This window comes from Rhinoderma darwinii, chromosome 1 (assembly GCF_050947455.1).
Source record: "Rhinoderma darwinii isolate aRhiDar2 chromosome 1, aRhiDar2.hap1, whole genome shotgun sequence".
In the NCBI taxonomy this organism is placed as follows: Eukaryota; Metazoa; Chordata; class Amphibia; order Anura; family Rhinodermatidae; genus Rhinoderma; species Rhinoderma darwinii.
The window spans coordinates 553,336,014-553,408,102 of record NC_134687.1 but is presented as its reverse complement, the minus strand read 5'-3'; the positions used below and the strand labels follow the sequence as shown (position 1 = coordinate 553,408,102).

Sequence of the window (72,089 nt, the reverse complement as noted above, 5' to 3'; positions counted from 1 at the left end):
TATGTGCACGACAGACAAACAAGACAAGGGTACACAGAATCAAAGGGAAGTGGGGCAGTTGCCCACGGAAAAGACAAAAAATCAGGTCTCGGGTCTTACGAACACCAGCGTGCCCAGCCAGTTTAGAGCTGTATCCCCAGCAAAGAAAACTTCTCCTGTCTACCAACCGAACAAAAGTCCTCCCCGGAGGGATGTCTCTAACCTGCAAAGTATTGGCCATGACAATGCAGGATGGGTCTATGATACTTTGAAGGGACTCCACCGTGTCATCCGTCTCAAATGACCTGCACAGGGCATCAGCCATTACATTCTTGTCAGCGGGACAGTAGTGGAGCACAAATTGCAAACGGGTGAAGAATAGCAACCACCTGGCTTGCCGGGGGTTTAGTCGTTGAGCCGACTGGAGATAGGTGAGGTTCTTGTGGTCGGTGTAGATCAGGATGGGGTGAGCTGCGCCATCTAGTAGATGTCTCCACTCCTCTAGAGCGAAGTTGATGGCCAGTAGCTCCCGATACCCAATAGAGTAGTTGCGCTCTGCAGAGGAAAAAAGTCTCGAGTAATAGTCACATACTACTGGCTTTTCTTTGGAGCTCCTCTGGAACAGAAGTGCACCTGCACCAACAGAAGAGGCGTCCACCCCCAATGAGAACTGCCGAGACATGTCAGGATGATGGAGGATCGAGGCTGAAGTGAAGGCTTTCTTGAGGCTAATAAATGCAGATTCTGCCTCTGGAGTCCACACCTTGGCGTTCACACCCTTCTTGGTAACGGTAGAGATAGGGGCTGTCAGTGATGAGAAGTTTGGTATAAACTGCCGGTAGAAATTGGCGAATTCCAAGAAACTGTATGGACCTCAGGCCTTGAGGACGTGTTGATTACAGAACAGACTTTACTTTTTCAGGATCCATCTTGAGACCTTGATCCGTGATGATGTAGCCCAGGAGTCCAGATAGGCAGAAACCCGGTGCGTGTTCTCGCCGGATACTATGGTCACAGGAATGGTCAACTTGGAATTAAATCCTTTATTTGGTACCATTCTGCCTAGGGTTGTCTCTCCAACCAAACCTAGGCACTGGGATCTCTCTGGCCTCTGGGGACACAAATGCACCACATGGCCTCCGAGGCCGCAATACAGACAAAGTCTTGAAGTGTGTCTGCGTTGTCTCTCCTGAGTAGACAATTTGGCTCGGTCCATCTGCATAGGCTCCTCTGGTGGGACGACTGAAGAGAACAGTAAGGATTGCTGGAAAGTAGAAGCCAGCCTAGGAAATCCTCTCTCCTGGAGAACCTCTTGGGAACGCTCCCGGATCTTCATGTCAACCCGGGTGGCTAGTAGGATGAGATCGTCCAGGGTAGGTGGCAGATCGTGAGCAGCCAGCTCGTCTTTAATCCCAGAAGACAATCCCTGCCAGAATGTGGACACCTAAGCCTCATTGTTCCAGGTTAGTTCAGCAGCCAGTCTATTGAACTGAATGGCATATTCGTCCATGGAGAGGTCTCCCTGGTTTAGGGTCAGCAGGGATGCAGCAGCAAAAGAAACTCTCCCCGGTTCCTCAAATATTGAACTGAAATCAGTAAAAGGCATTGCAAGTCATGAGTCTCTGGTCCCTGATGTTCCTACAGAGGATTTGCCCATGCCAGGGCTTTGCCAGTAAGGAGAGAGATTATGAAGATGATCCTAGTGTCATCAGAAGAGAAGGCCCTGGCATGTAGTCTGAAGTGGATCTGGCGCTGATTCAGAAATCCCTTGCAGGCCCTGGTGTCTCCGTCATAGCGCGGAGGTAGCGGCAGGGAGAATGGGGGATCGGCACTGGTACAGACAGGAGGTGTAGCAGGAGGAACAGCAGGAATAGGTGCGGTGACGACTGTGGCTTGAGCAACCAGCCGGTGTGCAATGGTGTTCACCGACAGGAGGAGTTGGTCTTGACGTGACTAAAGGTCTTGCATCTCGGCCAACATGGCTTGTGTCGTCAAGGTCTCAGGTTGACCAGCGGGATCCATGGCCTGAGATCACTTTCATGGTCTATGGGTATGTGGACCCAATAGACCGCACCACCATAGCGGGGAGGCAGCTGGCCAAACAACTGAGCACCCAAGCAATACAAAGTCCTGCACTAGGGTACCTGAATAGTCCAGACAGTGGCCGAGGCTTTAGCACGGATGGAGGTGGGTGCAGCAGATTACGCCAGATGTTTCGGATGATAGCAGGTGCAGTGGGTTGCGCCAGACGTGGCGGATAACCCTGGACGTGGCAGATGACCCTGGACATAGCAGAAGACATTGGACGTGGCAGAAGACACTGGACGTGGCAGAAGACACTGGACGTGGCAGATAACAGCAGGTGCAGTAGGACACGACTCCAGCACTAACAGGCTCAGGAACAAGAATACAGCACGGGATACAGGATACAGGTAACAGGGCACTGGTAACAACAGGAACAGGATAATACTAAGGGACCATTTGCAAGCCTTACATGGGAATACTAACAACGCTCAGGCAATGAGCAAAGGGGCAGGGCCCTTCTTATAGTCCAGGGGAATCATGGGCTAATTGATGATGATTCCCATGTGCGCGCGCTGGCCCTTTAGGGCCGGGCACTAGCGTGCGTGCGCACCCTACGGGCACAGCGGACTAGAGCGGAAGTGAGTGCTGGCGACTCCTGGGAAGGAGTTCTCTATGCTGACAGTCTCCTGGGATTACTTTTTGTCCCATGTGACTGTTGCAGCCTTTGATCTGCATAGAGAATAGCCAGGGGAGCAGTGAGGTGCTATGGGGGACTGGGGGAGGCGAGTATTATCTTTTTATTTTATTTTAACGTGGAAATGTGTTTATTCTTTTCCCTATTTGCTATTTTTGTTGCACATTCGCAGCTTTTCTGCAGGATATATCACATTTGTTGCAGATTTTAACTTCCCCAATGAACCCAATGGGGAAAATCCGCAACAAATATGCAACCATTCGGCAGCATAAATTGACATGGTGCAGATTTAAAAAATTCACACTGCAAGGCCAATTTCTGCACGGAAATATTCTGCAGCGTGTGGATGAGATTTTTAAAATCTCATCCCCTTTGATGCTATTGTAATACGCTGCAGATTTTCCGCCCGCAAATCCGGACGATAAATTTTCTGCAATAAAGTGTAAACATAGCCTGAGCTTAGCCACACATCTGGCGGATTTGTTGCGGATTATCTGCAACATATCCGCATTATTTCAATAGCATTTCCGCATCATTTATGCAGAAAAATGTGTTACATGCCATGTGCGGATTTTGCTGTGGATTTGACCTGCATTAAAATAAATAATAATAATAATGTTTATTTATATAGCGCCAACATATTCCGCTGCGTATTACAATTCAGAGGGAACATGTACAGACAATATCAGACATTATATATTGACAAAACTAATTTACAATTCATACAAGAGGAGTTAGGACCCTGCTCACAAGAGCTTACAATCTATGAGGAAATTATGTAAAAAGTGCTTGTTAAGTACAATGGTCCAGCCATCTTTTATACACATGGGTTGGTACACATAAAGCTGCATGAGACAGTCACCAGCCAGTGTGAGTTTATGACAGACATGAAGTGTATTAGGGTGCAAGGAGTGTGGGCTATACTGCTGGCTTAGGGGGTTAAGTTCTGATGACTCTAATAGAGAAGCGGAAGAAAGGAGTCAGATTATGGAATATTATAGGCCTGTCTAAATAGATGTGTTTTCAGGGCACGTTTAAAACTGTGGCTGTTGGGAATTAATCGAATTGTCTGTTGCAGCACGAGAAAAATCTTGGAGACGGGAGTGGGAGGTCTGGATTGTGGTGGATGTTAATCTAAGGTCGTTGGCAGAACTTAGAGCGCGAGTAGGGTGGTAGACAGATGAGGAAGGAGATGTAAGGAGGTACAGCACTGTGGAGAGCTTTGTGGGTAAGAGTAATAAGTTTGAATTTAATTTTGAAAGGTATGGCCAACCAGTGCAGTGACTGGCAGAGGGTAGAGGCGTTAGTGTAGCGGTTGGTCAGAAAGATGAGCCTGGCTGCTGCATTGAGGATAGATTGGAGAGGGGAGAGTTTAGTGAGTGGAAGACGGAATAGTAATGAGTTACGCTGGGTTCACACAACCTATTTTCAGGCGTAAACGAGGCGTATTATGCCTCGTTTTACGTCTGAAAATAGGGCTACAATACGTCGGCAAACACCTGCCCATTCATTTGAATGGGTTTGCCGACGTATTGTGCAGACGACCTGTAATTTACGCGTCGTCGTTTGACAGCTGTCAAACGACGACGCGTAAATGGACTGCCTCGGCAAAGAAGTGCAGGACACTTCTTTGCCACGTAATTTGAGCTGTTCTTCATTGAACTCAATGAAGCACAGCTCAAGATTTACGAGCGTCTCAGACGCCTCGCAAAATACGAGGAGGAGCATTTACGTGTGAAACGAGGCAGCTGTAAACAGTCTGTCTTTTCACACATAAATGCCTCTCATCGTGTGAACATACCCTTACAGTAGTCAAGACGAGAGTGAATCAGAGGGACAATGAGAGTTTTGGCTGTTTCCACAGTAAGAAAAGGGTGGATTCTGGAGATGTTCTTGGGGTGAAAGTGACAGTAGCGTGAAAGTGATTGAATGTGTGAAGTAAAGGAAAGATGTGAGTCAATAATAACCCCAAGACAGCGGACGTGCTTGCCTAGGAGTTATGGTAGTGCCACACACTGAGATAGAGATATGTTTAGGGAGGTTAGTATATGGTGGGAACACAAGGAGCTCAGTTTTATAAAGATTCAGTTTCGGATAGAGAGAGGACATGATGTTAGAGACAGCGGACAGACAATCACTGGTGTTTTGTATTAGAGCAGGGGTGATATCATGGGAAGAGGCATATAATTGGGTGTCATCAGCGTAGAGATGGTACTGAAAGCCAAATCTGCTGATGGTCTGTCCAATAGGGGCTGTGTAGAGATAGAAGAGGAGCGGACCTAGGACTGATCCCTGGGGAACACGACAGCAAGCGGAAGAGGAGAAGAAGTAGAACCAGCAAATGACACACTGAATGAGCGGTCAGAGAGATAGGAAGAAAACCAAGAGAGAGCCGTGTCCTTGAGGCAAATAGGGTGGAGCATGTTAAGTAGGAATTTGTGATCTACAGTGAGATCCAGAAGAATCAGGAAAGTGTATTTACTGTCCGATTTAGCTGCCAAGAGATCATTTGTGACTTTAGTAAGGGCAGTCTCTGTGGAGTGTAGAGTGCGGAAACCAGATTGTAAGGCGTCAAGAATGGAGTTGGCAGAGAGATAGCGGACAAGGCGAGTGTAGAACAAGCGTTCCAGGAGTTTGGAGATGAAGTGAAGATTTGAGACAGATCAGTAGTTAGAAGCGCCTGGATGGGTCAAGAGTTGTTTTTTTTTTTTTTTCAGTAATGGGTTTATAATGGCATGTTTAAAAGAGGAGGGAAAGATTCCAGAAGAAAGGGAGAGGTTAAAAATTTTAGTCAGGTGACTAGTGACAGCTGGGGAGTTGGACTGGAGGAGGTGTGAGGGGATAGAATCACTAGGGCACGTAGTGGGAAGAGGAGAAGAGAGGAGCCTGGAGACTTCCTCTTCTTTTATTGGGTCAAATGCTGAAAGTGAAGAATAGGGAGTGCGGGACGGAAGGGGATCGATGTTACTAGCGGACTGGGAGATAATATCATGCCGGATGTTGTCAATTTTAACTTTAAAATAAATGGCTAGGTCTTCAGCATTGAGATCTCTGATTCGCGTCTGCACTTTAGGACTAAGGATGGAATGAAAAGTATCAAGGCGGCGTTTTGGATTATTAGATAGTGTGGAGATGAGAGAAGTGAAATAGACTTGTTTGGCACGGTGAAGGGCAGAGTTGTAAGTTCTCATCATAAATTTGTAATGGAGGAAGTCTGCTGACAAATGCGATTTTCACAGAATGAGCATGCTGCAGATTTAAAAATCTGCAGCATGCTTTCATTTCCATGCTGAAAATATTCAGACGTATGGGGATAAGATTTTCTCATTCCCATCCACTTACCTGCAACAGTCTGTACCTACAGATTTTCTGTCCGCAAATCCTGAAAGAAAATCTGCAACAAATCCGCTAGGTGTGCAGGGGGGCTAAATACAGTGGTACACTATTGCTGCTCTTCATGTTATAGGCATATGTCGAGAGAGAGATTCGGCCTGACAGCACAGTTCCCACATAGTAACGTGAATGGATAGATGAAAAAGTAGGATCTGTGGTGGCACTGCTGTGTGGAAGGATGAGGAATATGCTCGTGGAGTCGGTTCTATATAACAGATATTTATTGTACGGGGTGGCTACGCGTTTCAACGCCGAACTGGCGTCTTCATCAGGCATGAAAAACAGAAGAAAAGGCATCTATATATACACAACTGGACTGGTCTCGATTTCGTTAGTTCAGAGATGGTAATTAACAAAAAAAAATGCCAAAAACAGGCAGGTGACAGTTCGAAAGGTGCATATACATAATAACAATAGGATACATATCCAGGGGCAGTTAAAAGTTAGTACAAAGTAATATGATAGAACTATTTGATTAAAACTTAAAAGGATGAAGAGAATAGAGCAGAGAGGGTTTATACATAATTAGCATAAAATCGCGTATGGATTGCAAAACAATTCCTGAATGGTGTGTTCACACTAACACTATCGTGGAGATGTTGAGTGAACACTATATATATGTGTTGGATTCGAGTGGTTTAAATACATTAGAAGGATAAAACGAGTCCCTGTGTTGTAAACAATGACCGTAGTCAAGGGGATTGTAAACAATACGGTGGCCGATGGGGTCCAAAAGAGGAAATGGAACGCATGGTGACCCGCAGGATACGAGGAATCGCGGAGCTATACCCTGGTGAGACAGAGAAACGGAAACACAGCTGACAGCAAGAAGGTAAGTGTAGATACGGACAGAAGATGTATATAGAGGGTATATTTCATATTTAAAACTTTACTCATAAACATTGCTAGAAGGAATATCGGAAATTAGGGGGCACAGGTTCTTCCCTGTGGGATATCCGCTACGTTATGAAAAAGCCATTAGTGGTAGGCAATATGTGGTACAACTGGAACGGGGAGTACATAGTGTGTATAGTCAATTGATAAAAGTCAGGCGTATCTTTATAAATTAAAAACGATTCATAAAAAGCCATGAGAGCCGTGAAGGAAATTTATTAGACTTCTGATTACTAAAGGATGAAGCACCAAAACGTCCAGAAGAGTCTGAGGGGAAACCGCACCCAACGTTGGGTGAGTAGCCCAAGATAAAGCGCTGAGTGTGTATATGGTTGATATATCTAAAAGTAAATGATAGTAAATTTAAAAAACGAATGTGTTTGATAGATCATTCGTTTGCGATCTACATGGGGAAAGAGATATTTATCTAATGGTATAGGCATGCAGAGAGAAATAAATGTCATGTCAGCAATAAGAAAAGAGGGGAGATCTTTTGGATTTTATTGAGGATGAAGACGCCAGTTCGGCGTTGAAACGCGTAGCCAGCCCGAACAATAAATATCTGTTATATAGAACCGACTCCACGAGCATATTCCTTGTCCTTCCACACAGCAGCGCCACCACAAATCCTACTTTTTCATCTATCCATTCACATATTAACGTGTCCTTTTTTAAACGTATGAAACCCTGCTGCACGTCATATTTAACAGGTTCCCGACAGCTGGCTGTGTTTTTACGGCCAGTGGTCAGGGTCTCTGAAGTTCGCCGTATAGACTAATTACGGCGGCACTTCAGAGACTGTGCCCGCGCGATCGCGTGCACACAGCTCTTTGCCCTGGCTGTTGCTAACAGCCATGGGCACTGGGCAGAGTGTCAGGGGCCAATCTTTTGGTCCCTGAACATGTGATCGCTGTGACAACCAATCACAGCGATCACATGCATTTCTATGTAAAAAACAGTATGCACGCAATCGCGTGCACACAGCCCTGTGCCCATGTGTTACCAACAGCTCTGGGCACTGGGCAGAGTATCAGGGACCAATCTGATGGTCCCTGAACATGTGATCACAGGGATCACATTTGTTTTATTTTGATATTTCTGCCAGCAAATCTCCTGCCTCTTTTCTTCTCCTCAAACATTGTTTCAGTGTGAGGACTTATTCAGATGAACGTGATTTTCACGCGCCTCGCACGGACCTATGTAAGTCAATGGGCCTATTCAGACAGTCCGTGATTTTCACGCAGCGTGTGTCCGCTGCGTAAAACTCATGACATGTCCTATATTTGTGCGTTTTTCGCGTATCACGCACCCATTGAAATCAATATGTGCGTGAAAATCATGCGCAGCACACACAAGCACTTCCGTGTGACGCGCGTGATTCGCGCAACAGCAGTAAAAACTATGAATGAAAACAGAAAAGCACCACGTGCTTTTCTGTTTACAAACATACAAACAGTGTCATAATGATGGCGGCTGCGCGAAAATCACGCAGCCACGCATCATACACTGCTCACACACGGAGCTGTTATGTACCTTTTGCGCGCGCATAACGCACATGCTCGTGTGAATCCAACCTGAGGAGAATAAGACTCGAGAGAATTACTGCCAGAATAATACTGTGTAAAAAAAAACAGTGTTACACTATAAAACATTCTCTGTATAGATAGATTTCTATCTATCTATACAATCTATCCATCTATCTTTTTTTCTATCTATCTACCTTTCTATCTTTTATTATATTAGAATAGGCAGGTAGGGAGTATATAATTATATATATATATCCACATATATATAATATACATAGCAATAGCGGTTTATTTTTTTGTTAGCGGTAGTGTAGATATATATATATGTATATATATATATATATATATATATACCAGTTAGTTTGTTTGCTTATAAAAAAATTAAAATGTTTGTTTAGTTAGTGTTAGTGACGTTATGGCGAGGAAGTGTTTTAGCGCTGAGGAGGCATACGCCATGCTGTGGTCTGAGTCTGAGACCGCATCAGAGATGGCGTCAGAGTTGGAACCTGTTTTGGGCAGTGACGATGATAGCGTCACTTCAGGTTCATCTTCGGGGGACGTTATCCCTGACGCAGTTGAAACTGCAGAACATGAAAAGCGCAGGGCCTAGTAGCGCTGTAGCACGGGACAGCCTGGTCCCTCCAGTTCAGGCTCTTGTATGGGCACCTGCTCCATCTTTTTGGCCTAGAATCCACGGATTTACTGCCACTCCTGGCATAACCTTGGACAATACAAATTTTGTCCAAATGGATTACTTCCATTTATTTATTACTGACGATATCCTAAATATGATTGTCCACGAAACTAATTTATATGCCGCTCAGTATATAAGGCAGAAACCTTCATCCACCCATGCCAGAGATTGGACGCCCACCAATTTGCAAGAATTAAAAAAATATTTGGAGCTCACCCTAAATATGGGTATTGTCAAAAAGCCCTCCATTAGGTCTTACTGGTCAACAAGACCCGCCCAAGCCACCCCAGTATATTCTGCAGTAATGCCCAGGTCTCGTTATGAGATAATAATGAGGTTCCTCCACTTCAATGACAATGCACAGGCCCCCCAAGTACCGATGCAAACCGTGATCGGTTGTTCAAAATAAGACCGCTAATAAATTCCCTCAATAATTTATTCCTGCAACTTTACACCCCTGAGCAGAATGTAAGCGTGGACAAATCCCTCCTCAACTTCCATGGAAGACTTAGCTTTCGCCAATATCTACCTTCCAAAAGGGCAAGATATGGCGTTAAGCTCTACAAATTGTGTGAAAGCGGGTCAGGATATACCACCGCCTTCAGGATTTATGAAGGGCGGGACCGCACAATAAATGTTCCTGGATGCCCCCCTGATCTTTCCACCAGCAGTAAGATCATGTGGGAGATAATGCAGCCCCTGCTTCACAAGGGGTACCATCTGTACTGCGATCATTTTTATTCGAGTGTGCCCCTGTTTAGGCATTTGCATGCTGCAAGGACTGGGGCATGTGGTACCATGCGCAAAAACCGAATTGGTTTTCCGCTGCAATTAGTGGGGAAGCGCATGGTAAAGGGGGACTCCTGTGCTTATGCATCTGAGGAATTGCTGGCGGTCAAGTACAGGGATCGCAAAGATGTGTATGTGCTAAGCACGATTCATACCGCAGGAACAGTGGCAGTGAGGGAAAGGGGGGCAACATCGGACAAGCACAAACCAGTGAGCGTGTCCGAATATAACAAGTACATGGGGGGGGGTGGATTTAAGCAACCAGGTTTTACAGCCGTATTTAGTAAAACGCAAAACAAAAACCTGGTACAAAAAAGTGGCCATTTATCTGTTACAGGTGGCAATCCACAATTCATTTGTGCTCTATAGAAAAAACAGAGCCAGAGACACATACCTGGATTTCCAGGAGAAAATTGTTGAAGGCCTCATATTTGATGTTCAGGACACCCGAGAATGCCCCCAGTCTGAGGATGTCACGCGACTGACTGAAAGACATTTCATCACTCGCATTCCCCCAACACCAACTAGAAGCAACCCCCAGAAAAAGTGCCGCATCTGCAGAAAAGACGGACACCGCAAAGATTCCCGATATTTCTGTCCCTCATGTCCCTCGCAACCAGGCCTGTGCATTGACCCATGTTTTAAAAAATACCACACTGTTCTGAATTATTAGATTTTAGTTAATTAGTTGAAAATATATTTGCCCTAAATTATATTTTTATTTTTCGCCTGATTTTACTCCAAGGGTGAGGGAGGGAATGGGTGGGGGGTGGATGTCATGTTTGCATATTCTCTAAAGTTCATCTGCTGGAGAGCTCCATTTGCATAAACCTGCAATTTCTTATTTTAGAAAACCCCAAAAAATAAATTCCCATTATACCCCTAGATGAATATTTTGGGATCTCTGCTTCAAGAGCAGATATTTTGGAAGTGTTATAGAAACTCTGTTGAGTTTTGTAAAACCAGCTTTGAAAAAAGGCGATTTGTGAAATAAGCTTCTTCTATCGTCCGCCCTCCTACATCTCTATGTGATAAATAAGGCACACATATTTGGTATCCCCATGCACAAGTGAAGTGGCAAGATGTGAAAGGAGATGAATTTTGTCCGTGGTCTATACTGTGTGTGAAAAATGCTAGTATATACTGACGCATTTGCTAAAAAATTGCTAATTTTATTCTGTTCCATCTTATTCAAGAAACTTTCAGAAGAAAACTGGACTTTCTAAAAATATGATAAACCCCTTGAAGAAAACCTTGTGGGGTCTACTTGTGTGAATGAAGTCATTTATGGGGTGTTTCTAATGTTTCAGCAGCATTAGGCCCCCCAGAAAACAGTATGCGGCTATAAAGTCAAGTGCAGAATTCCTGGACTGAACAGGCCAAAAAGCCTCCTTTTATCCAAGCCCTGGCACATGCCCGCACAGTGAATAAGGCACACATATTTGGTATCCCCATGCACGGGAGAAGTGGCAGAACGTGAAAGCAGATGAATTTTGTCCGTGGTCCATACTGTGTGTGAAAAATGCTGGCATAAACTGACGCATTTGCTAAATTCTTGCATTTTTTTCCAATTTTGCCCACTTTAGAGAAAAAAATAAAAATGATGTATACTGACAAATGCCATTAAAACAAAGCCCTATCTGTCCTTTAAAAAGAGTGTAAAATTCAAAGATGAACTTTATTCACCTGCAGAGTTATAGTCATCTAAAGAAGCGCATAGCATAATTGTGACATTTTCTCTGTCTGTTCTGTAACAGAGTTTTCGTTTTATAATCAATGCTGTCAACACTGGGTGCAACAAGGAAGAACTGCAGGGTCACCTGCAAATGGACAGCCTTGATAGAGTGTATTAGCACATACATTATCTGCCTTGACCTTAAGAAAACACACTGAACTATATCAGCAAGAGATAAGAAAGGTTGCCCGATAGCTGCCGTAATAATGCGCACATTAGCTGCTCTAAAACAAACAGCAGATAAGCCCTCTATGCCAAGTGCATTAGTTCAATGTATATGTATTTGTTCCACATGAGAATACAGTGTATGGATAGTGACAGCTTCGCCACAAGAAGCAAATCACGTTGTTAGTACAGAGTCCTAAAGGGTTAACTATGGTTCTTCTGATGCTGAACTCGTGCTGTGCTGTGGTGGATCTTTTATATAACTTGAAAAATGTCATAATAGTTTGTAAATGATTTTCCCCAAACCCCACCATTATTACTTCACTGACACTTATTTATTACCAGAAATCAATCAAACGAGAAATGAGGCATTACCGGTCGAGATTGGGTTTGAACAGCCCCGTATTGGGCCTAGTGCTTCCATTTTTATTCTATGTAGTTGATCATTGCATTCTTTTTTCATGATTCTTGTAGCAAGAGCAAACTATCCATTAGGGCAATTTTGTTAGCGGGTCCACATGAGAAGGAGGATTTCAGCCTCAGTGGGCACCTGATATGGAGCTGAGCATTTAATGGATTGTATTCACCACTACTGAGCAGCCAATTCTTATAATTTTATACATAGTATTTTATGAACACCAAGGAATTGTAATAATATAGGAAAACATGAGAATACATTATGTTGTCTGCAGATGGTTTAGAAATCCTTACTCACCTCTGTACTTTTCTCAGTATGCTAATATGGATGATACACTAGCACAATTGTAGCATAACTCCCAACATCTAGATCCCAAATCGCAGAATATTTTTAGCTCCATCCCCACTCCACTTACTCCAATCAGCCAGAAATGCTTCCCAATGTACAAGTTTGCATAATCCCCAAACCGTTTGTGAGACAGTGCCTCAAAAAACGAGACCGTTGGCAGGTTGGATAGTAGAATGAACTGTACATTGGACCGTGTAATTCGTCTGTAATTACGAACCGTAATTACGGACCCATTCACTTATATTGCCCACGGACACATTTCCGTATATATTTACGGGAAGGTGTCCGGGCCGTAGAAAGCTTCCGAAAAAGATAGTATGTGTCCTATTTTTTGCTTTTACAGACCGTGCTCCCATACTTTAGAATAGGAGCACAGGCGGCAAATGCAGATGGCTGTCCTCGGCAGTCCGCGGCCAGCCGTGCCCATAATCACAGACCGTGATTACGGGCATGGTCGTGTGCAGGGGGCCTTAATATGTTGCTTGTTTCGTACAGAGCAAAAATGGACAGTGCTAAAAATGTCTTCCACTAGACTTGGGGATACTTTTGATTATTTTACCATATATGACTTCTGATAAGGCAAAACTGACAACCAATATGCCTACACTTCCTGTTGTCACTTTGCAAAAATGTCTGCCTTAACCCCTTCCCGTCGTAAACAACTTTCAGATTTTCATTTTCGTTTTTTCCTCCCCACCTTCCTAAAGCTATAACGTCTTTATTTTTCCATCGATATAGTCCTATGAGGGCTTAATTTTTGCAGGACGAGTTGTAGGTTTTCGTAGCACAATTTATTGGGCCACATAATGTAATAGGAAACTGGAAAAAATTATTTGTGGGGTAGAAAGTGCAAAAAACTGCGATGCCTCCATAGTTTTTTGCGCCTCGTTTTTACGGAATTCACTGTGCAATTAAAACAACATGTTAACTTTATTCTGCGTGTCAACACGATTATGGCGATACCAAAGATATATAGTTTTTTCTATATTTTACTACTTTTACAAGTAAAAAAACTAAGTGTAAAAAATGTAATTTATTTTGTGTCGCCAAATTCTGAGAGCGATAACTTTTTTAATTTTTCGTCTATTAAGTGGTATGAGAGCTTATTTTTGCAGGATAAGCTGTAGTTTTTAATGATACTATTTTGGGGTACATGCGACATTTTGATCCTTTTTTATTCCATTTTATGTGGGAGATGAGGTGACCGAATAAGAGAGATTTTGGAATTTCCAATTTATTTATTTTTTTACGGCGTACACCACCGTGCGGGTTAAATAATTATATATTGTAATAGTTCAGACTTATGCTCTAGGGGGAAAATGGGAAAGGGTGGTTTTTTCGAAAAACTTTTATTTAACTAATTTTTAGTCCCAAGGGGACTTCAACCAGTGGATCGCTTGCACAATATACTGCACTACTAATATATTGCAGTATATCGTGATTCTGACAGGCATCAATTAAGCCCTGCCGGAGGAAGAGCTTAATGGGAGCACAAAGATGGACCATAGTAGCCACCCTGCAATTGACAAGTTAAACAAGCAGGATCCTGCTCATTACTGTGAAATGTCAGCTGGAACATATTTATTTATTTCAGTTACTTATACAGCGCCAACATATTACACAGCGCTGTACAGAGGTCCTCTTATACTGTCCCCATTGGGGCTCACAATCTAAATTCCCTATTGGTATATTTTTGGGGTGTGGGACGAAACCCACATAAACACAGGGAGAACATACAAACTCCATGCAGATGTTGGCCTTGGTTGGATTTGAACCCAGGACCCCAGCACTGCAAGGCAACAGTACTAACCCCTGAGCCACGGAAGGAACGGGTTCACTCCGTGAGCCTGTTCCATACTTCCCCACTACCCGGCTATGATGTCGATACGTCAAATGTCGGGAAGGGGTTAAGGCACTTTCTTATCTGTTGGTCATGTATATATTTTGTCTTAATAGCACACCATGTCGCTTGAGACAGTATTGCAAGTAAGTATTATTAACAGGACTAATGCACACGAACATAGTGGTTTTCCGGTCCAAAAAAACACTGATCCGTTGTGGTCCTTTTGTCCACAAAAAAACCTTCCATAGTCTCATCAGTTTTTCACACATCCACAAAAAAAATATGCATGGATGGTCATGCACGATGGGCGAGTCTAAGTCGCAAATACAGTCAGTAAAATTACATGTCCCGAGTTTTTCCAGCCCTGATTTGCGGCCCCCACATGCATCTGTGCACACATGTACTATATGCTTAGCATCAGTGGGCGAAGTCTGCTAAGGGTGCAGTATTTGTCTTGTATTTTTACGCTGTAGAAAACTGTACAATAGTCAATGGGAAAATATTTTGCTACTCAGGCATTACATTTCTTGCGTTCTTACGAATATTTTTGCCATTGGTTTACACTGTAATGTTTTCCACACCTTGATGCACGCTTGCAAAAATTAAAGGGAAATACGCCACATGTGACTGCACCCTAAAGGCATACCTCCCAACTTTTGAATTCGGAAAAGAGGGACATTTTTAAGCCACGCCCCCTAACCACACCCAATATTCCGCATAAACACATCAAATCACAGCCAGATCCTTCTGCAAATAACGCGCGCACATTCTCACTGCGGACCTCTAGACTGTATGGATATCACAGATATTATGGATCCGGTTATATCATCTTTATGTTACTTTTCCTAACTTGGGTATAACATTTGCTCATCACGGCAGCAGCTGCAGGACAAACCAAAAGGCTGAGAACAATGAAAATCAAGAGGGAGACCCTGTGGTTGATGACTTTTCAATTGACAGGTAGCAGAGTTACATGATGGGGATTTTTTTTCCAGTTGTCAATGGAAAAATCATCCACCAGAGCCCCCCTGTAGATTGCTCCACACACAGCCCCCCTGTACATAGCGCCAGACACAGCCCCCCTGTAGAGAGCTCCACACACAGCCCCCCTGTAGATAGCTCCACACACAGCCCCCCTGTAGATAGCTCCACACACAGCCCCCCTGTAGATAGCTCCAGATACAGCCCCCCTGTAGATAGCTCCACAGACAGCCCCCTGTAGATAGCGTCAGATACAGCCCCCTGTATATAGCGTCAGACACAGCCCCCCTGTATATAGCGCCACACACAGCCACCTGTAGATTGCGCCACACACAGCCCCCTGTACATAGTGTCAGATACAGCCCCCTGTAGATAGTGCCACACACAGCCCCCCGGGAGATAGCGCCAGACACAGGCCCCCTGTAGATAGCGCCAGACACAGCCCCCTGTACATAGCGCCAGACACAGCCCCCTGTACATAGCGCCAGATACAGTCCCCCTGTACATAGCGTCAGATAGAGCCCCCTATAGATAGTGCCACACACAGCTCCCTGTAGATAGCTCCACACACAGCCTCCTGTACATAGCGCCACACACAGCCCCCTGTAGATAGCGCCACACACAGCACCCCTGTAGATAGCTCCACACACAGTCCCCCTGTAGGTGCCACATTGCCGCCAGAGCGGAGAGCGGTAGACGTAGGCTTTATTCACACGACAGGGTCCGAGTGTCGGCCGATAAAAACGTCCGTTTTGGGCCGTTTTTCCCGGCCGTTTTGCATCCGTTCCGATTCTGTTCCGGGCCGTTTTTTTCCGACCGTTTTAAAATTGGATGAATTTAATTTAAATTTGTTGCCACACACAGCCCTCTGTAGATAATGCCACAGCCCCCCTGGTAGGTAATGCCACCCAGCCCCCTGTAGGTAATGCCACCCAGCCCCTTGTGCTTTGCAAAAAAAGACCCTCCTCCTCCTCAGATGCCCTCTGCACTGTGAGGAGGAGGAGGAATGAGAGCGCGAGCGATGGAAGACACGGCCGTCACTCAGGACACATCCGGTGATGGCCGTGTATTACCCGGCCCCATAGACTTCTATGGGAGCCGAGCGGCCGGGTAAACGACCGAAAATAGGGCATGTCGTGTGAATAGCCCCATCACTGACCGTCAGAAGAAGGCAGGAGTCTTGCAGCAGCGTTCTCACTGGTGTCGATGCCGGCCCGGGAGTGAACCAGTCCAGTCACCTGACCGGTGAGGTCAGGTGACAGGACTGGTCCACTCCCGGGCCGGCATCGATCCCAGTGAGAACACCGCCGCAAGACTCCTGCCTTCTTCTGATCGCTGCTGCAGGCAGCAGCAATCAGCTGTTCTGATGCAGCGCCCAGCGGGACATTTACAGACCGCCCGGAATGGTGGGACAGCGGTGAGAAACCGGGACTGTCCCGCCGGATCCAGGACGGTTGGGAGGTATGCCTAAAGGATTGCCTGTTTTGCTAGATCTCTTATACTCTCAGGTTTTTTTTAACTTCGCCAGCATTTTCTAAACTACGCCAACACTTCAGCTTCTATTCAACAACTAAGAAACTGCTAAAAAAGTTCAACATTTGGTGCCACATATACATTCAAATTAAACCCACATCTCTCGGCTGCAGTTAAAATATTGTAACCACCAGTCTGATTTGTTAGCGCACTTCACACAGCCCATTCCACAGGACATACCACTTCCTGATGGTGAAAAGCCAAAAAAAGCTGAAGTGATGAATGAGAGGACCGCCAAATATATCAGGTATCTCCATTTGTTCCAGTGGCTTTAAGGTGTCTTTGTTGCTCTTAGTGGTTTGGTTTGTAGATTATTTTTCTAACTGAGTTATGGTTGCAATGAAAAATGGAAAACTTGTCCTCACACCCGTCTATAAAGAAGGAAAGTACACTCTCTGAATTGCACATTTCAAAGGAAAAACATATTATTCGACAACGTACAACAGTGACGCGAGCAGCTTTCATATTCAGTATATGCTTCATTCTTTCTTTTTTGTTATGCTAGTGTATCCTTTTTACTGCCAGTTTTTTCATTATTTTAATTGTAAGCATTTGGGTGATAAAGAAGCAAGAAAAACAATCAAAATGCACTTTTTTTATATTTCCTTCCCCTATTTTTGTAACATTATTAAAGAGGATCTCTAATCTCTCCTGAAATGTTTGTTGTATTAAAGTGTAGCTAAACGTTTAACAAACTTCTGACATGCCATAGTGACATGTCAGATGTTTGGATTGGTGGGGGTCCGAGCACTGAGACCCCCACCAATCGCTAGAACGCAGCAGCTGCAGCGCTCGTGTGATCGCTCAGACACTTCGTGTCTGTTCGGATTTTTCTGGAAAGCCGATGTATCGGAGTACAGGCTCATAAACTTTCTATTGTGTCCGTACTCCGATACATTCATTTCCGGAAAAAGCCAAATAGACACGAAGTGGCTGAGCATTCACACAAGCGTTTCAGCTGCTTCGTTTTAGCGATTGGTGGGGGTCTCAGTGCTTGGACCCCCTCCAATCAAAACTTCTGACATGTCACTACGACATGTCAGAAGTTTGTTAAACGTTTAGCTACACTTTAAATACTTGCATTCCCCATAAAATAACAATTCTGAAGCATCTTTTCGTAGAACACTGCGTTGTGTCATTCCTCTGTTATGCCTCCTGGAAATGTAAGAATAAGGCCAAATTCACACGAACGTGGGGAAACTCGGACATGAAAAACGTGAAGTTTTTCACGTCCGAGGTGTCCCCGTGCGGGTTCTATTTTCATGGATCCCCATAGAGTTGAGTCTATGGAGGCATCTAAGAAACGGAACAAAATAGGACATGTTCTATTTTTCAACGGACCCTTCACATGCTCCATTGAAACACCGGCCGTGTGAACGACCTAATTGAAATACATGTGTCCATGTGACGGCCGTTGTTTTAACGGCTGTCGCACGACATACTCTACGTTAGTGCGAATTTGGGCTATTGGTGTATCATTCCCCTAGTCAATGAGCCGTATCTATACATTTCCAGCAAGGGAAATTAAATCTCGTTTACCTCGTAATCTCGCGAGATTACGCGTGGCTTGCTGGAATCTCACAGAAAAGATTCAGAAGTGTCAGGATTCTGAATACACATGACGTACAGGCTGGAGGTCATGTGTATTTATTATCAGGACACTTGTGTATGTGGCTGCACATCGTTCTAGTAAGAACGTGATGCTGCTGTGTAAATGAATGGAGAGGAGTGTATGACACTGACTGGTCACTGATTCGTCAGCATCATACACTTCTATTCACAACGCCCAGTTAGTAAAACAAGTAAACACGCCCAGTTAAAAACACAATACACGCCCAGTTGGACATACGAAAAAAAACACGCCCAGTTGTCCATTTAAAACCTCATTTGCATAAATATAAAATAGCTCATAACTTGGCCAAAAATGAACGTTTTTTTGAAAAACAAAACGTTACTGTTATCTACATTGCAGCGCCGATCACATGCAATAGGAGATAGGGATTTGAGAATCTGGTGACAGAGCCTCTTTAAGCATTTTTCACCTATCCACTGGATAGGTGAAAAATGCTAGATCCAACCACTGGTACCACCACTCATCACCAGAATGGGGGACCCCAAATCCCCGTTACCCCCACCCGCAAGTTGGTGGCTAGGAGGAGTTTGAGTGGATCGGAGGCCGGGCATGCGCGTTGCTACTCCATTGAAAGTCTATGGGGCTGACAGAAACAGCCGAGACTGTGTCAGACCTCCACCAATCTGGTATTTTTCACCTATCCAGTGGACAGGTGAGAAATGCTGAGGGCTGAAATACCCCTTTAAGGACAAAATGATTTGTTTCGTTTTACATCTCCGCATTCTAAAAGTCATAATATTTTTCAGTCGATATAGATGTATGTGGCCTTTTTTTTTTTTTTGGCGGAATGAGTTGTATTTTATTAGTTCCCGCTGGGAACCCTCTGTCCATGGATGTTTTATGAGCTGAAATGAAAGGATTTTAATGCAGGATGGTGAGTTGCCTCTTTTTGCTTTTCGTTCTTCTCTGGATTGTTGGATAGCTGGATACTTATCTTTTAGCCGAGCACCACCATGACCTGTTATATATATATGAACCCCCAGCGACATACCCGCTCCCAGAATAAGTGAGGACTGTGAATAGTGCCGACCTGTTGACTTATTTTGTTTTGTATATGTATTTAATTAGTTACACCATTTTTGGGTACATACAATGTATTTACATTTTTGGGGGGATGGAAAAAAAAACCTGCATCTTTGCCCTTGTTTTTGGGGATTAATTTTTACATCGTTTACTGTGCGTTATAAATAATGTTAACTTTATTCTGTGGGTCGTTACCATTACGGTGATACCAGATTTATACAGCTTTTTTTTATGTTTTACTACTTTTGCACAATAAAAACCCTTTTTTTTTTACAAAATAATTTTTTTTGTTGCCGAATTCCAAGACCCATTTTTATTTATCCATTGATGGAGCTGTATGAGACTTTTTTGCGGGACGACTTTACATTGGTACCATTTTGGGGTACATGTGACTTTTTGATTACTTTTTGTATTCAGGCAATGTTTTTTATGTATTTTTATGGGATAGCTTTCTTTTAAGTGATAAAACATTGTGAAAGAGAAAAAAGATGGCTTTTGTAAATTGATTGACTTTCTTTAAATTATTTTTTTTAATCCCACTATGGGACTAAGGGAACCTGCAATCCTTAGATCGCTTAGATAATACACTGCAAAACTTCTGTATTGTAGTGTATTAGGCCCCATGCACACGACCGTATTTTTGTCCACCCATAAATACTGGCGTAAATACGGGTCCTTGGTCACACGTATTCGACCCGTATTGCACCAGTATTTATGGACCCGTGCCCGTGAATACGGGTCCGTGTCACCCGTATTCCACCCGTATTTACGGGCACGTTTTCACTGCAAAATTGCACTGCAGTAATCGGCAGCCCTACTCTCTATCAGTGCAGGATAGAGAGAAGGGACAGCCCTTTCCGTAATAAAAGTAAAAGAAATTCATACTTACCCGGCCCTTGTCTTGGGGACGCGTCTCTCTCTTGACATCCAGTCCAACCTCCCTGGATGACGCACAGTCCATGTGACCGCTGCAGCCAGTGATTGGCCTGTGATTGGCTGCCGCGGTCACATGGGCTGTAACGTCATCCCAGGAGGCCGGACTGGAGGAAGAAGCAGGGAGTTCTGGGTAAGTATGAACGTCTTTTTTTTTTTTACAGCTTTATCTATATTGTGATCGGCAGTCACTTTCCCTGGTGCTGAGTTACTGCCGTTTGTTTAACTCTTTCAGCACCCTGGACAGTGACTATTTACTGACGTCGACTAGCAATGCTCCCGTAAATACGGGTGCACACACGTAGTCACCCGTAATTACGGGAGCCCCATAGACTTCTATGGGCCTGCCCGTGCCGTAATTACGGCCTGAAATAGGACATGTTCTATATTTTTCAACGGCACAGGCACCTTCCTGTAAGCATACAGGGAGGTACCCGTGACCAATAGAAGTCTATTGGCCCGTAATTACGGGCCGTAATTACGGCACGTGATTACGGGCGTTTTTACGGTCGTGTGCATGGGGCCTTAGGCTTGGCAATGTTGGGGTCCTTTCACATGATGCAGTTAAATTGGGGTATTAACGCAATTACAAATCACAGCAATAATACGCGATTTGACCACACCGTATGAATATATCCTTACACTGACAGTCAGTCTATAAGGTCCTGCCTCCGGCAAGGTCTGATATGCTTTGGGACATAGCATTGTTAGGCCCCCGGCTACCATCTGCAACCCATCATAAACCTGGGATCATGTCTAGAGGGCGCTGTTGGCCTTAATAGGAAGCTTCTTCACTCTATAAAACAACTAAGGTGCTGCGGTCAGTACTATGACTAAGCGTACTGTTTTTTTGTCTTTATGTGCTGGGTCGATTTTTAATGTTTATACAATAAAGTCCTGAGTTTGCTTCATGAAGTGCTGGATCATACCTTTTGTTTGCTGCCGCTGTCAGTCCTGCCTGCTGCATCTGTGGGGTTGTACACCCGGGATCTGAGTCAACTTCGATCACGCTGGTTGCAGCAGGGTGTCAGCTGTATGTTACAGCTGACACTCACTGAGGATGGCGTGGGCATAGCTACAGAGCCCGTGCCATCCCATGCCGTAAGAGTATGGTGTAATGCAGAAATAGGTGTAAGAGCTTGTCTGCTTTCAACAATTGCTTCTTGCTAGTAGGTTCCCCAAAAATAGGCTAATCTTAGGGTGTCCCTCTGCTGTGACCATTAGCAACCACTATAATCTGTGGGGAAACCTTGCAGCCAGTGTATAAGTTTACCTTTTAGCAGAGATATCCTAAGGACCGCGCTCCTAAAGTGGCTATTTAGCAAGCATGGACTGGGTTAAGGATAAGCATAGCTGTGCACGATGAGAAGTCTGTATCAGCAGGGTGCCCTCACCACTGGTCACTCCCAGTTTGCATGCCAGGAGAACGCTGCCATGCAGAAGGAATTGCCTGCTGAAGTGTTTCTAGAGCTTGCTAGTGATGGAAGGATTGGAGAAGGAGCCTGTGCTCAGTTACTACGGGTGTTTATTTACACTGCAGAGACACCGGACAGAGGGCTGAACTACATTTAGTGATAATTTCATACTCCACTGACTGTGTAAAAGTCATCTTTCATGTATAAAATTGAACAAAGCTGTAATGAAGGAAGGATAAATCCTCAAAGGAAGGAGTGAAGTGTGATTGCTCTAATTAAAATGCTCAAGAACCGCACATATGTGTTTCTAATCTGCTCATTTTCTTCTATTTCCTTTGTGAAATTGTTTTTCAAGTTAACCCGTTGTATACTGCAAAAACTGTTAGGCCGGGCTCCCACGCAGTGTAAACACTGCGGAATTTCTGCAACGGAATTGTGTGCGAAAAAAGGACAGTGTAAACGTTAATAAATTGACCTGCGGTGTGGAACATAAATCCGCAGCATGTCAATTTATTCTGCGTTTTTGGCGACTTTCCATTGCGGCTTTTCCCCATTGTAATGGGATGCAAAACCCGCAACAGAAAGCCCAGTGTTGTGACTTTTGCGGCGTAATCGCAGCGATTACACTGCAAAAGACGCAACTCCGGAAAAAAAAAACGTACTTACCCAGAACGCTCTCCTTCTTCCTGCAGTCTGGCCTCCTGGAATGACTCATCCCATGTGACCCCTGCAGCCAATCACAGACTGCAGCGTCACATGGCCTGCAACATCATCGGAGGAGGCCGGACTATGTGCAGAGAAGGGGGAGGGGGTAAGTATCGAAGTTTTGTTTTTTCTTCAAGCGTTTCTTTCGGCAGAGGAAATTCCGTCTCAAAAACCGCACCACAAAGTGATGCGATTTTTCTTACGGAAGGTGCTGCGGCTTCCTGGTCGGATACGCTGCATGATTTTTACGCAGCATATCTGACCCGAGGGAACCCAGCCTTAGTCTCACAACAGTCACATGAAAGTTGCTTGAAATTCACATAACTCTGAGTTGTAGTGCCACAAAGTTTTGCGTAGTCCCTGCGTAAAGCCCGTTTTCCACAGCCACATCTTGGCCACATCTACACATATGACCTGTCGTCCTGCCACTGATTTTAATACCACAGTAGGACCTTATGGGGTAAATCTGTCCTACATGGTTTACCCAGTAAAGTGCTGTTCTGAGCATTCTAGTGCAGTGTTCCCCAACCAGTGGCTCAAAGCTTCAGGGTGAGAACATATGGCACGACTGCCTCAGTGTTTCTAAAACCGAAACCGCACCCACATGGGTGGCGAATGGCAACACAATTAAGCCGGTAATGCTATGGTATTGCTGGCAAAATCATAAGGCCATTAGCCACTGCATGTAAACGTGGCTTCGGCCTGTCGTGGCTCGCTCTGTGTTCTCACCCTTATTTAGCTCCACAGCTGCTGGCAGCTGCAGAAGCTATTGTGAATTAGTGGCACCATCGATGTCACAGCATTACTAGAACTTAATATCAGAAGCAATACCACATAATTGGCAGCGAACACTAAGGTGACCATAGTTAAAGCGTTGGATTGGAGATAGCAAGATAACACAAGATCAGGTCATGTTTTGCAGCATACCTATAACTAAACCAGTGATGGACTAGTGTAGAGAGGACCAGTTGTAATGGTTCCTGGTATACATATTTCATTCTGTAAGTACCATTAAGGTGCAATCAATCGAGATTCTAAATCTTTGAAAAAGCACAGTGTCCAGATTTATTAAATTGTTATACAAATTTTGCATGACCCACATCATGCCCTATCCATCACATCTTTCTGCTATTTTCTTTTCGTACAATAGCGGAAAAATTGGATGTGAGTTTGCAGATTTTATATATGGGGTGGTGCTTAAAATAAAATGCAATTATTATTTTTGGTGGAAATGTGGCTTAGATTGCCAACACAAAATGAACAGCATCATACATAAAGGGTGGATTGATTCAGGCCACGTTCACACGTGGCAGAATTTTTCCGCTGCAAATGTTGGTGCAGATTTGGGGCAATTACGCAACGAATCTGCAGCAACATTTTCATATTTGACAGGTAATTCAGACGTTGCAGATATCACAGCGGACTTGCCACAGATTTCAGTTTTTGCTTTGCAAAGGCTGAAATCCGCAGTGAAATTTCGCTGCTTCTCCGCAACATAATGAGCATGCTGTGGAGGGAAAATTCTGCACCACAGCTTAATTTCCAAAGAGTTATTTTCTGCAACGTCTGAACTATGTTTCCTAAAAATATATAGATGAATGGAACAGATTTTTAGTAGCAGAAATTTCTGCAACAAAATCTGCCACGTGTGACTGAACCCAAATAGTTAAAACAAAAAATGACAGTGTTGCCCATAGAATCCAATCAGATAGCTTGTTTCCTATTCACACCTGCCCTGAAAAAAAGCTGCCGTCTGCATGGGCAACACTGAGACATTTTGTTCGAAAAGTCACTTTTTTTAAAAAACAATTTAAACAATTCTTATTTAAATTAGTAATTCATCCCACCGGGTGGTGATATTTGACATAACAGTTCCAAAAGTAGGACAGCGCCATCTTGTGTACATTTCATACATTACAACTAATCATGGTGTTGCAAAGGAGTTCAACAAAAGTGAGGCCGTGCTCACACATATGGTAAACACTGCAGAATTTCCAACCGTGCTTCCTTTGAAGAAATTCTGCTATGTTTTCGCCACAACAATTAACATACTGCGGAATGAAATTCTGTTTATAATGTCAACTTCTGTCCGCTTTTTCTGCAGCTTTTATTCGCAGTGTGTGGACAACATTTGTTGAAATCTCATCCATTTTCCTGCTACTGTAATTCGCTGCGAAATATCTGCACAGAAAATCCGGTTTTAAATTCTGCAGTGTTTACGCTAAATGTGCATGGCCTTAGACAGGACAAAAGACCATTTACTCAAAAATATTTTTTTATTATCTTTGCTTTCTATTTTTTTTATCATTTATCTTATAATTATATTTTAACTGTAAACTAAACTCCACCCTATTGCAAAATGCAAACTGTTCACCGTGTATACCTTTTGTTTTTTTTGTTTTTTCTTAGATAAAATGAGTTAAGGAAACAGATTTAATCCAAAGAGCAACAACCTGATGCAGCGTAAACAGAAAAACAGATATCTCAGATTAGAAGATTTTCTTTAGTGTGAAGTGGAAGTAGTCATTAGAGATGTAGGAATATGCTACAGATGTAGATTGTGATGTCAAAGGTGATGTGTTATAGCTAGCGTGACTCCAGCAGACCCTTAGGGCGGGTTCACACATGGCGGAATTCCACTTAAATTCCGCTGCGGACACTCCGCAGCGTTAATCCACAGCGGAGCCGTTTCTCCATTGACTTTCACTTTAATTTAGCAGTGTTCGTTTACACGATGCGTACAATTCCGCTGCGGAGCATAGGCTGCGGAGCGGAATTTGGTGTCCGCAGCATGCTCTGTCTGTTGCGGAACAGTGGCGGACTCATGGCGGAATTTCTCCATTGACTTCAATGGAGATTCAAAGTTCCGCAATGAAGTCCGCAGCTGTCATGCACATGTCATGTGTGCTGCGGATGCGTCTTGCTTTTTTAACTTGACATTTCTTCATTCTGGCTGGACCTATGTATTTCTAGGTCTACAGCCAGACTGAGGAAGTCAATGGGGCTCCCGTAATGACGGGAGCGTTGCTAGGAGACGTCAGTAAATAGTCACTGTCCAGGGTGCTGAAAGAGTTAAGCGATCGGCAGTAACTGTTTCTGCACCCGGGACAGTGACTACCGATCCCAATATACATGTATCTGTAAAAAAAAATGAAGTTCGTACTTACCGAGAACTCCCTGTTTCTGTCTCCAGTCCGGCCTCCCAGGATGACGTTTCAGTGTAAGTGACGGCTGCAGCCAATCACAGGCCAAGCACAGGCTGCAGCGGTCACATGGACTGGCGCGTCATCCAGGGAGGTCGGGCTGGATGCCGAAGGAGGGACGCGTCACCAAGACAACGGCCGGTAAGTATGAAATTCTTTTACTTTCACTAGGGAAAGTGCTGTCCCTTCTCTCTATCCTGCACTGATAGGGAGAAGGGAAGCACTTTTCCCGCAGTCCGCAGCAGCTAGTCCGCATCAATTTACTGCACATTTTGTGCAGATCCGCAGCCGTAATCCGCAACCCGGATTAGGTGCGGCATTGATGCGGACAGTTGCGGAGGAATTCCGCCATGTGTGGTCATGCCCTTACCGGGTGTGGTGGTTGGCACTGTAAATCGGCTATGGGACTGGCATTGTCTGGTAGACACTTTCTTTGTGTGGTCAGCAAGTCTTAAGTCCACAAGCCTATGTTTGCCTTTTTCCAAACATCCATCATACCTTGTTTATAAAGTAATAATTGAAACATAGTTATTAATATATATAAGGAAAATGTGCGCATCAAGTATTCATTGTCTCGGGTGATTTGATATGTTCACTGTTTGTATAGAGTCTGAATCTGATAGGTCTCTATATTGGACATGGGCTGCTGCATACTTCTTTGCAAAACTGTTAACATGTCTGCCAACTTTTAGAATGGTAAAAGAAGGACACTTATGGGAAATTGTGTGAAAGATCCATTATTTCATGCATGTCTATACACTTGAATATTTGTTTATGTATATATTACCACAAAAAACATCTGAATATATACATTTTGTAAAGTCAAAATTTCATAAAATCATTAATCAGGGGCCCACATAGGGGAGAATTCCAAGTTCCTAACAACCTCTTTTGAGCCAGCTATTCAAGATAAGCTGTTAAATAATAGAAATTCTTCTGTTTGCCACTAGGGGGAGCTCAGTGCATACTGTTTTATTTATTAGTTCAATGGGAGCTGTATAATTTCCTAAACAGTGACCTCCCCCTAGTGGTGGATGCAGGTAAAAGGTTACCATGCACTGTATCGCTATGTCTGTATAAAGGGAAGTAGAGAAACTCTTAAAGCTCTGACACATAAAGAATTTTGCACAATATAATTAAATTATAGGTAAACTTTCCCTAGACCAACGTTTATTAACCCCATGAACTTCTACCCAAGGATATTAACCAGGGTAACCAATAGTCCAAAAATTTCTGAATAGTCCTTATAATGGGGAGGGGCTGTTTACGGTTTCCATCATAAGCACCAATGTGCTTGGAAACCTCGCTATAAAAATTTGCTTTGCCCCTGATAATACACTAGTTGGGGTCTAATATAAACCAGATCAAGCTTTTTTAGTAGTCATAAGGCTGTGTCCGTCTTGACGTTTACATCAAATGAAAGCGACTGTCTAGTCTACGCACTCCTTAGTCATTTTGTGTTCCATATGTAAAAATAAAATGGTTGGTGACCATCAAAGATAGAAAATGTGTTGGGCCTCAATTTTCTGGTGCTCCAGCAGCACAATCTAAGGCCTCATTCGGGGCCCGAAAAACGGCTGAAAATGTCATGTCAGAACAACCCTGACATTATGTGTAAAGTAACTGTCTGACCACTTTGTATACCATTCAGAGATTCGCAATAGACAGTGGTGATGAGATCTCAGGTAGGAAAAGTGGAAAAACAAAATGGTCTTTATATGCCACACAAATCCTACATGCAAGACATACGCTTCTTATAGAAATGTTATAATCATAATGTTTAATAGATGGCAATCACACGGAATAAAAGAGCTCAATGTACAATGCTTTGGTCACTCTGAGGCAGCTTCTGGAGATGTAAAATATATAGTTGTCCATACCTACCAACTTTGAAGCATTGTAAAAAAAAAAAAGGATAGCAAATACAGCAATGGCACATTTTTTCTCATTAAGCCACACCTCTAATTCTACCAAATCCCTGCCCATACACACCGAGTTCAGCCGATATAGTATCATGCTCCCATAGTGCCGCCACATAGTATGATGTCCCCATAGTTGCCCAGCACACATTATAATGCCCCAATAACTGCCCCCACACAATATAATGCCCCATAGTGTCCCCCACACAGTATAATGCCCCCATAGTCGCCCTGCACACAGTATAATGCCCCAATAACTGCCCCCACACAGTATAATGCCCCATAGTGCCCCCCACAGTATAATGCCCCAATAGTCACCCATCACACAGTATAATGACCCCATAGCTGCCCCCACACAGTATAATGCCCTGTAGTGCCCCCCACACAGTATAATGCCCCCATAATCGCCTATCACACAGTATAATGCCTCAATAGCTGCCCCCACACAGTATAATGCCCCACAGTGCCCCCCACACAGTATAATAACCCAATAGTCGCCCAGCACACAGTATAATGCCCCATAGATGCCCCCACACAGTATAATGCCCCATAGTGGCCCCACACAGGGGCAAAACTAGGAAACACTGGGCCCCATAGCAAACTTTGACTGGGCCCCCCTCCCCTGGGTGCCACACGCAGCCCGCCCTTGTAGATAGTGCCATACAGCCCCCTCCTGTAGATTGTGCCATTGTGCCATACAGCCCCACCCATAGACAGTGCTATACAGCCCCTCTGAAGACAGTGCTATACAGCCCCTACCTGTACAGCTGTAAACAGCCCCCCCTGTAGACAGTACTATACAGCCCACCCTGTAGATAGTTCTATACAGCGCTCCCTGTAAACAGTGCTATACAGTCTCCCCATACAGTGCTATGCAGCCACCCCTGTAGACAGTGCTATACAGCTGCCCCTGTAGACAGTGCTATACAGCTCCCATGTAGACAGTGCTATACAGTCCCACCCCTCTGTAGACAGTGCTATACAGCCCGCCCTGTAGACAGGGCTATACAGTCTCCCCATACAGTGCTATACAGCCCTCCCTGTTCAGCCCACATAGTACCATGCTCCAATAGTGCCTCCCACACAGTATAATACCAAATAGCTGCTCCCACACAGTATAATGCCCTCTAGCTGCCACCATACAGTATAATGCCCCCATAGCATCCACTATACAGTATACTGACCCATAGATGCCCCCATACAGTATAATGCCAACACAGATGCCCCATACAGTATAATGTCCACGCAAGTGCCCCAAACAGTATAATGCCCACACAGATGCCCCCATACAGTATAATGCCCACACAGATGCCCCCATGCAGTATAATGCCCAAACAAATTCCCCCATACAGCATAATGCCCCATAGCTGCCCCATAGCTGCCTCCATGCAGCACAACGCCCCCATAGCTGCCACATACAGTATAATTCCCCCATAGCTGCCCCATACAGTATAATGCCCCATAGCTGCCCAATACAACATAATGCCCCCATAGCTGCCCCGATAGGGCATAACGCCCCCTAGCTGCCCTTATACAGTATTATGCCCTCTTAGCTGCCTCTAGTGCCAGTGCCTTTGTAGGTAGTGACACAGTGCCTATGTAGATAGTACCCCTATATAGTGCCACATTGTCTATGTAGATAGTGCAACACCCCAATGAAGATAGTGCCACACCCCCCTCGGCAGATAGTGCCATTGGGACTCCATCTAGGAGCGGAATCCCCAGCCAGAGCATACTGTAGGCTGGGGATTCCGCTCCTAGAGGGAAGCCATGATGTCACTGTCCATATATCGACAGTGACGTCAGTGGTTACTCCTTGAGCGAAATCCCCGTTGCCAACTCTGGCCGGGAAATCTGCTACAGGAAGAGCCCCTGACGTCAATGTCCATATATGGACAGTGACCTCTGGGGTTTCTCCTAGGAGAGGAATCCCCGGTCCGATCATTGGCAACGGGGATTCCGCTCTAGGAGTAGCCACTGACATCACTGTCCATATGGACAGTGACATTAGGGCTTCCCCGAGCACAACGTTTAAAGTAGCGATGTGCCCAGGGAGTCCTCGGCAAGCGGAGGAACCCCCTCTGCTCCTCCGCTCTGAACTAATTCTGAAGCAGGGAGCTGATGGGATAGGAATTGATGAATTCCTGCTTCAGAATTGAGTTCAACTGTACCTGCGTCCTGCCTCCAGTTGATAGCGGGACATACCCCCGGCCGCCCGGGACAGCCGGACACTGCCCGGACAGTTGGGAGATATGTGTACCCTATGGCAGAGCAGGGAGATATGCCGCTTTGGCTGGTACAGCGGTAGTTACGCCACTGCCCTCACACAGTATAATAACCCAATAGTTGCCCAGCACACAGTATAATGGCCTCATAGCTGCACTCACACAGTATAATAGCTGACTCCACACAGTATAATGCCCTCATACCCAGTACAATGCCTTCATAGTGCCTAATGAAAGTAATCAAATAAATACTCACCTACCCCCATGACGATTGGCGGAAATCCCTCTGCAGGTGTATTACATGCTGGGCTCTATGTGGCTCGGTGTAGACAGGCACGATGACATGCCTGTCTGCGCCAAGCTGCTCACAGCTGGAGTTACATAGTGAATGGTGGAGCAACGTGCTGATGGCTCCCTGCTCCACCATTGGATTCAACTGTATCTGTGTCCTAAGGATGCAGATACAGTTTAAACTGGGACATGCCACCAGCCGCCCTGGGCAGCGGGACACCGCCCAGAATCCGGGACTTCACAGCTGGATTTGGGACAGTTGGGGGGTATGGTGGTCTGATATATAATGGACATGTCTGTGTATCCATGGACAGAGAGTTCAGTCCACCCATTGCTTATTTCTATATGTTTCTTTAGTGTCTGCTATTGGTGTTGCTGTTTGTGTATCATGCGCTGGTTTGTTAGGAGATCACTTAGCCATCAGCATTTGAAATTATAATTTTCATATAAGATAGATAGATGATAGATAGATGATAGGTAGATGAGATAGATAGATAGATAGATAGATAGATAGATAGATAGATAGATAGATAGATAGATAGATAGATAGATAGATAGATAGATAGATAGATAGATAGATAGATAGTATATATTACATTCGATGATTATGTATAATTATAATATTTGCACCTTAAAAAAAATACCTCTCATTGGGATGATGTTTTTTCCGTATAATATGAAACTCATGTCTTGTTTCTCTAAATACACTGTACAATCACAGTTTTTTCTGCACATTTTATATGGATTTTATATGTATATTTATACTTAATTGGCACTATTTTTTTATAATGTATACTTGATTGTGGTTCTCCTATATATATGTTGTTTTCACATGACATTATTTGCTTGAGAAAGGCTATTGAGGGGGGCGTGGTTTGGCAGCTGAACCTGATGGGCGCTTGATAGAACAGCTCCGGCACCTAGCATTCAAAATTAGCGACTTATACCTCAGGATCACGAGGATTTTTCATTGAAGACCTTCTCTAACCACTGAAGATGCCGAGACGATGAAAACAGGTAGCTAAACCGGTCAAGTTGACTGACTTCTACTACCCCCGTCGATCTGAGGGGGAGCGGGACGGTTAGGATATGTTCACACGTGCACATCCGTTACGGCTGAAATTACGGAGCTGTTTTCAGGCGAAAACAGCTCCTGAATTTCAGACGTAATGGCATGTGCAGGAGTTTTTCACAGTGTCCATTACGGACGTAATTGGAGCTGTTTTTCTATGGATTCAATGGAAAACGGCTCCAATTACGTCCCAAGAAGTGACATGCACTTCTTTGACGCGGACATCTTTTTTACACGCCGTCTTTTGACAGTGGCGCGTAAAGAAAATGACCGTCTGCACAGTACATCATAAAACCCATTCGAATGAATGGGCAGATGTTTGCCGACGCTTTCAAGCAGTATTTTCGGCCGTAATTCCAGGCATAAAACGGCTCGCAGGCCAGTTCGCCTACCTCTGAACCGCTTCTTCGCTCCCCGCTTTGTGAGCCTGAGGGTCCGATGCCTAGACGGAGGATGTCTATGCCGTCTCCTGAGGTTTGCTCACCTTCTTACCTGAGGGAGTCGTTGACAGAAGACGCCATTACAGCAGCCTCTGCAGTTGGAGATGGATTGCTCCACGGCTCTATTTCGCCACGCGTGTCGGCTCATTCGGCGCCATCTTCACCCTCCTCTAGTAGCCCTGTGAATCAAAGGCTGAGATTGCAGGATTCTGATCTGACGCAGGACACGGTAGGGGATAATGTTCACCTTTCTTCTGCTATACACTTTGCCTTCATCTTCTAATCCTGTCACGGAGTTAATGTTGAAAACTATGCTGCAGGCGCTACACCAGTCATTGCATGCAGGCATGGCTGAGCTTATTAACCCTCTAGCATCCTCTGTTGCAGCAGTGGAACATAGAGTGCAGCATGTAGAAACGAAAATGAGTGAATTCACATCTTCTCATAATACTCTTATTGATGCCCATTACGACTTAGAAGAGGACTTATCACAAGTTAAATCATGGAGGATAGGTCTAGATGTCATAATCAAAAATTTCGTGGAATTCCGGAAGAGGTTGCGCCAAAAGACCTTAATCATTATGTACAAGACTTCATTCAAGCTCTGTTACCTGCCTGTACCCCACGAGATCTAATTATAGACAGAGTGCACAGAATACCCACAACTAAACACTTGGCGGATACCATACCTCGTGATGTGTTGGCACGAGTGCAATTTTTTCACATTAAGGGGGGATTCACACGAGCGTGTATTCGGTCCGTGCGGGCCGCGTGGTTTTCACGCGGCACGCATGGACCAATACAAGTCTATGGGGCAGTACAGACAGTCCATGCTTTTTGCGCAGCGTTTGTCTGCTGCGCAAAAAGCGCGACAGGTTCAATAACTCTGCGTATTTCGCGCATCACGCACCCATTGAAGTCAATGGGTGCGTGAAAACCACGCAGGTTGCGCGGAAGCACTTCCGTGCGAACCAAATGAAACTGCGCACCAGCTGTCAAAAGGATGAATGTAAACAGAAAAGCACCACATGCTTTTCTGTTTCCGAACATCCAAACGGAGTGTCTTTGCGATGAGTGAAGCCGGACAAGCGAACTGAACTTCACCGGGTTCGGCCGAACTCGTTTTGGCCGAACCCGGCAAAAAAATTATTGGTACGCGACGTCAGGAGATAGTCACTGTCCATGGTGCTGAAAGAGTTAAACTGTTTCAGCACCATGGACAGTGACTACCGATCCCAATAAACATGAACCTGTAAAAAAAAACGAAGTTCTCACTTACCGATAACTCCCGGCGTCTTCCTCCAGTCTGACCTCCCGGGATGACAATTCAGTCCAAGTGACAGCTCCAGCCAATCACAGGCCAAGCACAGGCTGCAGCGGTCACATGGACTGGCGCGTCATCCAGGGAGGTGGGGCCCGATGTCGAGAGGCGCGTCACCAAGGACGCGTCACCAAGGCAACGGCCGGGAAGTTCTCGGTAAGTACGAACTTTTTCTTTTTTTTCAACAGGTTTTTCGATATTGTGTTCGGCATTCACTGTCGAGGGTGCTGAAAGAGTTAGCTCTTTCAGCACCTTGGACAGTGACGGTTGTCGACTAGCCTCATCTCTATGATGGCGGCTGCGCGAAAATCACGCAGCCGCGCATCATACACGGATGACACACGCAGCTGTCAAATGGTGTTTGCGCGCGCAAAAACGCAACGTTCGTCTGTATCTGCCCTAAGGATCGATTTCTAACTGCCACAAGAAAGACTGACTCCATCCCGGACAAATTTAAAGCTTTGTCAGTTTATTCAGATCTCTCTGCTGTGACTCTGCAACTGCGCAGGCAACTGAATCCTATCACATTGGCTCTACGAGATAATAACATTTTGTATCGTTGGGGCTTTCCGGTTCGCCTCATTATTTCACACAAGAATTTATATCATATTATCAAGTCTGTATCTGATGGCATCAACCTCCTGCGACAGTGGAATATTGTGGTCTCTTCTCCCAAGCAACAACCGATGGGCTCTCCACAACGTATCAGGGAAGAATGGCACACGGTAAATCATCGAAAGCAACCACTTCGCTGAATACATATCTTTGAGTCCCCGGACTGATGTCCGGATGGTCGTATTAATGTTTTTCGTCTCCTTTTCTTGGACTTTTTCTTATCCTTGAGGTCCGACATTTTAGGTGCCAATTGGCGGTCCTGAAGGTTCGGTCTCTGATTGACTGTTCTACCCCCGATCTACTGGACAACTCAGTTTGTCCTTCTCTTGGGAACATTTTGGTTTACAGACTTCCTGTTTACATGTTTTTTTATTTTATTTTTTCTTGTACCTGTTTTTTACAGTTCGGATTCTAGCCAGTGATTACATTATTGTTTTGCATATTGGTTACTATGTTTCTTCTAGGTGGCCTCAACTTTTGAGGGGAGAAGTGGACTTTATTACTAATAGTGGTCGTGAGGGGTTGGATCAGTTATCAGCACGCCTCCATCTTAGACAATGGTTTTAAAGTTTGCTTCCCTGGATGTTAATGGCCTTAATAGCGCTCAAAAACGAGCACACATGTGGGATGAAGCCAAATCTTTGATGTGTGACATTTTTTGCGTTCAAGAAACGCATCTCTTGAAAAAAGATGCTCATTGCATAAAGAGTCACCTCTTTCCTGACATTTATCAGTCACATTACACCACTAAGTCTAGAGGCGTTCTGATAGCTGTTAAAAACATGGTGGCTTTTAAACTTCTTCAGGTAAATACCGATCCTGATGGGCGTTATATCATATTAGTTTGTTTACTTAATAATGTTAAATATACCTTGGTGAATTTGTATGCCCCTAACAGGCATCAAACTAGGTTTTTTCATAAAATCTTTAGGCTTATTGATAAACATAAGGAGGGGAAACTGCTCATATGCGGTGATTTTAACACTATAATGAACACGTCACTTGACTCTACTTCCAGTACTATATTATCTCAGACTTCCTTGCATGATATGTGTTGGGCTAGGGAACTGTATGATATATGGCACTTGCGACATAGCTCTGAGATGGATTTCTCATTTTATTCGCAACCACATAACAGTCATTCTCGCATTGACATGTTCATTGTAGATAGGGATTTAGCCCTTATGCACACGACAGGGTTTCCCGGCCGAGTGACGGCCGATCAAAAAACGTCCGTCACACGGCTGCAGTAGGAACAATAGACCCCTAATGGGGCTATTCACACAACCGATTTTTTTGAAGGCCCGGGAAACCCGGCCATCAAAAATGGGACATGCCCTATTTTCGGCTGTTCTCCCGACCGCCCGTCTCCCATAGAAGTCTATGGGGCCGGGTAATACACGGCCATCACTTGAATGTGCTCCAAGTGATGGCCGTGTCTTCCGTCGCTCGCTCTCTCCTTCTCCTCCTCACAGTCCGAAGTGCATGTGAGGAGGAGGGTATGTTTTTTGCTCCCTGTAGGAGCTTCAGCAACTCTGTGGCCGGGGTTTGGGGATTCCGCTCCAGCAGAAGTCCCTGACTTCACTGTGTCCATATACGGACACAGTGAAGTCAGGGACATCTGAAGTGGAATCCCCGGCGATGTGGCCGGGGATTCCGCTCCAGGAGAAGTCCCTGGCTTCACTGTCCATATATGGACACAGTGACGTCAGCGACTTCTGAAGCGGAATCCCCGGCGATGTGGCCGGGGATTCCGCTCCAGGAGAAGTCCCTGACTTCACTCTGTCCATATATGGAAACAGTGACACCAGGCACTTCTGAAGCGGAATCCCCGACCCTGTGGCCGGTGTCTCCACTCCAGGAGAAGTCCCTGGCTTCACTGTCGATATATGGACATTGAAGTCAAGGACTTCTCCTGGAACGGTGGCGCTATCTACAGAGAGGTAGGGGGGTGCCATCTATGGTGGGGTGCTGTGTAGAACTACCTGCAGGGGGCTGTGTGGCATTACCTACGGGGGCTGTGTCGCATTAACTACAAGGGGCTGTGTGGCATTACCTACAGAGGGCTGTGTGGTATTACCTACAGGGGGCTGTGTGCCACTACCTACAGGGGCTGTGTGCCATACCTACAGGGGGCTGTGTGGCACTACCTACAGGAGGCTGTGTGGCACTACCTACAGGGGGCTGTGTGGCATTACAGGGGGCTGTATGGCATTACCTACAGGGGGCTGTGTGGCATTACCTACAGGGAGCTGTGTGACACTACTTACAGGGGGCTGTGTGGCACTACCTACAGGGGGGCTGTGGCAGTATCTACAGAGGGCAGTGATTGGCATTATCTACAGAGGGAAGTGTGTGGCAAAAATGTACAAATTAAATTCATCCGATTTTAAAATGGACAGGGAAAAAAAACGGATGCAAAATGGGTCAATATTGGCCATTAAAAACGGCAACACGGCCCGGAATGGAATCGGAATGGATGCAAAATGGATGCAAACCGGCCAGGAAAAATGGCCCAAAACGGCAGATTTTATCGGCCGACACTCGGACCCTGTCGTGTGAATAAGGCCACATTATTCCTGACCAAAGACTCGGAAATAGGGGACATTACATGGTCTGATCATGCTGCATTGACAGTGAAACTCGAGGAACGCCACAACATTAATCAGACCTATATGTGGCGCTGCAACGCCTTCCTCCTATCCCATAGTAAATATAAATTAGAACTTGAGAGAGATCTCAGGGAATATTTTCAGACAAATGATATGCGAGACATTACTATTGATACACTTTGGAATGCTCACAAACCGTTTATACGGGGTTCTCTGATTCGCCTCGGACATGTTGTTAAGAAACAAAGACTAGCTAAGATCACTTCATTGACTGAAGACATTCATAAGTTGGATATGTTAAATAAATCAGCTCCGTCTCAGAGTTAGCAGAGCAGCTCTTTCGCCTTCGTCAGGACCTACGTCAATGTTTACTGACAGTGTACGAAAAGAATCTTCGAAAAACGAGAGCCAGATACTACTCGCAAAATAATAATCAGGTAAATTGCTCGCCGCCAAACTCAAAGCTCAGTATCAAAAATCTAGAATCCCGTTCCTGACTGATACTCATACTAAAAGAAAGATTTTGCACCCTAAAGACATATCCAATCAGTTTAAAAAATGTTACTCGTCCCTGTATAACATGAAGGATGACCCATTTACGGCCCGCCCGACTCCTTTAGAAATTCAGGATTTTCTAAAACGTATTTCCCTTCCTAAGTTGACTTTATCCCAATTGTCTGCCCTCAACGCACCAGTTTCGGACACAGAAATAACAGATATTATTCGTAGACTCCCGTCTGGTAAGTCTCCTGGACCGGATGGTCTGACCAACGCATACTACAAATCTTTCCATGACATTTTGACACCTTATCTCCGTAAATTTTTTCAAAAAGCTATGTCTTCTGGTTCGCTCCCTAGAGCAATCCAAATGCCATTGATTGTGACAATTCCTAAATCAGGGAAATCTACAGACATTCCTCAGAATTTCAGGCCCATCTCTCTGTTAAACACAGATATTAAGGTTTATGCTAAGCTTCTAGCGAACAGAATAGCTTCATTTCTTCCATCCCTAATACAAGAAGATGAAGTAGGCTTTGTTAAAGGTCGGCAAGCGTCTGATAATACTAGATGGGTGGTGGGTTTACTTCACCCCATTAACAAGCATCTGTACTGTTAGCGCTAGATGCCGAGAAGGCATTTGACCGTAATCACTGGTCTTATGCATTTACGGTCTTGGATACTATGGGATTTAATGGGGAAATTCTTACAGCAGTTCAAGCTTTGTATTCTAACCCGTCAGCAAAGGTTTTCACCAATGGGGTATTGTCCGATGATTTTAGCATTATCAATGGCACGAGACAGGGTTGTCCTCTATCGCCCCTCATATTCATATTAGCTATAGAACCTCTTGCACAGATGCTGAGAGTACATGAAAATGTACATGGTATACCTGTTGGCTCTCTGACCTATACTATATCACTCTATGCTGATGACATCCTACTATCTTTATCGCACCCGGAGACATCCCTTGCAGCAGTATTGGAAAGCATTAGTTTGTTTGGAAATATTTCTTTATATAAGCTTAATACCTAAAAATCGCAGATCCTCCCCTTATTTCTCTCTCCATCCACATTAAATTTTTTACAAACCACATATATGTTAGTTTGGAGGAGGGATGAAATTGCATATTTGGGGCTTAAATTGACTAATTTGCATAAGTCTTTATACGTATGTATGTACCGCTCCTTAGCGATATACAAACTGAAACTGATAGACTACAAAAAATGCGAGATCTCCTGGATGAGTAGAATCGCCTCCTTTAAAATGCTTCTACTTCCAAAGCTTTTATATTTATTCCGAACCCTTCCAATACAGCTTCCTAATAAATTTTTCCAACAAATCCAGAAAATTTTATCACAGTTTGTGTGGGCAAAAAGGAAACCTCGGATTGCTTCTCACATTTTGACCCGAGACAGGAAGCTGGGGGGAATCGGGATCCCGAACATATATGGATATTATATTGCTACTTTGGTTGCTCAAGTTTCTCCTTGCTGGAAACCTAGTATAACGAAACATTGGGTTAATATTGAAGCCTCATATATTTTTCCAGTTACACTTAAAGCACTTTTATTTCTCCCTTACTGAGATTTACCTTGTATGATGGATATATCTCAAGTTACTTTAGCTGCCTTACACTGCTGGAGGTATTTGCATACCCATTCCATAGATTGTCTACCTCTACCTAAATCTTATTTCCCTCTGGACTTTTTTGAATTAGTTATCCCTAATTTTAGTATTGCCATGTGGAAACGATGTGGTATGGTGGATCTTTCTCATATCCTTGAGAATGATCAACTACTAGACTTTCTTTGTTTAAGGTCCAAATACTCCCTGCCTATGAGTGACATGTATAAATACTTCCAAATTAGACATTTTATGACTAGTCATAAGAACTTGGACTCGCTCTGCAACCTTAAATTACTTAGCTGGCTGAATAAGGGGTCTAAAGGCCTTAAGTATATATATATATATATATATATATATATATATATATATATATATTAATCGATACTCAAGCTTCTTTCGTTAAAACTTATCCTAATAAAATGTGGGAGAGGGACTTAGGGACAACATTTGAGGACAGGGAGTGGCTCAAGGCTTTCAAATTACTGCATACCTCCTTATTATGTTCTTCTCATGCAGAGGCCGCGGTTAAAACGGTTTTACGATGGTATTACACACAAGACCGTCTTCAGCTCATATTCCACCATACCACATCCCAATGTTGGAGGAGTTGTGGTTCTAAAGGTACGCTGTTACATATCTTATGGGATTTTCCTATTATCCAGGATTACTGGAAGCAAGTATTTGACCTTTTAGAGCAGGGGTCTCAAGCACGCGGCCCGCGGACCACATGCGGCCCCTGGGACACAGAGCCGCTAGTACAGACTCTGCTCCGGGACTCTGGAATTCCCTGACATCGTTGTCCACATATCGACAGCGATGTCTGGGGCTTCCCCAGAGCCGGAGTCCTGTGCAGAGCGCTAGTATAGGCTCTGTACCAGGACTCTGTGGAATTCCCTTACATCGCTGTCCATATATGGACAGTGTGTCAGGGTCTTCCCAGGAGCGGAGTCCCGGGCAGAGCACTACTATCGGCTCTGCTCCGGGACTCTGTGGAATTCCCTGACATCGCTGTCCATATATGAACAGTGTGTCAAGGTCTTCCCCAGAGCGGAGTCCCGGGCAGAGCGCTAGTATCGGCTCTGCTCCGGGACTCTGTGGAATCTTCTGACACCACTGTCCACATATGGACAGCGATGCCTGGGGCTTCCCCAGAGCTGGAGTCCCGGGCAGAGCGCTAGTATAGGCTCTGCTCTGGGACTCTGGGGAAGCCTCTGACATCCATACATCGGCAGTGATGTCAGGGGCAGGAGTCCCAGTGATGTCAGGAGCACAGCTGGCGTCACAGGAAGAGCCTACTAGCGCTCTGCCCGGGACTCCAACTCTGGGGTTGCCCCTGACATCCATGTCCATATATGGACAGTGATGTCAGGAGCAGAGCTGGAATCCCAGGCAGAGTGCTAGAAGCGGCTCTGCTCCTAGACTCCAGCTCTGGCAAGCCCCTGACATCACTGTCCATATATGGACACTGATGCTAATGGATTCCCCAGAATTCCGGCGCAGAGCCTATATTAGTGCTCTGCTCCGGGACTCCAGCTCTGGGGTTGCCCCTGATATCACATTCCGGTCCAGGAGGATCCCCTGATGTCATTGTGTATGGACAGTGACGTCAGGGGCTCCAACAGTGGAGGAATCCACAGCCAACGTTCTGGCTGGGGATTCCACTCCTAGAGGGAGCCCCAATGGAGCTATCGAGCTCCAATGGAGCTATCTACAGAGGGCACTGAGGCAGCATCTACAGAGGACTCTGTGGCCCTATCTAAAAAGGGGCTGCCCAATTTTGACATGTGTGTCTGCCAAACACTGCTAACTGAGCCGCCGGACTGCATTTAGCGACACTTAAACTGGAAAACTGGATTGTTGAAAAAAAGCACGTGGAGAAATATCTCACATTTTAAACCTAGCGGTATTATTATAATAATATAGTGTTATAATAGATCAAATAACTAATTGTTTAACAATAATTTTGAACTGTATCAAATTTTAAAGTAATGCGGCCCGTCAACTTCCCATTTTTTCTATATGTGGCCCGCTTTCCTGGCCGAGTTTGAGACCCCTGTTTTAGAGGAACTGAGTGCCACTCAGATCCCCATGTCTTGGCATTTAGCCTTACTTTTCCTTCAGATGGAAAATGTCCCTTCACAGTGTAGGATATTAGTATGTAAGCTTTTAGTAATGGCTGAATTGGTTCTAACTCGTTATTGGAAATCTACTAGGGTTCCACCATTGCCTGAGCTGATATCTGAGAAGATTATTGCGTATGGTAATTTTACTTACCTTTGCTAAGAGATGGAATGCGTAGGCTCATAGCTCTTACTGCACTTCCACATGATGGGGGGTTCACTCTCTCTCTCTTGTGAATATTCTACTGCCTTCTCACATTGATATGTAACGCTGGTTTTGCTTTTGATTTGTTCTGTTTATACTGCTGTTCATGTGCAAATTTTTGTATTATTTAATGACGCTACTATCAAAGGTCATGGTATGCTTATATTGTAACTGGTAAACATGTTAATACCTGATATATGACCTGTAAGGCTTTATGTCGATTTATGAAGATGCACATTTCTTTGTATGTTCATATTTTTTTTAAAAACTCAATAAAAAAAATTATTGAAACGAGATAGGCTCTTGTGCTGAGCTGAAACGTTGCACTTACTTATGGACCAATAAAGCACCACCACTTTTTTTGCTCATACCTTGGAGTGCTGCCTGATTTTTTGGATCTAGATAGATAGATAGATGATAGATAGATAGATGATAGATAGATAGATAGATAGATAGATAGATAGATAGATAGATAGATAGATAGATAGATAGATAGATAGATAGATAGATAGATAGATAGATAGATAGATAGACAGACATGCATACACATTTTATATCATTTAGTTGGAATGTGCTGTTCAAATTTTTGTTGTGTTTATGTGATCCATATATGTGGCGTTAGTGACTGCCTCCATTTTTGTTCTTGCACTCCTCCCATTCTGCCCTGGGTGATTTTAATTAGTTCAATGCTGGATCCTACCATCCCCAGGTATATATGTAGGCTTAGTCCCAGTTCTGGGTGTATGTGCAGCGTAGTTTCCCACCTTACAGAGGTCGCCTTGTCGTGGCAGGTGGGCAAACACTTTTTGATCAAAATGTGCACTAAGAACCTCCCTATTATAAGTAGATTTAGCTTTAGTTTGAAATTAATAGTAAAAAAATAATCTTTTTTACGTTTCAGCTATTTTTTTTTTTGGTAATAACTTTGTTTTACCCTAAAATAGACCTTTTATTTGTGATCGTCATTGTCTACCGTAAATTTTAATATATTACATGTCTATATTAGGATAATTGGGTCAGCGCTAGCGTTACAACAATGATTGGTGGGGGGGGAACGGTTTTTTTGGGGTGGGTATTTTATGTGTATTTATTATTTCATTTTTTTTTGCACTTTACTTTACTATTTTTTTATTACTATGGTCTGTCCCTCAAAGGTCAAAAAAGACCTTTGGGGAACTTTATATATTTTTTTTTCTTTCTTTTCCACTGTAACTGTAACTGCACAGCAGCCCCAGTTATAGGGGAAATCAGCCCTCTCATAGTGACGATTGTCACTAATAGGGCTGTGCTGGGTCTAGTAAGACCCAGCAGCAGTCTGTCAGTAATGGCACCCGGCGATCATGTGACCAGTCACATGATCACCGGGAGGAATAGAGACAGCTCCGCTGCTGCTGTCTCTATTCCTATACACAGCGCTCATTGAGCGCTGTGTACAAGTCATCAGAGAAGATAGAAGCAACGAAACCTGCTTCTCTCCTCTCCTCAGGGTCCCCGGCAGTCACTGATAGCCGGAGACCCGACATTCAGCTGCCCGATCTCGCGGGCAGCAAGTTAAAACCCGAGCCGTAAAAAGTCTATGGCTCAGGTTTTAAGGACCCTGTCCGCTGGCCGTAAAAATACAGCCAGCGGTCGGGAACCAGTTAATCATCCCCCGAGTCAGATCACTAAACAAGACGTTCTTCGGGGGCAACGTTAATTTCACCTACAGTAGGTGAGAAAAATCCTCTGTGAGAAGTGCTCGTTCCATGTCTAAATGAAGGGCTCCTAAGGCCTTATTCACACGACAGTGAAAAACGGCCGTGTGATGGCCGGTGGAGCATGGTGGAGGCTGGTGGAGCATGATCTACAGGGAGGCTGGTGTGGCATGATCTACAGGGAGGCTGGTGTGGCATGATCTACAGGGAGGCTGGTGTGGCATGATCTACAGGGAGGCTGGTGGGGCATGATCTACAGGGAGGCTGGTGTGGCATGATCTACAGGGAGGCTGGTGTGGCATGATCTACAGGGAGGCTGGTGTGACATGATCTACAGGGAGGCTGGTGTGGCATGATCTACAGGGAGGCTGGTGTGGCATGATCTACAGGGAGGCTGGTGTGGCATGATCTACAGGGAGGATGGTGTGGCATGATCTACAGGGAGGCTGGTGTGGCATGATCTACAGGGGAGGCTGGTGTGGCATGATCTACAAGGAGGCTGGCGTGGCATGATCTACAGGGAGGCTGGCGTGGCATGATCTACAGGGAGGCTGGTGTGGCATGATCTACAGGGAGGCTGTGTACATCTACAGTGAGGCTGTGTGGCATCATCTACATCGGGGCTGTGTGGCATCTACAGGGTGGCTGTGTACATCTACAGGGAGGCTGTGTGGCATCATCTACAGTGGGGCTGTGTACATCTACAGTGAGGCTGTAATGATGGGGGTAGGGAAACAGACAAGTGAGCCCTAATCTACCCACCACTCAGTCCCTGCCTACTTGCAACGACCCGCCCTAGGCGACGGGGTACAACTGGGCGACGGTCCTTACGCTCAATAAGTGCACGACAGACAAACAGACAAGGGACACAGAAGCAAGGGGAAATGGGGCAGTTGCCCACGGCAACACCGTGAGCAACAAGAGTGGTGAACGAGCCGAGTAAAACCAGGAGTGTACGAGGTACCAAACGCAGAGCAGGAGAGTAGTGAACAAGCCGAGTCAAACCAGGAGTGTACGAGGTACCAAACACAGAGCAGGAGAGTAGTCAGTAAGCCAGGGTCAATATGAAGCAGGGTCAAATAGTTCAGAAGCTGCAGCAGGGCCAGGAAACCAAACGAGAAGAATCACAAGCAAGGAGGAACAGGAAAGGCAGGTATAAATAGACAGAGGGCGGGTGCTAGCTCCGTCTGGCCAGGCTGTGATAGGCTCTCCCACTCCTAAGCCTGCCATCCTGAGTGGTGGAAAATGGAGTCAGTCTCACAGACATAGAAGCAGGTGCAGACTGATTACCTATGGGCGTTGACACAGAAGCTGTGCCTGGCAGATCCTTTACAGAGGCTGTGTGGCATCATCTACAGAGGGGCTGTGTACATCTATAGTGAGGCTGTGTGGCATCTAGTGAGGCTGTGTGGCATCATATACAGGGGGTCTGTGTGGCAGCATATACATGGAGGTGTGTGGCATATACAGGGAGGCTGTGTGGCATATACAGGGAGGTGTGGCAAATACAGGGGTCTGTGTGGCATATACAGTGAGGCTGTGTGGCATATACAGTAAAGCTGCGTGGCATCATATACAGGGGGTCAGTGTGGCATATACAGGGAGGTGTGCGGCATATACAGGGAGGTTGTGTGGCATATATAGGGGGTCTGTGCGGCATGTACAGGGAGGTGTGGCAAATACAGGGGTCTGTGTGGCATATACAGGGAGGTGTGTGGCATCATATACAGGGAGGTATGTGGCTTAATATACAGGAGGTGTGTGCAATCATATACAGGAGGTGTGTGGCATCATATACAAGAGGTGTGTGCAATCATATACAGGAGGTGTGTGGCATCATATACAGGAGGTGTGTGACATCATATACAGGGTGGTGTGTGGCATCATATACAGGAGGTGTGTGGCATCATATACAGGATGTGTGTGACATCATATACAGGAGGTGTGTGACATCATATACAGGGAGGTGTGTGGCATCATACACAGAAGGTGTGTGGCATGATATACAAGAGGTGTGTGGCATCATATACAGGGAGGCTGTAAATAGTGTCTAGGTGAACATGTGACCTTCCTTTGGTTGTTTTCAGGGGGTTGGGAGAAAAAAAAAGCCTGACCAATGAAATTAATTAGTTTTTTTAATGGCCATGAAAAACTGATGCAAAATGGATGTCAAACGGCCATTAATCGAAATGGATGAAAATTTAGAGACACACTGATGCAAAATGGCCATGAAAAACTGACAATTGATCAGTTTTTAATGTACATTTTTTTCCACTGTCGTGTGAATAAGGCCTAAAGATGTATTGGCTTTGTGATCAACAGAGCAATTGGGTCGCCTCATAGTATGTCTTCAAATCAGATAATGCCATACCTCATTGTGTCTTTTTTTTAGTCTAAGTAGTCTATAAGTTAATCTGGAATGTTTCTCATTCCATTAGGGTATGTTCACACGCACTGTTTTCAGACGTAATTCGGGCATTTTACGCCTCGAATTATGCCTGATAAAATGCCCCTAATACGCCTACAAACATCGCTCGTGTTCTGTTCTCACGAGGTGTAATTTTACTCGTCGCTGTCAAAAGACGGCGCGTAAAAAGACGCCCGCGAAAAAGAAGTGCATGTCACTTCTTGGGACGTTTTTGTAGCCATTTTCCATTGACTCCATTGAAAAACAGCTCCAATAACGTCCGTAAAATACGCTGCGAAAATCAGGAGCTGTTTTCAGGCGAAAACAGCTCCATAATTTCAGACGTATTTTGCTACTGCGTGTGAACATATCCTAAGAAGTTCATGAAGAGACTTTTAAAACTATTGGAAAAGCTAGAGGGAAGCTCGATGGGAAGACTCTGCATTGTATATAAGATCTGTGGGAGCACATAAGTGGCTAGAAAATTATTTCGTCCTATCCAGGAGATATAGGGAATTTTTAGTTGAGAGAGGAATTTATGGGTCTTCGAAATAAGGGGTATAAAATTAAGTGAAAAAAGTCAGGTCGTATCAGCTGGAATCATAACTCCCAGATATTTAATAGCAGCTGGATGCCACTTGAAATATGAGGTAGATGGAATGGAGAGTTGAGCTACAGGCAGATCCACACCCAGGACCTCTGATTTGTCATAGTTTATTTTAAAGTTGGAAATTTCTCCAAAAGTGTTAAAGACATCCAGTATCAATGGAAAGGCTGTTAGAGAATTTGTGACCAACAACAACAAATCAACATCAAAAGCTGCCAATTCGTGTATGTGGTTCCCATTCACAGACCCTCAGATGTCCTCAGTCTGCCTCAATTTCGCAAGAAGTGTTTCCATCACCATACAAAACAGGGTGGGGGATAAAGGGCAGCCTTGGCGAGTCCTATTCGCTAGAGAAAAGGATCCCGACAAAGTACTGTTTACTTGAATTCTAGCGGATGGGGTACCATACAGAGAAAATATAGCAGTGATAAACATAGGGGGAAAAATAAATGTAAGTAGTGTAGCTCACATGTACTCCCAACAGACCCTACTAAAAGCTTTCTCCGCGTTTATGCCAAGAAGGACCATAGAGTGCCCCCGGCGCTTTACTTGAATAATAGCATGCAAAACTCTACTGATGCTATGAGTGCCCTCCTGGCCTTTTACCAGCCTTATTTGTTCTACGTTCACTATTTGAGGTAGCATAGTTTGAATTGAGGTAGCTTAGGTTGAATGCGTAGGGCCAAAGGTAGCATAGGTTGAATGCGTAGGGCCAAAACTTTCGCCCACCATTTCAGGTCACAGTTCAAGAGTGAGATAGATCTATAACTCCCACAACATTCAGAATCTTTCCCCTCCTTAGGAAAAATTGTTATAAAAGCTTCCAATGATTGTTTAGGGAGAGGAGAGCCATCAAGTAATGAATTACAGACCTCTGTAAACTTTGGAATCAACTGATGACTAATTTTTTTGTAAAAGGAGGTAGGAACGCCATCAGGACCTAGAATTTTTCCCCAAGGAATCAAGGACAGTACCTTCCCCACTTCTTCTGTAGTGATAGGTGCCAGGAGCACAGTCCGACTCAGATTGAGTAGGTACTGAAATAGATGCTAAGAACCTATTTATTTTCTCACCTTCTCCTGAGGAGTCAATACAGATCCCCCAACCGAGCCACCCAAATTATATAGAGAGGTGTAAAAGGATTGGAAAGCTTTGGCTATAAGTGAAGTAGAGGTCACTCGGACCCCTTGTTCATTCTTAATAGCCTCTATAAATGTTTTAGATTTTTATTGTTTAATCAACCGAGACATCAGCTTTGATCCCTTATCTCCGTGAAGGTATATTTGGCTACATGCTGCTAAAAGAGCCTTAGCAGCTTTAAAGTTTAAGAGGTCCTTAAGTTCCCGACGTAGCGAGCATTGCGCATGATATTCCAAAACAGAACTAGAATGTTTATGTGAAATTTCCAAACTAGAAATTTTCGGAAGCAAATCAATAATTTGAGCAGTTCTTTGTTTTTTGATGCGAGAAGACAAGGCAATAAGTTCCCATCTCATAAAGGCTTTTTGCGTTTCCCATAGAATGGGCCTGGAGATTTGTGGAGTGTCATTAAATCTAAAGAATTCCTCAAATCTCCAGGTCCATTCTCTTTGGGGCAAATGGCATAACTATAGGGTAAGGGAGATGGGGGTGTGGTCCGAAACCGTAATATTTCCAATGTCAGCATGGATTACTGATTGAATTAGGAGTTAAAGATGCTAGACCTCTTTTGAGGGGAATTTAACCCCTTTACATTGAAGGAGCAGACTTTCAATCTACCCATGGGGATCCACATTTAAGAGCATCGACACAGCAAGGGACCTAGCAAAAAACCACCACCTGAGAGGCAAAACATAACACACAGTATAACATGAATGAACAAAAGCACTATAAATGAAATCAAAATATAGCCTCCATAAAATCCTGGAATTAGGAGGCGCATCTGAGATGCTGAAAACCCCTGCCAGAGAGAAGAAATTTGACATGTTTTACAAAACACCGCACTGAAACTTCATAACTTTTAAGTGAAAAATTGTATATGAATGACCTCAGTGATGTTTAAGCTGAAAGGAAAAGGTTAGTACAAAGGCTCTCTATTAAGGCATTGTTATAATAAAGCTCAGAATGTAATCAGCTATACAATGCATTATCTAATGTATAGGAGAGAGACATGAATGGGGGAGAGAAAAGAGAAATACAACTGATGAAGGGTAACAATTATAACCAGTGCAAATACTCATACAGGATTATATCAGAACACCTGTGAACAATCTTCTGACATATATATATATATATATATATATATATATATATATATATATACCAGTCGGGAAATAAAAGTCTAAACAATGTATCTCTATAACATATGCAAATTTCAACAACTACTCAAGGACATAATCCTGTGAAGAAACCGATCAAGGATACCAGGAGAGACAGATCAAGTATCCTAAGTGCGATGTAGTTTCTTGCCTCTTGGAGACTTGATCTGGGATGTTGAGTGCCAATCATTTTGCTGGGGTGGTGGTTGCAGATCCAGGGACACAGGCACCCAAGAGAGGATATTCATAGGGTCCATCTCTAGTTTACTCCAGGCGTTGCCCAGGTCCCCAGGTGTACGAATAGTGATTTGCCGGCCCTCTTTCATAGCAGCCAGTAAGTAGGGGTAAAGCCATCGGACAGGTAACTTGCGAGCTCGTAGAGCGTCTGTGACTGGCTTCAGAATGCGGCGCTTGGCTAAAGTGCTCACCGCTAGGTCTTGAAACAGTAATATCTTAGTCCCCTCATGTAGAACCTCTTGAGTATCTCTCGCTGCTCGTACAATGGCCGTATGTACATAGCTAAGAATCCCGCATATGACATCGTGTGGTGGCTCACCTGTGGCATGTCTAGATCAAAGGGCCTAATGCACCCTTTCCATAGTTATAGATGCAGGTTGTTGGGCACCCAATAACGAGCTAAAAAAGGCGGTCACAGCAACCGGTAGAGCCTCATTATCGACCGATTTCAGGGATCTCCTGTATCCGAACATTTCTACGTCTACTGCGATTTTTCTCTGTGACCAATGTGTTGCATATCAGTTTTTATATATGACAAGTTTTTCATAACTGGCATAAGGGCTTGCAGCAGTGTCTTCTTAAGGTATGCCCTGGATATTGGCACAGTCAGTGTCTCCAGCCGAGTCGGTAGCTACGAAAACGGGCGTATATGAGCTACGCTGTTTTCGTAACTCCGCTAGAACTGAATAGTAGTTACGGAAACAGCGCAAAAAATAAGCCCTCACACCGTTCAAACGATGAAAAAAGTAAAAGTTATGGCTCTCAGAATGTGGTGAAACAGAACAAATATTTTTTTTTAACTAATAGTTTTTTCTTTGTAAAAGTAGTAAAATATGAAAAGAAATTCTGTTTTCTGTTGTCTGAAATCAGGGTGCGTCTGAGGGCCTGTTCACATAACCGCTGCCCGTCCGTTGAGTGGTTCCATCTGAGGTTTCCGTCAGGTTAACCACTCAACAGAAAGGCAAACGGAATCCTAGGCTTCCGTTTCCCTCACCATTGATATCAATGGTGACGGAAACCTAGCTAATGGTTTCCGTCTGTCACCGTTGTGGCAGGGTTCTGTTGTTCTTGACTGCGCTATTGATTCCGTCAAAACTAGGGAACCCTGTCACAATGGTGATAGACGGAAACCAGCTAGGTTTCCGTTACCATTCAGTTCAATGGTGAGGGAAACAGAAGCTGAGGTTTTCGTTTGCCTTTCCGCTGAGGGGTTTACCCGACGGAAACCTCCGACTGAACCACTCAGCGGAACACAGACGTGATGTGAATACAGCATTATAGTCAGGTGCATCTTATAGTCCGAAAAATGCGGTACATGTTGTTTTTTAATAAATTTTTTTACCTTGATCTAAAATATAGTATTTCGTCTCTTTTGCAGTGAACTGAGGACTATCTGTCATGGCGAATAATATGAAGACACATAGCAGATGTTGGCTTTCTAATGTTGAGGCATGTCACGTACACTCACCTTTGATTTATTTTTTCACAAACACACAAATGCATATAAATAAACCTCGCCTGAAACTCTGATCTGTACTCTCGCTAGCTACATCTACTTGGGGTTAACCAGAACTTTATTCGCTACAAGCCAGTCATCTGGAGCACAGGTATAATGAAGCTCTACAATGAGGCAATGTGAGCGCGCTCTCTGGAGAAATGTTACTACATATGCATTACATAACATGCCATTTATTATCACTCCATATTGTTTTGGAAGCCGTTTTGTAAAATGCTGAGCAGAAATATGGATGTCATTACCCAGCAACTATTTACATTTACTAGAATGAAATAGCATCAACCTAGGAGTACAAACATGAAAAAGAAACATATGTGATCCCAGTGACTTCAAATAACCATATTTAATATCACCAATTACATTAATACCATCATCCTTTCTTATATTGTATGGGATGCAACTGCCCTACGTCTATCGGGGTCGACAACCTTTTTTATTTATTTTTTCCTGGACAATTATTATACATTTAAAGAGACCTATATAAACAGATATATCATCATTATGTACCGACACATATATAAGGAAATTGAATAAAAAGAAAATGCATAGTATAATTCTATCACAAGCAGGAGGTAAACCAGATTACTCAATGTTACCCTGCAAGTCTCACAACAGAATACACTTTGCTGTTTATGGAAGCCTGCATTCTGCTTTTGGGGCAGCTGAGTATCTGAAGACAGGCTGGCAGGAAGGCTGCAGAGAAATTGTTTTCTTCCATATTATATCATATCAGATTGCTTCTGGTAGAAATTACAATAATAGGAGAATTGTTAAGGAATTTTATAGGAAACGCTATATTCAATTAATCACATTATTAGATAATATATTTACAGTCCATTGACGCATATACAGACATACACAGTTTTTGTTTCTTTTTAACCCTTTCCAAAGGATCTATTAGGACCTATTGACATAATAGAGGGGGACTCTCCTCTGTTGGCCACAGCGGAGAGCCGCTAACCAAGACCAGCTTCCACTTCACCAGACTCAGCGCTGCAATCCAGTGCATAAGCACCCATTCATTTTAATGGCCAGCATGTAATACTACATTTCCCCTGTAGTGGTCGCTGCTTGGAAATTGTGTGGCAGACTTCAACTTACCCTGGAGATATCATCTGTTTGCTAGGGGTCTCAGAAGCCGGACTTGCGGTGATCAGATGATAACTGGGACGGCTTTATTTAATTTTAAAAAAAGTGGTTGCAATAGAAATACAAACCCTTGAAGGTGGTTATTAACATTAGACGTCTGCCAAAGAACCATTCAGCCAACATCTAGCTGACTGTTCAGCTCAGTCTAATGGTTGTGAGAGATAAGTGGTTGCCAAACACCTCACAGCTGAAAACCCAACCTATCTGATCCAGAAAATGTCAGAGGACTGTTAGGCTGGGTTCACACGAGCACATTAACGTCCGTAATGGACGGACGTATTTCGGCCGGAAGTCCCGGACCGAACTCAGTGCAGGGAGCCGGGCTCCTAGCATCATAGTTATGTACGATGCTAGGAGTCCCTGCCTCTCTGCAGGACAACTGTCCCGTACTGTAATCATGTTTTCAGTACGGGACAGTAGTTCCACGGAGAGGCAGGGACTCCTAGCATCGTACATAACTATGATGCTAGGAGCCCGGCTCCCTGCACTGAGTTCGGTCCGGGACTTCCGGCCGAAATACGTCCGTCCATTACGGACGTTAATGTGCTCGTGTGAACCCAGCCTTAGTCAAAGACCATAGACATCAGATGGTCTGCAGTTCCTCCATCAATTATCTGATGTCTAGGGCCAACATTACTGAATCAAAAATAGAAGAAATGTATATACACAACGTAGCAAAATATTTAATAAACTGTACTTCAAAACCAACAGCTACTTAAAGGGGTTGTCCACTTTTTATTTTTGTATTAATTTATTTATAGAATAGGAAATCCTACAGATTTCTAATATACATGTATTTAAAATACTGCTCACATACCTTTCTTATATCAGTGCAGTTATCTCTGTTTAAGAATAGAAAAATGGTATAGCCCACAGATTTGTCCATAAAAAAGCTCCCACAGGATAACTGAATGGACAGTCATGTGACCCACATCATGTGACCACTGGTATTCAGGTAACACTGTCCAGGTATATAACAGGTGAACAATAGGTTATTGAGGAGCAGAAGTTATCAAGTATTTCAGCCTACAGCGAGATCTCATCATCATGTCCGCCAGTGTCTGTGAGGAGCAGCTCTTACATTCTTCTCACTCGCTACTCTGTGTGTTTTTTCAAATTAAACTTTATTAACAACATGACAACATCCCCTAGGGACAGGCAGCCATTTTATAAATCTTCTAGAGACAGTGAATACAGGCACGGTGAAGTAGTTGTTCATAATTATTCCACCATTACTCCTAATCACATAGCCCATGTTGCCCCACATGGTGTGTGTAGGTTGTGTGGAAAAGACACTTATGTCATTCTCAATTCACGTTGTTTTATTCCGTGTGCAAATTTGCGTTTGTGATGAGCTGCGGTCAGTGAATTACGACATGTACTATAGACATCATTGCTACATGGAAAAAAAATAGAAGATAATATTTTTGTATGAATATTTTATATACATAACCATCTACTATTTCATTACATACATTAAATACTTTATTGGCCTAAATGATACTTGATAAAAGTGAATTTTCCCTTTAAAGCATAACTCCAGCCAAAAAATACAACTTGAATCCCTATGTATAGAAACTGTGTGCGGTCTCTATCTTCTACTCCAGACTTCTGCTGCCTTCAGTAACTTAGGGCCTGTTCACATCAGCGTTCGCTTTCCGTTCCGGGGTTCCGTCTGAGGTTTCCGTCGTGGAACCCCGCAACGGAATGTGAAACGGAAAACACAGCTTCCGTTTGCATCACCATTGATATCAATGGTGACTGAAACACTGCTAATGGTTTCCGTTTGTCACCATTCCGGCAGGTTTCCATTTGTTAGATGGAATCAATAGCGCAGTCGACTGCGCTATTGATTCCGGCGGAAAAACGGAAACCTGCCAGAATGGTGACCATTAGCAATGTTTCCGTCACCATTAATATCAATGGTGACTGAAACGGAAGCTATGGTTTCCGTTTGATATTCCGTTGCGGGGTTCCACGACGGAAACCTTCGATGGAACCCCGGAGCGGAAAGCGAACGCTGATGTGAACAGGCCCTTACACAACAAGCAGCATTTTCGGCTATGCTCAGATGTGGCAGAATTGTCCCAGATTTTCTGCAGCAATTTACAGTACAATAAATGGGGATTAGGGTTCACCACAGAATTACCTCTTTGCAATGCAATCCGTGTGAAAATCTGCGACAAAATCCGGTAAGGCAGGGGACCATTAATTTTCCATTGTGGAGCATTGACTTACATAGAACAATGGTGATGTTTTTGGGGCAGCACTTTTTATAGCTAATAAAAGTTTTCCTCCAGTTACTAGCTTGTACATACATCAAATTATCATTTGCATAAACTAATATTTTAAAGTTAAAGCCTTTTCACCATATAATGTTAATATTAGCAGCATGTGATAGTATTTAGTCCTTTCAGTACAGCACTAGTAGATGACTGAAAAGTCATGACATAAGGACATTTGTATTTCACAGAAAGAAAAAAAACACTAAGGGTATGTTCACACGGCCTATTTACGGACGTAAATCGGGCGTTTTTGCCCCGAATTACGCCCGAAAATAGCGCCTCAATAGCGCTGACAAACATCTGCCCATTGAAAGCAATGGTCAGACGTTTGTCTGTTCACACGAGGCGTATATTTACGCGCCGCTGTCAAATGACGGCGCGTAAATAGACGCCCGCGTAGAAGAAGTGACCTGTCACTTCTTTGGCCGTAATTGGAGCCGCTATTCATTGACTCCAATGAATAGCAGCGCTAATTACGGCCGTAATTGACGCGGCGTTCTAGCGCCTGCACATGCCGGTACGGCTGAATTTACGGGGATGTTTTCAGGCTGAAACATCCCCGTAATTTCAGCCGTTACGGACCCCCGCCGTGTGAACATACCCTAAATCTAATGGAAACATGTCCTGGAAAAAAACATTTTACAGCTTACAACTAAAAAAAAAATCAACATAAAAATTGGTTTGGAAATGCATTACATTACTTACATTGTGCTGATCCTGATCAGGGGTGGCTGGCGGGGCACTTTCCTTGGGCACAGTAAGGGTTGATTCACACGAACGTGTATTGCGTCCGTGCGGGCCGCGTGGTTTTCACGCGCCACGCACAGACCAATACAAGTCTATGGGGCAGTACAGACAGTCCGTGCTTTTTGCGCAGCGTTTGTCCGCTGCGCAAAAAGCGCGACATGATCAATATCTCCGCGGATTTCGCGCATCACGCACCCATTGAAGTCAATGGGTGCGTGAAAACCACGCAGGTCGCACGGAAGCACTTCCGTGCGAACTGCCTGTTTCGCGCACCAGCTGTCAAAAGGATGAATGTAAACAGAAAAGCACCACGTACTTTTCTGTTTACAAACATCCAAATGACGTGTCATAATGATGGCGGCTGCGCGAAAAGCACGCAGCCGCGCATCATATGATGCTGCCTCACGGAGCAGGCAAGTGGCTTTTGCGCAGGCAAAACGCTGCGTGTTTTGCGTGCGCAAAAACGCCACGCACATCTGAATCAGCCCTTACAAAAAGATGTGTAGAGGGCTACAGGGCGTGGGTCTTTGGAGGTCCCGCTACTGCCTGTGCTGCTTTAAATGGACACCAAGGCTATGTTCACACGCTTAACAAAAAAGAGATGTAAAATACGGAGCGGTTTTCAAGGGAAAACAGCCTCTGATTTTCAGCCGTTTTTTAAGCATCAAGCATTTTTGATGTGTTTTATACGGTCATTTTTGGAGCTGTTTCTCTATAGATCCAATGAAAAACGGCTCAAAAAACATCTCAAGGCGTGACATGCACTTTTTACAAACGGCCGCGTAAAAAATGCCCCGTGGGAACGGAACCCCGTTTTTCCCATTGAAATCAATGGGCAGATGTTTGGAGGCGTTCAGCGCCCGTATTTCAAGCCGTTTTTTCGGACGTTTACAGTCCAAAAAACGGTTGAAAATAGGACGTGTGAACATACCCTAATTTTTCAAACTACTTTTGGTAATCTGAGGGTATGTGCACACACAAAATCAAAAAAGTCTGAAAATATGGAGCTGTTTTCAAGGGAAAACAGCTCCTGAATTTCAGACTTTTTTTTAGCAACTCGCGTTTTTCGCTGCATTTTTTACGGCCGTTTTTGGAGCTGTTTTTCTCTAGAGTCAATGAAAAACGGCTCAAAAAACGGCTCAAGGAGTGACATGCACTTCTTATTCGCTGGCGTTTTTTTACGCGTCTGTTTTTCAAAACTGCCCGTCGGAACAGAACACTGTTTTTCCCATCAATGGGCAGATGTTTGGAGGCGTTCTGGTTTCGATTTTTCTGCCGTTTCCAGCCCGAAAAACGGTTGAAAATAAGCCGTGTGAACATACCTTGAGACTGGGTTCACATGACCTATTTTCAGGCGTAAATCGAGGCATAATACGCCTCGTTTACGCCTGAAAATAGGTTGTGTGAACCCAGCCTAATAGTAAACCTGATATATATCAACTTTGTAATTTGTAACTTTGTAATTTACCAGTTTTCCGCTCTGGCTCAGTTTCTGCACCGAGCTCGTTCTGCTGATTTACATTCTGTGAAGTGCAGTCATTACACCAAGAACTGATGGAAAGAAAAAAAATAACTTTGCCGATGCTCTAAGCTCAACTAAGCTGTTAGTGATATGTCTGTCATCAAGCTTGTTGACTGTTTCCAGTATTTACAAGTCACCAATTTTTTAATATAGATGATATACCTGTATAACCATATTTTTCTAATCTCATATACCTCCTTTAGGGAAAATACAACTTAAGGCCTTATTCACACGGACGTGTCCATTTTGCGCGCGCAAAAAACACTGTGTTTTGCACGCACAAAAGGTTTGTGTGGCATCAGCATATGATGCGTAGCTGCGTGATTTTCGCGCAGCCGGCATCATTATGACACTCTGTTTTTACTACTGTTGCGCGAATCACGCGCGGCACCCGGAAGTGCTTCCGTGTGCCGAGCGCGATTTGCACGCACCCATTGACTTCAATGGGTGCGTGCTGCGCGAAACACAGGCAAGTATAGAACATGTCGTGAGTTTTACGCAGCGCACATACGCTGCGTGAAAATCACTGACAGTCTGAACGGCCCCATTCACTTACATAGGTCCGTGCGGCGCGCGTGAATATCACGCACGTAGCATGGACGTATAACATGTTGGTGTGAATAAGGCCTAAGATATGTGAGAGGCCTAGTCCAAAACTTAATCTAGAGAGGATTTTGATTAGCGTTATTTAACTCTGTTTAGTCCCATAGAACTACTTAGCAAAGTAAGACTATGACATAAAATGAACCATAATAAATATTTCGAATAATAATCAGCTTTTGTATATGTAATTAAATTGTCAACTATCTGAAATTCAGTATGCATGTGTTTTTAAATTATAAGCAGGCCATGAAATAGTTGGAATCGCTATACCTGCTTGCCAGTCATATAAACTGGACTTTACTCATGAATCAGATTGGGTTAAAGTTGGAAGAAGAGTAGAAACTAAGAGGTAGGAAGTGGGAAATCATGTAATAGAGACAAGAAAGGTGCAGTACTTAGGCACACGTAGTAAATGACTGAGCCCAATGATTGCTTCTCGTCATTCAAGTGAATAGGACTGAACTGCAATACCAGCCACAGCCCAGAGACAAGAGTGGAGCTGTTTTTTTTTTAAAACAAAACAGACTCTTCACACTCATATTAGTCAACCACTTTAACCTTTAGAATTCATTATTTCAGAAGGTGACATTTTTCTTTGAACCCAAAATGTTAAAAGTTCTCCAGATATGAAGAGGACTATGTTAAACAAACTCCTTCTTCTCTGTAGTCCATTTATCAAGGCCAAGAAAACCAAGTCACATAGCAAATATACTGGTGATTTGGTTCATTCATTTGTATGCATGAAAAAGTTATACCAGACTTGTTCTATAAAATGTTAGCATTAACTGAATCACTTCAGGTGAGGAAACAAATCTTCATATAATGGTGGTAGTGGAAAATGTTCATGATGATGACTGGAGACAGGAGATCTACAAAGATGAAAATAAATTGAATTAAATTAAAGTTACCAATCACCGGTGACACTTAAGGCCCTTTATACAAACCAATTATCAGGCAATCGAGCATGTAAACAGGGCACCGATCAGCCAATGAAGGCTCGTTCATTGGCCGATTGTATCGTTATTGCTGCAAGTAATATTAGGGTATGTTCACACGGCTTATTTTCGGCCAAAAAAATCGGAAGCAGAACGCCACCAAACATCTGCCCATTGATTTCAATGTGAAAAATTGTGTTCTGCTCCGATGGGGCGTTTTTTTACGTGGCGGTTTTTCAAAACGCCCCTAAAATAGAAATGCATGTCACTTCTTGAGCCGTAAAAAACACAGCGAAAAACGCGAGTTGCTTAAAAAACGGCTAAAAATCAGGAGCTGTTTTCCCTTGAAAACAGCTCCGTATTTTTAGAAGTTTTTTGCAAAGCATGTGAACATACCCTTATCGTTGTTGGCAGCACATCTCCCTGTGTAAGGCCCCATGCAAACGACCGTAAAAACGCCTTCTATTGGCCACGGGTACCTTCCCGTTTGCGTACGGGAAGGTGCCCGGGCAGTTGAAAAATATAGAACATGTCCTATTTCAGGATGTAATTATGGCACGGGCAGGCCCATAGAAGTCTATGGGGCTCCCGTAATTACGGGTGGCTAAGTGTGTGCACCCATAATTACGGAAGTGTTGCTAGGCGACGTCAGGGGATTAAAATTTTTGAATAAAGAGAAGCAGAGAAAATGGCATCTGAGCGATCATGTGACTCTTTTAAGGGGTTTGGACATGATTGTGACATTTCCAGCCCCCCTTTTTTTACGTATCCGTAAATACGGGTGGAATACGAATGACAACGGACCCATATTTACGGGCACGGGTCCGTAAACACGGGTTAAATACGGGTTAAAAACGTGTGACAAAGGACCCGTATTTACGGCCAGTATTTACGGGAGGGAAAAAATATGGTCGTGTGCATGGGGCCTAAGCAGGTAGATGTGCTGCCGAAATGATAGACATGTATGGGGACGAGTGATCGTAGTAATGATCGATTGTCCCCATACTTGCTCCTTTTGAAAGGAGCAACCGACCACCGATCAACGAGCTGTGATATCCTGTTTGTTCTGTTTTTTTATATGCCTGAACTAATATTTTAAGAACAAAGAACAAATACAGAAGGAGCAATATATCAATGATAATAAGACGTAGGCCGGCAGTGGCGTGGTGATAAATAATTGAGTCATTCGTTAGAAAAATATGAGACTGCTGGTTTAGCATATATCTAGAAATCTAGCCCAAGCTCTGCCCCTTGTCCAACCAAATTTTATCCAGACCCACCAAATATGCCCAGATTTGTGGGAAACCAGGCCTATTTTTCTAGAAGCTGAACTATTTTGAGGTCAATAAAATAGATCCAAATTTCAGGATGGTTGGGCAGCCAGTAGAAATGAGCATATACAAAACTCATATAATATATGTACCTGTATATTTTTATATATAATATGCTTTTATATAAATATATATATATATATGTTTTTATATAAAAAAAATATATATGTGTTTTCAAATAAATATATATACACAGATATACACAAGCACAGAGCAGAGGCACTCACCACAGAGAAAATGTAGATGGGTGCCAAGCAAGTGGTCCTGATCCAAGACCATACAGATATGTGAAGAAAATCTTGCAGCACTCCGATATCAAATATGAAAAAATGTGGTTTATTTAGCCAACATCAAACAGTCCAACGGTTCAGTCCATCATTTGTTTGCATCAATATTAAATGTTTTTATTAGTCTTTCACTTTTGTATCAATTTGTACTTTTGATACCTTATGTAAAGGGGAGAGTCCCCTAAAAAAAAAATATATATATATACAGTATATATAGTGTATGTAATGTCTCATGAGCCAGGGCTGTAGAGACACAGCCCTGGTCATGAGCAACGGCTTCACAAAGCGGGACAATTAGTTATTGTCCTACTTTGCTTGTAAGTGACGGAGACAGGAGATACTGCTTTGATCTCCTGTCTCCATTTTAAACTACCTGCGCACACGGGCGTTCTCACGTGCACGTGCGGGCACTCTCGTGCACACGGCAGCGCTCTTGCGATCGTGCGCTTATGGGTTGGCCGGTGACGTCATATCACCGCGCCAACCCATGTTAGCCGGGGGCGAGTGCCACTCGCCCCGCTACGAGCGTACCGACAGGGTTTAAATAGCCCTGCATCGGTGCGCTGAGTGGCTGGGACCTACCCTCACCACTACACCATTGTCCGGCTCACCTCAGTTGAGTCCGGCCTCCCACACCACCAACGGAACTAGGCACCGCTCGAGCTGGGACCTGCCTGCCTTCCTCCACCAACGCCGGCTCACCTCTCCAGCTGGGCACCACTCCGCCAACGACCTGCCTCCTATCCTCTGCCTCCTTTCTCAATGACACATTAAGTATCAAGTGTAGCCATAGCTACACTTAACCCCTGGTAACCCTTTATCTTCCAAAGTCTGTTAGTGTTATTATATTACAACTTTCCCCTTTATATGAAATTCTGTACTTGAGGAACACTTGAGTTCAGACAGTAGATATCAGATACAAACTCTACACTAGAGAACATTTAAAGTACTGTGACATAAATATACACATATACATTGCCAAGTCCCTAGTAAATTAAAAAAATTATCGAAAATTAAATTTCAAAAAGTCAAGCTTCCTTATTTACCAGATTGTATCTAAAGCCATTTTTACATTTGCTTAAAACCATTGCAGATTGCAATAATTTCAACCCAGCTCCTCAGTTGCGCCATTTGTATGTCATCATATATATATATATATATATATATATATATATTGTAACGTAAATCCCTAATATATATATATCCAGTCAATCCGGCGTGTCATTAAATCCAGATTAATGGGTGCCCAACAACCATGTCCCTAGTAGAGCAGGGGTCATACATACACATTTCCTTTCCATTGAGTCACAAAAACCTATCAAAGGTTGTCACACACACACGCACGCACGCACGCACGCACGCACACACACCAGGGTTTTGTTTTTTTTTTAAACGCTAGTTTTTTGAGCCAAAGCCAGAAGTGGATTAACAATGAATGAGAAATATAAAGGAATGTGTTTTTCCTAATGCTCTCATTCTCAGATTTCCATAACTTCAGTGGACAGTGATCATACATGTGTGGAACTTCATTACTGAAACCAGGACCTGCTCATTTTCAAGATCATTTACAATCCTAGCTGCAGGACCTCAACTGATCTGGCTTTTATAACATGCCCGGTTGACGTCATGAAAAGGAAAACCTCTATAAATAGCTTACAGCTACTGCTGTAAAATGCAAATGAAAACAATATATATATATATATATATATATATATATATATATATATATATATATTTTAAACATCAAAGGCAAAAAAGTAACAACCATATCAAATAATAATATTCAGCTGGCAGAATATAAAACAAAAGGGACAAGGTACAAACCTCTCATGGTCTGGAGATTGGGAAGATTCTTCATCTTCTACAAATGCTGGATTTTCCAGGGGGTAGATACTACTATATTGTGGGGGGAATATTGGTGGTGGGGGTATCACATTAACTAGACCAGCAGTTCTATTACTGGGGACTGGTGGTGAAGCATTTGAACTTCTTGTAATAGCATCATGAGTGGTGTAGGGAGGAGGAATATACTGTACCACTGTCGCTCCATGGAAAGTTATAGGCTGATTAATTCCGGTGAAGACAAAGGACTGTCCAGCTTGGGGTTGTTCTGGTTCAACATCTGTATCGTTGCTGCCTTTACACGATTTACAAGTAAGCATCTTAAATTTACACACAGAAATCAGTGCAAAGGTCACACCAACTGAGAGCAGAATAGGACCCAACAGTTGAGTCCACTCAAATCCTTGATATCCTTCACGTCGAATCCATCCCATTACAGTAAAAGTGATTCCAACCAGTCCTAAAAAAATTCCAGAAAATAGTAAAGTTGCGCCAGCTTTATCCCTATTAGAGACCTGCACATCAGGTTGGCTGTTTGGATATGGAGGAAGTGAAAATACATTGAGGGAGAAGTCATCCTCCGGAGTATTGCTCTGTTCCATTATGAAAAGCCAGCTGCCTCTTCATCCATCCAGGCTGGAAAGAAATCCTTAACAGCCTGCAGGGGTAAAAGTTCAGATAGATCCTATGTAGCCATGCTCACATGATTGCTGCACATAAAGAATAGACTTTGGTAGCAAAGTATAAAGGTCTGAGCAGTGGAGCTTAAATATAACAGGAAAATGTATATTCTCCAGATATACAGAGTGTAATAACTGAGCGTACAATATGAGCCGTTCATGTAAGCATATAATATATGTAGATTCTTCATGACTTAAGGTCCACTAAATATAGGGAACATTGATTTGCCAAAGAAAATCCACAGACTTAGATATTTATATTAATAAAAAGCAATTGACACAAGAAGACTGAAAATCCCGATTGTAACACATTTAATCCATATAGTTACAAATAAATAAAAGTTGTGGTGATATAAGTTCGGTTTACTTGAACCATGGGGTCCGGGTCTTGCGGCCTTAAAACAGATGCTAAAATGCGGCCACATTACGACCATCCTAATGAGGCCTGAGGGTATGTTCACACTGGCTATTTTCGGCTGTTTTTCAGGCCGCAAACGGCCCGAAAAATGGCTGAAAAATCGGAAGCAGAACACTGCAAAATACAGCCTTCTGTTCCGACGAGCCGTTTTCTACACGGCCGGAAAAAACGCCCGCGAAAAAGAAGTGCATGTCACTTCTTCTGTCGTTTTTGGAGCCCTTTTTCATTGACTCTATAGAAAATCAGCTCCAAAAACGGCCGTAAAAAAACGCATGCGAAAAACACAAGTTAATTAAAAAACATCTGAAAATGTTGAGCTGTTTTCCCTTGGAAACAGCTCCGTATTTTCAGACGCTTTTTGTTAAGCGTGTGAACATAACGTTCATGTTATTCCTCGGTGCCATTATCACTGTAGATACCATCTTTGCGGGGCGCGCGGGCACTGAGGGATAACATGAATGAAAATAAAATAGTGCTCGAATTGAGAAGTAATCTAAGAAAGAACAGTGCGGGTATTGAGGAGGCTTAGCCCTTATTCACACGACAGTGAAAAACGGCCGTGTGATGGCTGTCCTTTTAACGGCCTTCACATGGCCGTTTTCATAGCAATGATATTCTATGGGTGCATTCACACGGCCGTTTTTTTAACGGCCCGTGAATAATGGGCGTCAAAAAATAGGACATGTCGGCCCCCATAGAAGTCAATGGATCTGTTTTTAACGGCTGTCAATACATGTAACAACAGTTAAAAATGGATCTGTTACATGGGGATTGGCAAGGGAACTACTAGTTCCCTTGCTGGCTATCGTTGGCATGCTCACTGTTGCAGCGCTACGTCAGGTGTGGTCACTCGTCTTCACGGGTTTGAAGGCGCCTCGATGACGTCATCGCCCGTCGCGCTGCCTTGCCAGATCCTGTGCAGACGAGTGACCAAACCTGAAGAAGACAAGAGACGGCACTGCATCCGTGAGTATGTGGCATCATGTACAGGGAGGCTGGTGTGGCATCATGTACAGGGAGGCTGGTGTGGCATCATGTACAGGGAGGCTGGTGTGGCATCATGTACAGGGAAGCTGGTGTGGCATCTAGAGGGAGGCTGGTGTGGCATCTAGAGGGAGGCTGGTGTGGCATCCACAGGGAGGCTGGTGTGGCATCCGCAGGGAGGCTGGTGTGGCATCTACAGGGAGGATAGTGTGGCATCATATACAGGGAGGCGTGTGGCATCATATACAGGGAGGCTGGTGTGAAATCATATACAGGGAGGCTGTGTGGCATCATATACAGGGAGGCTGTGTGGCATCATATACAGGGAGGCGTGTGGCATCATCTACAGGGAGGCGTGTGGCATCATATACAGGGAGGCGTGTGGCATCATATACAGGGAGGCATGTGGCATCATATACAGGGAGGCTGGTGTGGCATCATATGCAGGGAGGCTGGTGTGGCATCATATACAGGGAGGCTGTGTGGCATCATATACAGGGAGGCATGTGGCATCATCTACAGGGAGGCGTGTGGCATCATATACAGGGAGGCGTGTGGCATCATATACAGGGAGGTGTGTGGCATCATATACAGGGAGGCTGTAAATAGTGTCTAGGTGAACATGTGACCTTCCTTTGGGTGTTTTCAGGGGGCTGGGACAAAAAAAACCTGACCAATAAAATTCATCAGTTTTTTTAACGGCCATGAAAAGCTGATGCAAAATGGATGTAAAACGGCCAGATAGACTGGAAATGGATGAAAATTTGGAGACACACTGATGCAAAATGGCCATGAAAAACTGACAGTTCATCAGTTTTTAATGGACTTTTTTTTCACTGTCGTGTGAATATAGTCTTAGGCGGGATTCACACGACCGGGTCCCGCCCGAGCCCGAGTATCAGCAGGTAAAATCGGCCATTTTTCCCGGCCGGTTTGATTTATTTTTGCATCCGTTCCGGGCCGGGCAGATCTGGACAGTGACATCAGCGGCAACTCCTGAAGGGGAATGCCCATGTGTTCGGGGATTCTGCTTCAGGAGTTTCCCCTGATGTCACTGCCCAGATATGGACAGAGACATCAAGCGCTCTGTCCAGGAGCGGAATCCCCGAACACACGGGGATTCCGCTCCTTCAGGGAGCTAAAATGGAGCTAGCACATAGCAGAGCGGGGAGATACCTCCCTGCTCTGCTATAGTGGCGTCGCTACAGCAGTAGCAGCCGCAGCAGCAGCAGCAGCTGCTAGCGGCGCCATGGAAGGTGTCGCCGGGCCAGGGCGCTTTTAAAACAAGCAGGGGAAGGGAGGCAGCGCAGTGCTCCCTTCCACCTGCTGTACACCCCGGCCCTGCCACACAGTGTACAGCCATTCGTCCGAATGGCATAAACTCCTCCTCCTCACATGCACTCTGCGCTGTGAGGAGGAGGAGATAGAGCGCAAGCCACGGAAAACCCGGCCATCACTCGGGACACATTCCGGTGATGGCCGTGTATTATCCGGCCCCATAGACAGGTCGTCGGCACAGTACATCGTAAAGCCCACTGAAAGTAATGGGCAGATGTTTGCCGATGCATTGGAGCCGTTTTTTCAGACGTAATTCGAGGCATAAAACGCCTCCATTACGTCTGAAAATAGGTCGTGTGAACCCAGCCTAATAGAAAAAAATATTAGATTGCCTGAATGAACGTTTAAAATAAATGTATTATATAAATATTAAAATCTAGGCACTAATGCCCCAATACATCTGGTAACAGGCATTAGCAAACAAACCCAGCAGACTGATACATGGTGTCTAAAGCGTTTGCTCAATATAGCGTTTTGGTATGGACACTTGTATCAATAGTAGCAAATTACAGCTGGTCTGTTTGCTACTGATGTGTAATAATCCCTATAGTTTCTGCTCTCCGATTGTTATGGGGAGCGTCCTCATGGGTAACACAGTTAGGGTATGTGCACACACACTAATTACGTCCGTAATTGACGGACGTATTTCGGCCGCAAGTACCGGACCGAACACAGTGCAGGGAGCCGGGCTCCTAGCATCATACTTATGTACGATGCTAGGAGTCCCTGCCTCGCTGCAGGACAACTGTCCCGTACTGAAAACATACTCATACTGAGTATGATGCTAGGAGCCCGGCTCCCTGCACTGTGTTCGGTCCGGTACTTGCGGCCGAAATACGTCCGTCAATTACGGACGTAATTAGTGTGTGTGCACATACCCTTAATAGTTCAATTTAGCCGGTCAGCACAAATGTGGTCAGTTTCTCCCAGCACGTACACGACACTGATGTCTGGTCATACATGCGCCGCGGGAACACCGAGACTATAAGGGCTTAGTCCCACCTCCTTGGTCTCGTCATCGGGACCACCGTCCAATCAGCGTGTTAGGCATCAGCGTGACGTCCGCTGATGCGGTCAGCCCCCTGGTGACAGCACGGCCACTCAGGTAAGTATGCTACAGCATAATAAGTAAATAGGGGAACTTAAAGCGGCCCAAATTCTATAAGTTTTAACATTACACTGGCAGATTAATTAAAGTATACAATGGATTAGGTAATTCGGAAGGCAAACTGATATGTCTCATAAGTGTAACTATCCAGAAATCGTATATTCCGGACTATATTGGATCTTGTCATAAGTGCTATTGCTATATTGGGAATCTAGCAAAAAATTGTGGGGATTCTGGAGTGACATAAACATGACATACCTAGATCGATTATTTGGGATAAATATTCCACTTATGGAATTAGTCTATTGGTAACAAGTGAAGGAGATATGTTCATTGAGACCCAGTGGTTTGCTGGTTTGCATCCTGAAAATCCACTGGGCCTCCTTTTGCAAGATCCTCCTACCCCAGTTTCCACCTCTAATTGAGGGTCTAACATGTTCAATGCCTTGAAATTTAATGACTGTCGAATCCCCTTGGTGACATTCCCAAACATATCTGGAGATCGGTGTATCCTCCTACTTACTAATGTCACAAATATGATCTCTGATCCTCCTCCTAAACTCCCTTTTTGTCTTGCCCACATATTGAATCTTGCACTGACAAGTGATGAGGTATACTACTACCATGGTTTTACAATTAATAAAGGAACCAATATCAAAAGTATTGCCAGTAGTACTATTTCTGAAATTCTTGCCTTTAAGGACAGAACTACAAGCCCTACAACCACCACATTGGAAAGTACCCTTCAGAGTGGTTGTTAACCAAGTTGTTCTTTCTCTTGAGTCCAAGTGACTATGGACAATTCTGTCTTTAATGTTATGTCCCCTGCGGGGTTATCCCCCACTAGATCCCCTATATCAGGGTAAGCCTTCAAGATCCCCCAATAGGTCTTGAGAATTGTTCTAACCTCCTCATGCCCCGCATCATAGGTCCCAACTACCCTAATTCTTTCCTCCTTCTGTGGTTGTTCTTTAGGATTTAGAAGGGATTCCCTGTTTGATGCAAGAGCGTACTGATAGGATGTTTTGAGTACTTCTTTGGGATATCCTCTCCTTGTAAACCTTTCCTTCAGATTCTCTGCTGATCTTTTATAGTTGGCTATAGATGAACAATTTCTTCTAGCTCTGATATATTGTCCTTTTGGTATCCCTTTTCTTAGTGCTTTTGGGTGCCAACTATCCCATCTGGTCAATAGAAGCTGAAGGAAAGTCAATAGTCTGCAGACTTTAATAAAACATATCAAACAGGATATATCATACCCATGGTAGATCCAGGATACAGCGGCTGGTAAGTATACTGTTACGATACTGGCGAACACTGCTGGAATCCTATGGTCAGAAGTAGCGAGCGGAGCACAGTGCAGAACCCGGTGAGACGTCCCCAGGAACAGTGCTTGGATGGTGGAACACGAGTAGTAGTAAATAGCAAGGAAGTAGGAACAGTCTGGTAAAGACAGTTCTCAGGAGCAGGAGACTGGAACAAGTCACAATACTCAAGCACTGTTTGGTATTCCATGTGGTCTGAAGTAGGCCCAAACAGGAAACAAGATGGTTCACACGATGCAACATTTGCCATCTTGGTTAAGGGCAAGTTTAAGGGCAAAACAGCAGCCTCCAGTGGTAAGGAGTAAAAGTGCAGCACAATTCTTCAAAGTGTAAAACAGCGGCCACTAGTGGTAATTTTGCAGTACAACAACAGAATCCTTACATTACTCCCTCCTTTCGACAGCGGCCTCAGGACGATGTTTGACTTGGTTTATCTGGATATCTTTGGTGAAATTCCCTAATCAGTCGAGGAGCATTGAGATTGCCTACGGGTTCCCATGAATTATCCTCAGGGCCATATCCTTGCCATTTTATTAGATATTGCAACCGATTTCTGAATATCCTGGAGTCCAGGATGTTTTCAACAGTATACTGTTCTTGTCCATCAACTTCGATAGGATCAGGGGGAGGCAGGTGGCGTCCTGGAAATGGATTTGAAACAACAGGTTTCAGTAGGGATACATGGAACACTGGATGTATTCTCATTGGTCTGGGAAGTTTGAGACGAAAAGCCACTGAGTTTACTTGTCCAATAATCTTGAAAGGACCAATACATTTTTGGCCCAATTTTGCTGAAGGTAAGTGAAGTTTCAGATTCTTGGTGGAAAGCCATACTTCATCTCCCATTTTGAAGGTTGGAGAAGGTCTACGAGATTTATCTGCTATTTCTTTATATTTCTCCTGGGCAATTGATAATGTAATTTTTAGCATTTCCAGATTCTGTTGAAGTGATTGTATTCTGTCAGTCACTGCAGGAATAAAAGTTTCTCTGGGAAGATTGGGAAGAATACTGGGATGGTAACCCAAATTTGCAAAGAACGGTGTTTGTTTAGTGGAGGCATTCTGAGAATTATTGTAGGAGAACTCCGCCATTGGAAGCAAATCGACCCAGTCATCCTGTAAATGGCAGATGTAGCATCGGAGATACTGTTCTAACGTTTGATTTGTGCGCTCAGTCTGACCATTAGACTGGGGATGAAAAGCAGAAGACAAACTGACGTTTATGTCGAGTGCTGTGCAAAAACTCCGCCAGAATCTTGATGTGAATTGTACTCCGCGATCTGAAACCACTTCATCTGGTATTCCATGAAGACGAAACACATTCTGAATTATAAGATCAGCAGTCTCTTTAGCAGAAGGTAGTCCAGGGCAAGGAATAAAATGGGCTGCTTTAGTGAGCCGATCAACCACTACTAAGATGGAATTCTTCCCTTTGGAGACTGGTAAGTCGACAATAAAGTCCATAGAGATAGATCCCCAAGGGCGAGATGGAATTGGCAGAGGCTGCAATAATCCCATGGGTGAGGTACGAGGAGTTTTGTACATGGCACAGGTGTTGCAAGAAGAAACATATTTCTTCACATCTTTTTGATAATTGGGCCACCAAAAGAAGCGGGAAAGAAATTCTTGTGTTTTCTGAATCCCCTTGTGACCTGCTAGTTTAGAGTCATGCATTAATTTTAGCACATTTAATCTTACAGTTTCTGGAACGTAAATGCAGTGCTTATTAGTCCATACTTGATTTTTGAAAGTTAGGGACACTTCATCTGGTGGGTGCAAAAGAATTGGGTCGGTCTCATAGGCTTCCTTTATCTCATCAAGCAAGTCCTTGCTATGGATCACCCCCAGGAAATTGGACTCGGAAAGAATAGTTGTTGGTGGTACTGTCGAGGATGAGTCATTGGAGATCAACCTAGATAAGGCATCGGCCTTACCATTTCGGGAACCAGGCCTGTAAGAGATCACAAAGTTGAAACGATTTAGAAACAGACTCCACCGGGCTTGGCGGGGAGACAAACATTTGGCAGATCTAACAAATTCAAGGTTACGATGATCAGTTAGAACCACTATTTGTTGAGCTGTGCCTTCTAAATGATGTCTCCATTCTTTGAACGCAGCAATGATGGCTAGGAGTTCCTTGTTCCCCACGTCATAATTCTTTTCAGCAGAAGTCAAACTTCGAGAAAAGTAAGCACAAGGGTGCAGCAAATCTTTCTCTCCAGTTCTCTGTGATAGAATAGCCCCTATTGCACAGTCTGAAGCATCCACTTCAACAATAAACGCTTTTTCAGGGTTAGGATGAACCAGTATAGGGGCTGTTGTGAATTTTGTTTTCAAATTGAAAAAAGCATCTTGTGTCTGAGGAGACCACACAAAAGGTATCCCTTTCTTTGTTAATTGGGTAATTGGTGTAATAATGCCCGAAAAATTCTTGATAAAACGTCTGTAGAAATTAGCAAATCCTACAAATCGTTGGACCTCTTTCACATTTTTTGGAGTTGGCCAGTCTCTAATTGCTTGAATCTTGCTAGAATCCATGTGTAACCCTAGGGGAGAAATGATATAACCCAAGAACTGTATTTCCGTTTGATGGAATGCACATTTCTCCAACTTGATATAGAGTTGATATGCTTTCAGACGTTCCAACACCATTCTCACATGATTCTGATGTTCTTCTGCAGAATTAGAAAAGATTAATATGTCATCCAGATAGATGACTACGAACTGATCTAACAAGTCCTTGAAGATATCATTAATAAAATGCTGAAAGGTTGCAGGAGCATTGCAAAGTCCAAAAGACATGACCAGATAGTCATAATGTCCATAACGTGATCTAAACGCTGTTTTCCATTCATCACCTGTTCTAATGCGAACCAAATTATATGCACCTCGAAGATCCAATTTGGTGAATATTTTAGCTTGACGAACTCTATCCAGCAACTCCGGAATCAATGGCAGAGGGTAACGGTTTTTAATTGTGACTTTGTTTAATTCTCTATTGTCAACGCAAGGTCTCAAAGAGCCGTCTTTCTTTTTAACAAAAAATATAGGTGCACCTGCTGGCGATGAAGATGGACGAATAAAACCTTTAGCTAAATTTTCATCTATGTATTCTTTAAGAGCCTTCAGTTCCGGCTCTGCTAATGGGTAGATGCATCCAAAAGGTATAGCTGCTCCAGGCAACAGTTCAATCGGACAATCGTAAGGTCGATGTGGAGGAAGTTTATTAGCATTCTCTTTGTCACATATATCATTAAATTCGTCATATAGAGGAGGTAATTTAGGAGATACTTCAAGCTCCCCTTCAATCTTTTCGCGAGATTGTTCTGGTAAAGACTCTGAGGAGGGGACCTCCGATGGAAAAGACACTTTGGTTTCCCAGTGAATTGTAGGGTTCTGAGCCTGCAGCCATGGTAATCCAAAAATAATTGGAAAATGTGGGGATGAAATTAATAAGAAAAGATAGAACCTCATGGTGATTAGGTCTCATAATTATCTCCAATGGTTCAGTCTCTTGATCAACTGGACCTGAGTTCAGAGGGGATCCATCTACAGTTTCCATAAGAATGGGTGACAGTCTCTCTTGAAATTTTACACCATGTTTATTAGCAAAAGAAATGTCCATAAAGTTCCCATTTGCTCCAGAGTCCACCATGGCAGAGGCGGATATCCATTGAGAATCAATTCTAAACTTGATGGGAATAAAGCAATGAGTGTCTTTGTGTTCTTTTTTAATATTGGGTGCTGTGCAGGAGACTGAATGAATGAGTGCATGCACTGGTGGCACTTGTTCAGAAGAAACAGATTCTACATCAGAGAAGTCATGATCTGCTACTACCGCCACCATCTTGCGTTGACGACATGGACAATTGATAAGGAAGTGATCAGTTTTACCACAATAGAAGCATTGATTTTCTCGAAACCTTCGTTCTCTTCTGTCGGCACTTTCACGCTTTTGTATACTGTCAATTTGCATAGGTTCAGCTTGGTGTTCTTGGTAATTCTTTGTTTCAGAGTCTCTAGGAGTGGGAGCTGAAGCAGACGAGTAATAGTTATTATTACGGGACCAGGTAGAACCCCATTTTTCTTGTCGACGCTCTGACAGCCGAGTGTCTATTCGAATACAATGGTGTACAAAATCATCAAACTCTGTGGGAGCTTCCGCCCGTGCTAACTCGTCTTTAAGTGCACTAGATAGTCCTTTTTTAAAGAATGTTAATTTTGCAGCATTATTCCACTCAGTATCCATCACCCACTGTCTGAAATCTGTGGCATATTCGGCAACAGAGTGTCTGCCCTGACGTAGAGCCATCAACGCTGCTTCTGCTGTAGTACACCGGTTAGGATCATCAAATACTTGGCTCATGGCTGCTAGGAAGGCATCCAAGTCATCAAGCCGAGCATCGTTGGTTTCAATAAGAGGGCTTGCCCAGGCTACAGCCTTATGTGTCAGAAGCATAATAATACACAGCACCTTTGAATTATCAGTAGGGAAGTGAGCAGGATGTGCACCAAAATATAACTTGCATTGGTTTATAAATCCACGGTATTTGTCACGATCCCCACCAAACCTGAATGGTGGAAGCGGCAGGGTAGATGAAGAGGCTGGGGTCACAACTCGATTCTGAAGTTCCCGGATCAGCTCTGCTTGCTGAGCCACCATGCCTTGTAAACCCTGTGTAGCTTGTCCATAAACTTGAACATCATGGGTTGTTTGATTTTCAAACGCCAAATATTTAGTCTTTAAAGTTTGCATGTCAGCAAAGATGTTAGTAAGCAAATAGTTCATATTGTTCACACGAACCTCCAAACTTGCTTCTCTGGCGGATTCCATGGAAATGGCTTGAGTATCCTGTTACGATACTGGCGAACACTGCTGGAATCCTATGGTCAGAAGTAGCGAGCGGAGCACAGTGCAGAACCTGGTGAGACGTCCCCAGGAACAGTGCTTGGATGGTGGAACACGAGTAGTAGTAAATAGCAAGGAAGTAGGAACAGTCTGGTAAAGACAGTTCTCAGGAGCAGGAGACTGGAACAAGTCACAATACTCAAGCACTGTTTGGTATTCCATGTGGTCTGAAGTAGGCCCAAACAGGAAACAAGATGGTTCACACGATGCAACATTTGCCATCTTGGTTAAGGGCAAGTTTAAGGGCAAAACAGCAGCCTCCAGTGGTAAGGAGTAAAAGTGCAGCACAATTCTTCAAAGTGTAAAACAGCGGCCACTAGTGGTAATTTTGCAGTACAACAACAGAATCCTGACATATACAGTGAAGGCAACTAATTTCAAACAGAGCTTTTTCAGCTAACGCATTGGCATTCAATTGGTCTGGCTCCATTTAAATAGAACTTGTCTGTTGTTTAACACCACCCGCAGACTAAGGCATTTGCGCCAAAACGCGCGTTGGGGTGGACTCTGGCTGTGCCCCCCCCCCCGCCCCCCGTATCTACTATGGGTATGATATATCCTGTTTGATATGTTTTGTTAAACTCTGCAGACTATTGTCTTTCCTTCAGCTTCTATTGACCATATATTTGCTTAAACCTATGTCAATTATGCACATGGCTTATTATTATTATTATATACATTTACTGTGTTTATATAGCACTTTGCTACATATATATTTGGTCATCATATTACCCTCATGCCCTCCTTTGGGTTGCATTTGCATTTACACTTTTCTGAAGGCCTGCTATGGATACAAATCTGTACTCTGTATTTATCTAGTAGATACACAGCTTTTTGTCCCTTTTTTACCTGTGGTTTATGGATTCCTCATTTTAATCTATTGTCTATTTTTCTTTATCATGTATTTCAATGAAGTATTTTTCTATTTTCATTATTTCTCTTGTCTAGCGGGCATCTATTTTTTTCTAGGTTATATATATTCAGTCTTGATG

General features: G+C 43.9%; 1 protein-coding gene across 1 annotated transcript; it reads right to left on the bottom strand.

Moving 5' to 3' along the window:
- Positions 1–56,616: 56,616 nt before the first annotated feature.
- TMEM174 (transmembrane protein 174) lies at positions 56,617–60,937 on the bottom strand. Its single transcript, XM_075854872.1, has 2 exons — positions 60,318–60,937; positions 56,617–56,809 (listed from the first exon to the last, which is right to left on the bottom strand). Exons 1-2 carry the CDS (start codon positions 60,935–60,937, stop codon positions 56,731–56,733), a joined length of 699 nt encoding a protein of 232 aa, XP_075710987.1. The 3' UTR covers positions 56,617–56,730.
- Positions 60,938–72,089: the final 11,152 nt, after the last annotated feature.

What these genes read in the sequence shown, in the direction of transcription:
- TMEM174 (XM_075854872.1), bottom strand. Translation starts at nt 60,937, where the DNA reads ATGGAACAGAGCAATACTCCGGAGGATGACTTCTCCCTCAATGTATTT. An exon ending in CAATCTCCAGACCATGAGAG is followed by an intron (nt 56,810 to 60,317) that starts GTTTGTACCTTG and finishes TCATCTTTGTAG; the next exon opens with ATCTCCTGTCTCCAGTCATC.